The 72,089-nt window shown below is 40.9% G+C and overlaps 2 protein-coding genes across 4 annotated transcripts; one reads left to right on the top strand and one right to left on the bottom strand.

Moving 5' to 3' along the window:
• Positions 1–20,756: 20,756 nt before the first annotated feature.
• Positions 20,757–31,523, bottom strand: pigh (phosphatidylinositol glycan anchor biosynthesis, class H). 2 transcript variants are annotated; one of them, XR_014602533.1, is made up of 7 exons: positions 31,411–31,523; positions 30,021–30,220; positions 25,545–25,754; positions 24,942–25,025; positions 23,451–23,519; positions 21,648–23,414; positions 20,757–21,559 (listed from the first exon to the last, which is right to left on the bottom strand). XR_014602533.1 is itself a non-coding variant. In XM_084081934.1 (5 exons), the coding sequence occupies exons 2-5, from the start codon at positions 30,201–30,203 to the stop codon at positions 23,448–23,450; spliced, it is 549 nt and encodes a 182-aa protein (XP_083938060.1). In that variant the 5' UTR covers positions 30,204–30,220; positions 31,411–31,523; the 3' UTR covers positions 21,882–23,447. The 2 variants fall into 2 exon arrangements, 1 of the variants encoding a protein (XP_083938060.1); XM_084081934.1 differs by lacking the exon at positions 20,757–21,559 and having other exon boundaries at positions 21,882–23,519.
• A 1,179-nt stretch (positions 31,524–32,702) lies between these two features.
• On the top strand, positions 32,703–47,852 carry zfyve1 (zinc finger, FYVE domain containing 1). 2 transcript variants are annotated; one of them, XM_084083125.1, is made up of 14 exons: positions 32,703–33,403; positions 33,581–33,825; positions 34,977–35,536; positions 37,697–37,940; positions 38,640–38,900; positions 39,089–39,303; positions 40,275–40,381; positions 40,631–40,739; positions 41,109–41,206; positions 42,048–42,165; positions 42,426–42,596; positions 43,814–43,994; positions 44,516–44,632; positions 46,003–47,852. In XM_084083125.1, the coding sequence occupies exons 3-14, from the start codon at positions 34,985–34,987 to the stop codon at positions 46,236–46,238; spliced, it is 2,409 nt and encodes an 802-aa protein (XP_083939251.1). In that variant the 5' UTR covers positions 32,703–33,403; positions 33,581–33,825; positions 34,977–34,984; the 3' UTR covers positions 46,239–47,852. The 2 variants fall into 2 exon arrangements, with proteins under 2 accessions (XP_083939251.1, XP_083939252.1); XM_084083126.1 differs by lacking the exons at positions 32,703–33,403; positions 33,581–33,825; positions 34,977–35,536; ... (1 more) ...; positions 38,640–38,900; positions 39,089–39,303 and adding an exon at positions 39,350–39,361.
• The last annotated feature ends 24,237 nt before the right edge of the window (positions 47,853–72,089 follow it).

The raw sequence follows: 72,089 nt of genomic DNA, 5'->3' as shown, positions 1-72,089 counted from the left end.
GCGCGCGCGCACACGCACACGCACACACACACACACACACACACACACACACACACACACACACACACACACACACACACACACACACACACACACACACAGCGAGACAATAGTTGGGCTCAGGTGCTCCAGAAAGCAGATGTGTGTTTAGGATCTCTCCCTGTCAGACCGGTTGAGCTGGGCAGACTGAGCTCATGTGAGCAGCAGCAGGTCTGACTAGAAGGACCTCTCTCTCCCCTCAATGTCACGCCTTGCAGCTGACTCTATAGCAGCAGGATGGTCTCTATGGCGGTGGTACTCCAACGTTTTCATGCCAAGGACCCCCAAAATGATTTGTTTTTGGCCACCTGGAAAGGCTTTTTGTGCCAGGGACCCCCAGACGAGAAGATTTGTGTTCAAAGAATTCAACACTATTCAAACATTTCCAAATATTTTGCAGATGCACAAGCTTGCAAAAAATCTGGGGAAAAAAAAAAAAAAAAATATATATATATATATATATATATATATATATATATATATATATATATATATATATATATATATATATATATATATATATATATATATACAAATAAGGCTATTCCAAATGTTTGATATGTTTCAGAAATTGTCAAAAAATATCCGATCTACAAGCTCACAACAAGCCGTGTTGCGTAGTTTGGCTATTTTGCACACACGCACACAATTTCTTACTGCTATTATAATGACGTTAAAGTTGTCTGTCTGTCTTTTATGCACGCCCACACCCCGCAGGTCGAACTGAGCTGAAACTTTGCGTATAGCGTTATAATCCGGGGAAGGATCCCCCCCACTAAAACCTGTCGTTTGTTGACTATAGGGTTAATGTCATTTACTCCAATTTCACAATTGTAAGTGACTCTGGGTAAGAGCATCTGCTAAATGACTAAATTGTAAAATGCCATGCCACACCCCAGGTCACCCTTGACATAATAGAGCAGAGATCTGACATTGTCCCACTTGTATAGAGCATTGGTCCCCAGCAAATGTAGTTAACATAGCATCAATAATTGAATAATAAGTTGGCTATTCAAAAATAGCACATCTACAAGCTCACAGCATGTCACTTTGTGCCGTGCTGTGAGCTTGTACATCTGCTATTTTTATATATTTTTGAAAAATATCAAAAATGTTTGGAAACTTTTGAATATTCTTTTAATCTCTTCTAGCACAAAACATTTTCAGATGGGGATCTGCAACCAATATAATCACAATTTGGGGGTCCTTGACAAAGTTTGAGAACCAGTGGTATAGAGCAGTGGGTCTCAAACTTGTTAATGTGAAGGACCCCCAAATTGACACTTATTAGGCCGCGAACCCCCATTTGAAAAGATATGCCGTAGGGACCCCCCATAAGAGAAGATTTTTTACGGCTCTAGCAGTGATTCTCAACCATTTTAATTTCAAGGACCCCCAGTTTGACATGCATTAGGCTACGGACCCCCATTTAATGGCATTTCTATTTCTGGGACCCCAATTCATAATTAAAATCAATGTTAATGTAACTCTGAGAGTGTACAAATGGAACCAAATGGACCCGTTGGGGTCCATTTGGTTCCATTTGTACACTCTCAGAGTTACAGACCCATAAGAGTCCATTTGGTTCCTATCCATCATTTAGCTGGGGACCCCCTGGAACCCCCTCAAGTACCCCTGGGGGTCCCCGGACCCCACTTTGAGAACCAACGGTATAGAGACCTGACATTGTATGACTGTCATAGTAATGACATCATAAATGACTGACGTCACTCACATCATAGATGACGTCATAGACTGACCTCCAAGAATTTGTAAGGTTGACAGCATAGTGCGCACAAGATCATGGAAGGTCACGGACAGGTCAAAAGCCAATAACCGTATGACCTGAAAAACACTGCACTTAGGATGTTTAGCTGTGCAGTCTTAAGTGGTTTAACGTTGTTGAATGGGTGCCATTGAGGAAATGGCAAGCGAACAGATGGATGTATGTTCAAAGTAAATGTTGACTCATAAACAATAACGCTGTCGTCTGTGAGTAGAGGTGGAGCAGGGTTTTCCTGTCCTAGGAAGGAAACGTGGGCCAATGTGTAAACACAAAGAAAATCTCCTCTGAAGCAGATCTAATTAATCACCTAAAAACAAAAGTTTAAAGGTCAGAGGTGTACGTCTGTGGTTTGAAACCGCTTGCACTGCTTTCGATCCACCATGAAGGTGGATCAAACAGTGGGTTGAGACCCATATGTGGGTCACGGACCACGTTTTATGGGACACAAGTAAATACCCCTTTATTTTTAGTTTCCAACATTTTGTTTTTAATTCTTATTTTTTCAAGAGATTTTCAAAATAAATCACAAAAAAATCGCAGTTTTTCATAAGTTAAAAACGAATTCAAACGTTTTTTCAAAAGAATTCCACAAAATAATGATAAATCCATTAATAGCAGGGAAAGAAAACTTCCATTAAGTAGTGATAATAGCAGATCTACAAGCTCACAACTGAGCTTGTAGTTCGGCTATTTACACTAGTTTGGGTCCCGGGGAGACATCTAGGATGTTGATCTAGGATGTTGACTACATATAGCTGCTGTCCAGCTGTCTAGAGGCCTTTTTTTTGTTATGGTCAATCACTTTTGAACATGTGAGAAAGAAACACAGGAATCTAACTGGGTTCGATTGGAGAAAAAAATAAACGCACAATTGCAGCCACTTGGCGGACGGCAACTTCAGAGGTGGTGTTTGTTTAAAACTTTGTCTGGTATTCATTTTGTGAAATCAGACTGTACATGTTCAAGGGCTTTAATGCTTAATTCTCTGCTTCTTTGCGCACCTGTTTTGGGTAAATCAGGACATAACTGGGATAGAAAACCAGCACTACCAAAGCAATAACTGGTCCAAGTTGAAGGGTTGATAAACAAGAAATGATGACGCAGTCATATTAATACCAGGTTGCTCTCTCCAGCGTCCCCGCACGGAACCAAATGGACCCGTGGTCCTGTACCCTTTCGCTCGCGGAGTAACAAATCGCTGTTGGAGGCGACGCTGTGTGTGTGTGTGTGTGTGTGTGTGTGTATGAGGAGTAATAGTTTGTTTGGTGGCGACGACCACACTTTTCTTTCGTTCTGGGCTATGATCCCATAGCATGGGAGGACGCCCGTCGTTCAGAGTATGGGGAAGTCTCTGGGAAGTCTCCCCATTGGCTTAAAGGATTGAAGGACAGCCAATGATGAAAAGGTCGCTAGAAAGTGTCGAGAAAGTGTTGAGTAGTTGATCAGTCTCTTCCTAGACCAGGCTGCAAGCAACCTGGTAAAAAACGTAAGCAGTAAAAGTCTAAATAGTACGTATTTATTTTGTGTCTCAAAGTATTTCTTTTTCAGAGTGAAACAGCAGCCCTCACATAATGTAATATTTCAGGAGCTTTCAAGCCTACCGGCTTGAAAGCATCTGTTGTGTGTTAAATGAATCTCTCAAGCTGCAGAGAGGATGAAGGCAGCTTTTAGGTGAAAGTTCACACTGCAGGGACATATGTAGTAAGACCCCATGTATGCATGCCAGCTGGCACACCGTGAACGCAACGCAAATAGAGTCATATCGCTGCTGTCGTGATGGAAACCTTGTATGTCCAAAACAGTTCCTTTGAAAAGCATTTAAACGTGGTGAAAATAGCCAATCTACAAGCTCACAAGGCGTCGCGAAAGCGACGCGTTGTGAGCTTGTTGATCGGCTATTTTCACTACTTTTGTGCGACACTCTTGTATGATGAAGTAGGGCATTGATTTACGAAAAAAAAATACATAAAAAGTTGACATGTGGAGATACAAGGTTTCTACCTGACAACGACGATATGATCAGAGGGCTCTGTATAAGTTCGGAGGAGTGATGATGACTGCTGCTTTTAGTTTCAGCTGCACATCTGAGCCCCCAGCGGGCCCTCGCTTCTCGCTTCGCTTAAGCGGCCGAAGTCCCGGCGTGCGACCCCTTTCCGGGAACAGCGACAGGTGGGGAGTTTGACTGGGGCGGTACACCTGTCAAACGGTAACCCAGGTGTCCTAAGGCGGGCTCAGGGAGGACAGGAACGTCCTCGTCGAGCAGACGGGCAAAAAAGCCTGCTTGATCTCTAGACTTTAACGCCCCTATGTCTGGGCATGTTAAAATAATAGCTGAACAGTATGTCCAAAACGCTTACTTCAGGATTCAAATTCAAAACTAGCAAAAGTAGCAGATCGACAAGCTCGAAACGCATCGCTAGTTTCGAGCTTGCAGATCTGCAATTTCTTTTGTGTGACGCTGTAGTATGATCAAGTAGAGAGGCGTTAATTTACGGGAAAAAAACACAAAAACGTATATATATGTGGAGTATAATATGTAATATGGAGATGAGAGGTTTCTGGCCGACAGCAACAAAATGAATTTGTCAAATGGACATCACGTGACGGTTTGTCAATGTCTTCATCCAACAGCCACAGGCTGCAGACAGACAGTGCTGGCACAGCTGCTGCTCATGGTGTCATCTGATACGTGGTTATAATCTGAACATCATCTACCTCATGGTGTTATCTGATACATGGTTATAATCTGGACAGCATCATCTACAGTCTGTCGTTCCCGTTTCCTGGACAATTTGTAAATGGAGCCACAGTGGCCGAGAGCCACATGTTTGATTGATATTATCATCCTATGTATTTGCTTTGTCAAACGAAATCACAATCAAATCAACTCGTTCAGCGCTTTGACACAGTACAACTCAACACAACACAACACAACACAACCAGCGTTGCCAGATTTTGCAACAGAAACAAGTGGCCAGGTCTACGAAAACAAGCTCAAAATAAGCAACCAGTTGTACCACTTGAAACCCTATATAAATCAACTATTTGAAAATAGCAGATCTACAAGCTCACAATGCTCCGCAAAGCGACACATTTCAGCTTGTAGATCTGATATTAGCCCAAAAATCTTGAAAGAATATGGAAATATTTGGATATTTTTGAAAAATTTGAACAGCACAAATCTTGGGAGTCCCTGGCACAACATATTTTCAGATGGGGGTCAGTGGACAATGTGGGGGTCTTTGACATTTAAACAACATCAGAAAGCAAGACCAAATAAGCAACTACACTTTAGAGACAAGTCCAAAACACAACCAAAAAACGCAACGCACAACTAATATTTACAAGTGATTTTGCAGAAAAAACAAGCTCAAAGTCACTTATAATAAGCAGACATTGAAGACAATACAACACAAGTACAGAGAGGAGGGCCTGATACAGTATTAGTTGGGTCAGTGAGGGGAGGAGGGAGTTGTTGAGATTCAAATCCCAACGTCAGTTTTCAAACTGACACCAGCTTCCACCTGCTGCGTGTGTGTCTGCCAACACACACACACACACACACACACACACACACACACACACTCACACACACACACACACACACACACACACACACACACACACACACACACACACACACACACACACACACACACACACACACACACACACACACACACACACACACACACACACACACACACACACAAACAAAGGGAGTAGATAGAATGTAGAGCGGAAGCATTCTATGAAAACTGACACTTCATGAGCTATTCATTCTCTGGCAGTAGATTCAAATCTATTTGCCGTTCAGCGGTGGATCCCAAGCAGAATTAAATCTATTTTATTGACCGTTATTAACGAGAATCAGAAACAGCTTTATTGTCACATCACAAGATATAAAGGTGCGTGAGCGTGCGTGTGCTAGAAAAACACAATAAAAAGACAAAAGTCAGTGCGTTGGACATGGGATGAAGGTGCAAAATGTCAGTGCTTGTCGACCGCATAATCCACATAAGGTAGACTGACACTGGTATAATCCGCAAGTAGGTCCATGAGGAAGAGCAGACCACTTAAATGCTTAGCGGATCGGGGGGTCCGCCTGGGCTCTATACTAGGTCCCCATCTCTCTACAACAAATCTCTGCAAATATAGCCGATCTAAAAGCTCACAGTGTGTGAGTGTATTTATGTGTGTACTGTACATTGCGTGTGTGTGTGTGTGTGTGTGTGTGTGTGTGTGTGTGTGTGTGTGTGTGTGTGTGTGCGTGTGCGTGCGTAACTGCGTATCTATGCATGCTTGTGTGAGTGTCGCCTTCATGACTATATCATACATATGCATCTCTGCGTCTTTAAGCATGTATACATCTCTGTGTGTGTGTGTGTGTGTGTGTGTGTGTGTGTGTGTGTGTGTGTGTGTGTGTGTGTGTGTGTGTGTGTGTGTGTGTGTGTGTGTGTGTGTGTGTGTGTGTGTGTGTGTGTGTGTGTGTGTGTGTGTGGTGACTGTACTTCAAGTGGTATCATTATGATATCATCTTGACTTTAACACACATCCTTCATATATTCCAAAAATGCATTCCAGAGTCTAGACTCACTTTCACCCTGGTCCCTGCCATTCCTGTTTTGGGCATGATGACATTTCATAAAATTACCAATAATGTTCAATTCAATCAAGACAAAATAAATGAAAGAAATGTTCACAAATGGCCAAAATAACAGATAACTCACAAAATATCAATCATTGTGATATTTTCACTATTCGCCAAGTATATGGCTTAAGTGGTTACTGGTCAAGACGTATGATGTTGGATTAGACTCCAGAGGTTATTTGGACGGTGGACCACATCCACATCACATCACAGTATGTTTCAAATCAATACATCAGTGGTTCTCAAACTTTTTCATGTCAAGGACCACGTGATGTGTCACATCACATAGAGGTGTGAGCTTGTAGATCGTCTAATTTTCAAATGTATATAAGGTTAAAGCGGTTAAAAGGATTGTAACGCTATATTAGCTCATTTTGTTGGGGTGACCGCCAAGGACCCCACCTTGGGAAATGCTGCTTTCCCCCATAAGATTACCCCACGGGGGATATTCTCCCATGGTGTGTGTGTGTGTGTGTGTGTGTGTGTGTGTGTGTGTGTGTGTGTGTGTGTGTGTGTGTGTGTGTGTGTGTGTGTGTGTGTGCGCACGTGCCCTGCAGGGGGTCAGGGTAACTCCCCAGATCAGCGGGGTGCCAGTCTCCAGTAACAGGGGTCTCCCTGTCTCTCCATCTCTTTAGTAAACACAAAACACAGTAGGCTACATTCTAAGGTGGGTCACCAATTTCAACCAATCAGGTGACAGGACCAATGTATCAGTTTAAAGGGTGTATTAGACTGTGTATTTGGAATACATAAAATGTATGTAAGATCACAGACATTAGGGCTAGCAATCACCCAGCTAAACGGGAGCAATGCCCAGCTTTCGGACAACAATGTCACAATTGTGGTAAGCATAACCACTTCAAGAAGCTATGCAGATCAGCAAAAATGAGCAGATCAGGTAGACAAGTGCATCTACTGACAGCTGAGACAGATTCAGACAGTGATGAAACTTTCACCATTGACCCGCTTTCATTACAGGAGAACAATGACGTGAACTCTGTACAATCTGATGACTGTCACAAAGGGGTGGGACGTTGCACTGTAACTGTCAATGACAAAACCCTAGAGTTAAAAGTAGACACAGGGGCCAAATGTAACGTAATTTCCCTAAATACATACAAAGCCAGTACATGAGTCAGATGTTTCGTGACTTTGCCAGATCTTGAGACTTTGTACATGTGACAAGTAGTCCTGAGTACCCGCAGTCTAACAGCCTCAGTGAAAGGGCTGTGAGGAGTGCGAAAAAACTGCTGGAAACAACAAAAAGAGATGGAACGGACTTTCACCTGAACTTGTTACACATTCGCAACATGCCCAGAGATGAGATCCTGGGTTCCCCTGCACAAAGACAATGTTTTCCAAACGGACTCGAACAAGCCTGCCAATCTGCAAACAGTTACTGAAACCAACAGCGAAAGCAACGGCCGACATTAAAGCCCAGCTCCCAAGGAAGCGCAAGGCTCAGAAACGCTGCTATGATAAGTCCAGCAAGCCCCTCGCTCCCGTCACCAAACCAAGTGATACGACTCCAAACACAGAAAGGACATGACAGAATAGGAATCATGAAGAGACGATGTGTCGAGCCACGTTCATACATGGTGGAGTCTGAAGGAAGGGAATACAGACGCAACAGGCGTCACATTCTGCCAGTGATGGAGCCACAACCTCCAGAGCCCATCATTGCAAAGGAAACCGAATTGCCACAACGCACTCCCATACAACAAATGAACAGAACACAAATGACTAAAGAGCCTGATAACGACGAACACTCACTGTCAGGACAATGTGAACCACAAACAAATGCTGAAAAGACTCCCAACAGTGTGTTACAGGAGTGCACAGAGACATGGGACAAAAGCCCGGTTCAGCCATCCACTCCAGTGTACCGCACCAGATTTGGTAGGGTCCCCAAGCCAAATAGGAATTACCTTGATTAGACAGTGCATGCGTACATAGACCTGTGCTTGAGATGTAAATTGTTTTGAGTTGAGAATCATTTTGTGTGTGCATTTATTCGTTGGACTATGAGTCTAGTTACAGAGTGTGACTGTGTTATAGTAATGGACTTTTGATTCACAAGGCCACTTTACATTTGTTTGGTATCAGCTCAGCATCAACTATGTTGTGATTTCACAGTACATTGTTAAAAAAAAAAAAAAAAAAAAAGGACAACACATTGGAAAAAAGTTTCTGGTAATAATTGTGTTCACATAATATTGTGTTTTTTATTTTTCATATAGAATACCGGAAGAAGTTTTATTTTGACATTTTATAAAAGCGTTGGTTGATAAGCAGAGCTTAAAAAGGGGGATGTAGACAGTTGTGTTCCTACACTGTTTGGTTATTAAGTGTTGCCGTACCTGCGGTGCTCCCGCGAGATTACCTGAACATGAATGTGTTTTCAGTATTGTGTATGTGCTTAGCTCCACACACAGATGTCTCCCGTGCTATGATTCATGGTTGTCAATAAACCTGCTACTTGGATTAAACCACGAGTGATTATTAACAAGTCTAGAAGTCAACAATGATCAATGCTTGTTATAAGCACTGAAGTCACTTAACAAGTACGTCTTCCCATGCAGATATTCAGGTGTCACAGGCTCACAGCAGTAACAGCAGCCAGTCAATTCAATTCAATTCAAACGTTATTTCAGACACACAGGGGGTCCATATTGCATACAGATAAGACATACAATATAAAAGTGATTAAATACAATAAAATTAAAAATAGATAAAAAACACTTCATACAAACAAGAACATACAATTACATACAAATCACACATAGAGACTGTTTCTCCAGTGAATCCTTATAGCCTGGATGAGCACCGGAGACAGCTCAATATCCTCAATAATACTGTTCCTGGACTCATCCAAGCGAGACATGAAGCCATACATGGAGTGCCTTAAGAGAGCCTCACAAGTGTGTATACCACATGTCACAAATAAGTGGCTGGCACTATGCCATCTGGGGACCTTCAGTAATATCCTCAAGGCATCATTATAGGCTACCTTGAGCCTCTGCATACTACCCTTCTTATACGAGCACCACAAGAAGGCTGTGTACATGGGAGTACAAAATGCTTTAAATAGAGCACATTTGACAGGATCCGAGCACATACTGAACCTTCGAAGCAGCATGTTGGCCTGTGCGTATAGTATGCGGCACTGCCTGGAGATATCTCTATCATCTTGTAGGTTGTCAGTAAATATGTGGCCCAGATACTTAATTTCCTGACACACTGATAAAGGACTGTTTAGAAAAGGCTGTAAAAAAACAATTTCTTGTCATCCTTACATCTCACAATCATGACACTACTTTTTTTTGCATTATATATAATGTCATGGTCAGTGCCATACTTGGAGCACATTTTCAGTAGCTGTTGTAACCCTCCACTGTACGGGCAAAGTACAACTAGGTCATCAGCATACATCAGATGATTGATGATAGAGGTACCAACCAAACATCCCGTATTGCACTTGTTTAGTTCAACTGATAGATAATTCATATAAACATTAAATAAAACAGGAGACAAAATCCCCCCTTGGCGTACCCCATTGCTAACAGAGAATTGGGCGAAAAATGCATTACCCCATTTGACATGCATTTTCTGATTAGCATACCAAAACACCAGTACAATGAGCCTAGGTGTGCCTCTATCAAGCAGTTTCTGAAACAGTTTGAAGTGGTTAATCCATCAGAATGAAGTGAGTCAGAATGAAACACATGACAGGAGTTAGGCTACTGCTAAGAGCAAGTGTCAAGAGCCATTGATCATTAATTTGAATCAGCTGTGTGGAGGGAGATGTTGTAGGGAAGTAGGCAGAACAATATGACCCTTTCCAATTTCTTTCAGGTTGTGTTCCCACATTATCGCTCAAATTAATTGAATGACTGAAAACAGGAAGTGATGCCCATAATTCACACGAGGCCTCATGGAAACTTGTGTATTATTGAACACTTAGTTTAGCAAAAAAAAAAAAGACAGAAAATAACCTGTGAACAATATAACTTGTTCACAGCAGCTATTGTGACCGACATGACAGTATGGTAAAAACAGGTGTTACCAATGAACTAATTAAGGTTGTAATCCGTTCGGTCAAACAGAGTCAGGGTGCTGAGTGCACTCACTGGTAACACCTGTTTATTAGGCCTGTCACAATTGTTACATAATCGCCTGATTGCAAATATTTGAGCTAACCGCAATTATGATGCATTAATCGTTATAATAATTTCCATTTTCATCTGTATAAAACAGTTGGATGAAATTCACAGATATGTCACATTTTCATCATTATTTTGGGGTCCGCTCATCCCAATAATCGTCCCAATGGTCCGACAAACGTTAGATAAGTGTGAGGTTAGGGCCAGGGATAGGGTTAGTTAGGTAGTAATAATGGGGCCAGTCGGACCAACGGTGCGTCCGAATAATCATATCGTCCACGCTATTTTTACCACTTTCAACCTGTTGTTCCTATTTTGGGCATTTATGGCATAATACAATTATATATAGAAAATTATACATATATATAATATATATATATATATATATATATATATATATATATATATATATATATATATATATATATATATATATATATATATATATATATATATATATATATATATATATATATATATATACACACACACACAAAATTAAGAATAGCAAAAGCTTAGTCACAATATGTCGCTGGGGACCCCCTGGAACCCCTTCAAGCACCCCTGGGGGTTCCCGGACCCCACCTTAAGAAGCACTGCTATAGAGAAGAGCCCAATTTGTATTGTTTGTTTGTTTTACCAATTATTGCAAAAGATTTTCAAAATAAATATGTTTTTCGAGGGGAAAAAATCTAACATCTTTTAAAAGAATAAGAATAAATAAATAAATCCATACAAAAAAAAGGTGTGTATGGCTCAAGTGATTAATTCATAATAGATGTTTGTAACTTTGGGTCCCTATGTAGACCTCAAATGTAACTTTGTGGGTCTCAAGCTAAAACAGTCTGGGTACACCCTGCACCAGGATTTACGGTACGGGGGGAGGCTGGCTGCTGCATGGTTCACAGGCCCTGAGGTGTCACACAGACCCAGGGGGTGTCCCCTGGTTGTCCCCCTGGTCCCTGGCTGTTTCACACCTCCAGGAAGGGCCTGTTATAACTGTCATAGAGCCACTCACACAGCGGCGTGACAGTGTGACACCTCGTCCTGTGAAAATCACACCCTGATGCTTGTTCTGCTGCCCTAGGAGCACAGGGTTCACATGCATGGACGCACACACACACACACGTGCGTGCGTCCACACACACACACACACACACACACACACGCACACACGCACGCACGCGCACGCACGCGCTCACGTGCACAAACACGTTGGTATTACTATACTTGTGACAACATTTTTAGCCCTAACCCTATAAAGACAGTTATACTTAGCGATGAGTTGAGCACGTAGTCGACGTAGATCAATTTTCAGTGCACTACACCACACCGGCAAGTAACCAATTTAAATGGGCCTAACTCCTAAAACCTCACCTCTAAATAGCCCGGGCCTAACCTGGATATTTTACTATTTGTAAGCCTAACAAATAAAACAAAAAAAAAGCTTCTAACCATTAAACAATTTCTCCTGTGAGGAGTCAGACCAGGAAACATGGTCCCTCACAATATATACAATTATAGTAATACAAGCACATGCACGCACGCACACACTTGCACGAGCGAGCGCACGCACACACGCGCGCACACACACACACACACACACACACACACACACACACACACACACACACACACACACACACACACACACACACACACACACACACACACACACACACACACACACACACACACACACACACACTAATCAGGGCGCTACAGGTGGTCATTAATGGGGACATAACGAGGCCTGGAAGGTAAACACCAGCTGAGCAGAGAGGGGAAGCCCTGAAGGAATCACAACAATATTTGCATGTCAATGTCTGTCAATGTTTAGTGTTCCAAACATCCGTATACTGACTGATAGCTTTACAATTATATGGAGTTAAACCCAACTCTCTGTAGTAAAATATGGAATTCGCCGCAGCCAAATGATGGGAGAAAACACATTCGTAAAAAAATATTATATAGTATTTCATGAGAAATTTCTAAAGTTACACAGAAAATACAGGCATATATATGCACTTATTGCTATCTGGAAGAAGCTCCCCCTTCCATAGCGTAATCAGGTCAGACGTCACAGCCAGATAATGGTATGGCACACGTGTTATATATATCTTTCCATATCTTATTATTTCACAAGCAATCAGTTATGTCAACGTGACTTATTCAACAATACGCCTACATATCTGGAGGTTTCATCAATCAACAATAATGTCTTGTACAAGATAGCCAGTGGCATGCACAGACATTTTGAGGGGCAGGTGCTCAAGTAAATTATACTTTTTTTTTGTTTACTTGGTCTGCTCTTTTTTCCCTCTACACCTTTACCTCTTTAGCCAAAAATACGTTGTGAGCTTGTAGATCTGCTATTTTTGGCTAAAGTTCTCCTCAGAAAAGGGATGCTAGGGTTCAAGTGGTTAAGGTAAAACAAAAAATCCTATCACACAAAGATTTGGTGGACCCCCTGTAGTAACTCTGAGGACCCCCTAGGGGTCCCGGACCCCCTGTTGAAGACCCCTGCTGTAGAGCTCAAGACCCTGATGTTAGATAGGACTCAGGAGAGTGTGGAGGAGGGCAGCGATTCAGGAGTCCCGAGTTGGTATTGGCTAGACCGCACTCTCGCATCGCATACTATATATAAAAAAAATCTAACACCACAAACAAAACCAAATATCACAGCATCCTCTCCCTTTCTGGTCCAAGCTGTATGAATCTTATTCTGAAAGTTAGAGCCTGAACGATAGTATCTGTTTGGCCGATACATCGGCCATTATTTGAGTTTTTTCTTTCTTTTTTCTTTTTAGCTTTTTACGCCCCAATTTATGCCTCCCCACACATTTCTCTTGTTCTGTTGTATCCCACTGATTCACCTGCCAGTGGGGAGCCCCCCCCCTGGGAGGACGTGGAGCCTCCGTCCTACTCCTCCCGCCCAACACTCCCTGCTGACAGGTGCCGCCCCAGCCTGTAGGATTATGTGCAGTAACAATTATCAGCCGCCCAGGCCGGCTTCCCTCCCCCGAACACGGGCCAATAGGGCATCGCAGTTGTGGCCACTTCCGGGTTCCACTGCAAATACTCAATGCATTTTTCCCATTGACATTTCCAAAAATATTTATATCGATTAATTTAAACCTAGAATCAAGCCAAGCCATCCAGGGTCCTGGTGAATCATGACCATTAAACATTTTTTTCTGTGATTTATTTTATTTTATATTTAATTATATGATATACCATATTTAATTAATACCCTTTGTTTTGCCGTTTTCAAAAATGTTTTTTCACAGAATCAAACATTTTATGGTCATGATTCACCAGGACCCTGGATAGCTTGATTCTAGGCTTAAATTAATTGATATAAATATTTTTGGAAATGTCAATGGGAAAAATGCATTGAGAATTTTGCAGTGGAACCAGGAAGTGGGCGGGAACTGCGATGCCCTATTGTGTTCGTATAGACCAGTGGTTCTCAAAGTGGGGTCCAGGGACCCCCAGGGGTCCTTGAGGAGTTACGGGTCTGTAACTCTGAGAGCGTACAAATTCCATTTGTACGCTCTCAGAGTTAGGGTTTTATAATGTAGATTGGGGCCCCAGATTTAGAAAATGATATCAATTAGGAGTCCTTGGCCTAATGCATAACAAACTGGGGGTCCTTGAAATGAAAAAAGTTTGAGAATCACTGGTATGGACGTTCGACAAAGCCGGACGCACCACAGTGGATTCAAACCCCCCCAGACTCCATTCTGGTGGTGGACAGACCACTGAGCCACCTGAGTGCCCATTATTTGACTTTTTTTTTAATGACATATCAGCAATTATGCCTCCCAAATCCCGATTTTTAACCACTTTCAACCGGGCATCACTATTTTTGGGCATGTCATTATATGACTTTTTTTCCTCTTCTCCAAAATAACAGATCTACTGTACAAGGGGACGCATATTGTGAGCTTGCAGATGGGCTATTTTTGAAAACGTTTACATAGGGCTTATAAGTTTGCTTATAAGTTAATCATTGAGTGCCAGAATTGCCAGAATTATATAGAAATATGTTGTCCCAGTGCCAGAGTTTTTTTCAAAGTAAAAAAAAAGTGCTTAGGAAGCGAGATACACCTTTTTCAGTTATACGTTAAACAAGGAGTGGATGGAGCTGCAAATCTTCAGATGATGATCTTGGGTTCTGAACATGTTTTTTTTTTAAAAACTACTTTTTCAAAAACACGCCAAACACGTCATTGGCACCCAGCGCCATAGCGGTAAAAACACCATAGCGGTAAAAACACGTGAAACACGTTAATGGCACTCAACGAGTTAAGTGTTCTAAAATAGAATTTGTAATGAAATCAAAGTATTTCAAATTGTTTAGAACATTTTGCACTTTGACAAAACGTGGTTAATTGGCGCTCTAGGGATCTCCAACATCGGGATCGGACCCAAAAATCTGGCATTGTTGGCCGGGTTCTACTCTGTCATCTAAATTTAAAGCTGCACTACGTAAGTTTCCTGTTCTCCCCTGGATTTGTACCCGACGTCTCCTGAACAGGAGCTGACATTTCCACCAGCTCATTACCACTGAGCTAATAGAGCCTGCCTTGTTTGCTCAGAGGAGAAATTACATTGTGACCTTCAGGTCAAAATTCGTGTCAAACAAGAAACGCGCTCGTGTCAAAGGTCGTGTCGAACCAAAGATCAAAGATCGAATTGTCTCAATAGAAGAGCGGGAAGACCAAATACAACCGCCAGTGGGGTTGCTAGTTTAGTTTGTATTAGTTTTAGGGCTTTTTCTTTCTTAATGGGGGCATTTTTTCAAGGGTGAGATTCAAAAAGGTCAAAAGCAAAAATACCATTTAAAAACATGTATTCACAGCTAAAACATTGGAGGATAGATTTACATTTTCTCTATGATATTTTTTTGTTGTTGTGTAAAGCCTTGTTTTTATTTTTATTTCAGTAAAAGCTGCACTATGTAACTTTCCTCTTCTTCTCTTCCTGCGCAAGTGCTGATTTCTTTTTTTTACCATTGAGATAATAGGGCCTACCTGCTTGATCAAGGGATAAATAAATCTTGACCTTCAGGTCAAACTTCGTCTCACCTAGACACAGCCAGGATCTAAATGTCTCAATAGAAGAGCTGGTAGACCAAATACAACCACCCCAATTGTATAAGTTATAATGTATTAACATATACTCTACCATACAGATTGGACAAAACAACATTTTATTCACTAAAGGTGAATAGTCAAACTGTCCTGAGTTGCAACTGTACTTAGCCGATCTACAAGCTTCCAGCGGCAAATATTCCCCAAATAATAGGAATGCTGGAGTAAAGTAACTAAGTACAGTACATTTACTCAAGTACTATACTTAAGTTAAATTTTGAGGTATTTTTTACTTCACTGGAGTATTTCCAATTTTCAGTACTTTTACTTCTACTCCACTACATCTCAGAGGCAAATATTATACTTTTACTCCAGTACAATTATTTGAAAACTTTAGTTACTAGTTACTTTGTAGATTTTGATTATCATCACAAAACGTATATTAACCACTTCAGCCCTATATAGATTTTGGCCATTTGAAAATAGCCGATCTACAAGCTCACAATGCGTCACATAGCGACGCATTGTGAGCTTGTAGATCGGCTATTTTCAAAACTTTTTTGACATTTCATGCATTTGAAAACTTGAAATGGGATGATTTGAATTTGCATAATGAGTTATTTCTACTTTTGGTATTTTAAGTACATTTTGATACCAATACCTTTGTACTTTTACTCCTTGTACATTTTGAAATCCAGACTTTTACTTGTAACAGAGTACTTCTAATTTACAGTATTGACACTTTTACTTAAGTAAAAAATGTGAGTACCTTTTCCACCACTGCAAACAAGAAAACCTGACTAACCACCTCAGCTAAGAGTTACAGGCAAATATACTTTTGAGGAAGAGCCGATCTGATACAGGAAGGAGATTAGTTCAACAACTCATATGACACCATGATTACTGTCAGATGGATATCATTTTTCCAGAGGAGCGTTCTGCCTTTTCAATGTAACCCCTAATGCTGTGCCAGCTGTGGAAGAGTATTGGTCATAAATCCAGTGTAGTGTATAGGAGAAATGGAAAAGAAAAAGACATACAGTACCTACTCTAAATCCTGTCTTCCATTTTGGAAGCTGTACACAAATAATGAACAATATACATAAAACATATATAGAATTATGAGAGCTTAAACGACTACTAATCAGTAATTTAATCTGAACCAGGAACTACAACAGTCCACAATACAGTTTTGTCTTCATCTTTCAACAGTGTTTTTTTATGTGTGCATATATGTATAAAATGTCAAATGTGTGTGTGTGCGTGTGTTGTTTTTACCTTACATGTAGCCCATGTACATTGTACTAGTTTGTTTTTTACTTGTTGCTTAGTATTGCGTATTATTATTGTTTTGTTTTTATGTGCAGCCCTTTGAAACATGATCTGTGATATTATTGGGCTATGATGATACACATTTGACTCGACTAGTTTGCCAGTAGTGAGATAAAGGACCAAAGACAAAGATCAAAGACTTCACATGTGAATGTGGCAGCATGCCATCTGTGATGACCTCATCAGGCTGGATCAGAGGAGACACATTTCTTCTTCTTTTTCTTTTTACAACATGTCTCTGAAAAGAGGTAGCGGTCTGTAAGAGGGTCTGTCTGTCTGTCTGTCTGTCTGGAGCTAATCTCACAAACCACTGATCCGAGCAGAGACACATTTCTGGCGCATACTGTCACTCAGCGGGGGAAAGTAACCAAGCACATTTACTCAAGTACTGTACTTAAGCACAATGTTGAGGTATTTTTCACTTTACTTGAGTATTTCCAATTTTCAGTACTTTTACTTTTACTCCACTACATCTCAGAGACAAATATTGTACTTTTACTCCAATACAATTATTCTAAAACTGAAGTCACTAGTTACTTTGTAGATCTTGATTATCACAAAACATACATTAACCACTTCAGCCCTATTTAAACTTTGGCTATTTGAAAATGGCTATTTGAAAATAGCAGATCTACATGCTCACAAAGCGTTGCACCGCGGCATGTTGTGTGCTTTTAGATCGGCTATTTTCAAAAGATATTTATACATTTTATACATCTGAAAACGTGTGAAATGGGGGGTTTCATGCATGGGTACTTTTACTTTTGGTACTTTAAGTACATTTTGATGCCTTTTGTACTTTTACCTAAGTACATTTGGAATACTGGACTTAGTAACAGATTGTATTTAATTGTGTTAATATTGTGTTATTGTCTATTGATACTTTAACTTAAGTAGTATTTTAGTACTTCTTCCATCACTGCTGTCACTAGACGTTGGGCCCGCGGACTACCAGTGGGTTCCAAATGGACCTTTACGGGTCTGTAGAGTGTAGAAATGGAACCAAAAAAAACAAAAACACAAAAAGTTAAAATATGGAGATAAGAGGTTTCTGACCAACAACAACGATATGTAGTACTTCATATCATAGACAACTGGTGTCATAGACCAGTGGTTCTCAAACTTTTTCATGTCAAGGACCCCCAAAATGATATGTATTTGGCTGCGGCAAGACTTAAGCAAGACACTGAACCCTGTAACTGCTCCTGATGAGCAGGTTGGTGCCTTGCATGGTTTCCTCAACCATGTGGGTGAACGGATGAATGTGATTTGAGTAAAAAATGTTCGCTTTAAAATATATATACAGTATGCAAAGAGTTTTTCACGATTTTTCAAAAATGATCTACACTCTGTGCTGCGCTATGAGCTTGTATATCTATATATATATATATATAGTTTGTATATCTGCCATGAGCTTGTATATCTGCCATATATCTGCTATTTTTGAATAGCCAGTATAAGTAAGTATAAAATAATGGTTAAAGTGGTTACACAGATGCGTTCCTGGTTTTAATGGGTTAACAATGAGGTGATTCATTAATAATTTCATTTCCTGAATCAAATGTTGATGCAATCCTCTTGTTGATGCAATCCTCCACTCTCGACGCCTTGTGAGCTTGTATGTATCTGCCATTTTCACTACTTTTGTGCATTTATTTACAAAAAAACCCCGATAAAAGTTGAAATGCGGATACGAAGTGTCTGCCCGACATTAATGATATAGAAATGCACCGTTTACCATTTTTGGACCCGGTTTTGTTAACTTGTTTATCGTCTCTGTTGAGTGGAAACCTCATAATAAACCTCATCATAACCTCATAATACTTCGCGAAACGCAGTTTTGGGCATATTATGGCCAAAACTGCGTTTCGCACCGCGTTTTGAGCTCGCAGATCTACTACTTTTGTGACACTGTAGTATGATCAAGTTAAAGGAGTAGTTCACCCAAAAAATTACTTATATTCTATCAATTACACACCACATGAAGCATTGAATTCATGGATAATTTTTAGTTTTTGTAGCATTCCTAAGCCAATAATTTGATGACCAGCGGTCTCTCCGGTAAGAGACTCAAAAAGCCTCCTTTGAGTCTCCTACCGGATACATTAGCATCTTTCCGCTGGTAATAGGAATGCGAATAAAACAAAAAATCTCCATGAATTCAATTCTTATGGGGTGTGTAATTGATAGAAAACAAGTCAATTTTGGGGTGAACTGCTACTTTAATTTACGAAAAAAATGAAAAAGTTAAAAACATGGGAGATAAGAGGTTTCTGACCGACCGCAACGATATTATGAACAATCCTTGGGTCTCGCTGCACCTCTGGATCACTTTAAATGAAGATGAACCAAACACACATGCAAAGCTTCGAGGCTTAAAGGGTATTTGGGGGAAATAAGGTCAAGAGTCACGTTTTATAGCCTTCAGCAAACCCGACATACTAAAGCAAAGACCAGCTGTGACCAATTTCCTTGGGAAGCCAGAAGTACTAGAGAAGTAACCGAGAGTGGAGAATTGCATCAACAACATTTTGATTCATGAAATGAAATTATAAATGAATCACCTCATTGTTAAAGTAAAGTGCCTATGCAGTGATGTAGTATGGACTGAAACACACGTGACATCATTCATCAGGGCAGATGGACAGAAAAGGCTAAAAAGGCAGGCCCTCAATCTGTGAGTGCCAGTCAGTCAGTCAGTCAGCCAGTGTAAGGCTGCCCTCTACAGGCGATGAGGAGTAAAGCTCATCAAAACAGATACAGTGAAGCTCAACCTGCAACAGTGGCAGCACTTTATAATAACTATACACTATTACTATACAAATTCATCAATGTATAGCATCATTCATGCATTACTAAGCATTAGGAAACACAGTTATAACAATTGTATTCAAGATTAATAACCTAATCTGTAATGTGCTTAATGATTGTATTGACATTTTCTATATCACTGCTTCCATCTAATTTATAAATGCTTTATAAGGCATAGATAGACCTGACTTTAGATTAGCTCACTCAACTAACTAACGGCTATTAACTACCTTAATAAATCACGAGTTTGAGTATGAGCAAGTGTTTTTAAAACGTGTTTTAAACAGTTTGCTAAACTAACCTTGTCTAAATCCATATATGTACAGATGTACTTAACTAAAGCTTAATAGTGTAGTTATTACAAAGTGCTACCAAACAGTTAAAAAAAACTAGGATGAAAAAATAAAGATTTTAATCATTTGTCTAATGAAAAAAATCTCAGATTTGAGAAACAAAAATTTGCCTGCAATCTTAAAGCCTTGGACTAAAAACGTATCACATTATCAACAACAATGTTCATGAGTTTTACAGCAAAAATGTTTTATTAAATACAGCATAGCAGAGGCTGCAGGTTCATAGAAGGTAAATAGACCACTACACAAAATTACGGAATAAATAATCAATATTCAGATAGAAAAAACATTTCTTAATTGTCAGTTTGGCATAACTTCAAATAATACTATAGTTCATAGTTTCTAAATACATTTATATACATAACAAATAGGTTTGGCTGCATCATAGGGTAAGAATATAGGTTATTCTAAATATATTGAACAAAACTTCAAGTAATTAGAAATCACAGTAGAACTTAACTTAAGTGTTCAAAAATATGTCCTAGTGCTATTCACCTCTCTCTTGTTAAAGGCATTGTAGGGAGTTCAGACATAAATAAAGAAAAAAACTGTTGTCAAACACCGCCCCTCCAGCAGATCTTTTCCCCGACCACCAGGGGGTGACGCAGGGCGGACTTTTTAAATGAGTCATGCCCAAAATAGGTTGCCTTATGCGGATACAATTCGCGGAAATGCCCGACCCTACGGTTCTCTGAATTTATATTTTTAAATAGGCTCTTTCATGATAAATTGACCACATATATGAAGCTAAACAACTAAATTCTATCCAAACGATTTTTTAAAAGTAAATTATGTGCCTCAAAAAAGAAGTTTGAGAGCGTTTTAAAACCGAAAGTAAAAAGTTGATACGGGCACGGACGCGCACGGACACGCACATGCGTGCGTTAATTTACGACCCGGACATAAACAACATGAACATAAACAGAAGGGAAAATACGGATTTCAGACAGAGGACTGTGTTTCAATGAAGGAAAACACCCCAGCATCATTATATAGTTGCTGATAGAGGGGAGAAAATGCAAAAAAAAAATATATACATATTTTTTACATTTAGGCTTAATGTTCCCTACAATGCCTTTAACCTGCAGTGCTCTGGTTGAATACAAGAACGCTCGCCCCAAAACACGCTCGCCCCGGATCACATCCGGTGACCTCGGAACTGTCGCCACCAGGTATTCCTAAACATAACCTCAATAAAACTATGCCAAAACCTAACTTTATTCCTAAACCCTAACCTTATTCCTAAACGTAACCTCAGTAAAACTATGGAAAAACCTAACCGTATTTCTAAACGTAACCTCAGTAAAACTATGCCAAAACCTAACCTTATTCCTAAATGTAACCTCAGAAAACTATGCCAAAACCTAACCTTATTCCTATATGTAACCTCAGAAAACTATGCCAAAACCTAACCTTATTCCTAAACATAACCTCAGTAAAACTATGCCTAAACCGAACCTTATTCCTAAACCCTAACCTTATTCCTAAACGTAACCTCAGTAAAACTATGCCTAACCCTAAACTTATTCCTCAGTAAAACGAATACAAGAACAGAAGAACAGCTGGGGGGGGGGGGGGGGGGGGTCAGCAAAAAAATGGGGACGAGCGTTCCGGTTACCCTCTCGAGGGAGTAAAACTATGCCTAACCCTAAACTTATTCCTCAGTAAAACGAATACAAGAACAGAAGAACCACTCGAGGGGCTAGCGGTCAGCGAAAAAAAATGGGGGCGAGAATTCCGGTTATCCTCTGGTTCAGTGGTTATCAAAAGTTTTCAATTTCAAGACACTCTTGATGAAGGTCCAGAGGGACCGAAACGTCATGTCAATTTAATGTGAATAAAACCGATGCTGCTGAGCAAGAGCAGAGTGCGATTTTTCTTCATGAGTTTTTGTTCATGATTGCTTCAATTTCAAGGCCCCCCCCATGGATGGAAGAATGGATCGTTTGCGCGTAAGAGACTCCCATTTTTGTATACAGTATATCAACAAATCGATCAAACACTTGCATTATATGGTACGTCGCAAAACAAACAGTGTTGTACAAAAATAGTGAGATTAGCTGATCTAGAAGCTAACAAAACCATGTGTTGTGAGCTTGAAGGTCAACTATTTCCACTATTTCTAAACCTTTATCAAAATATGACATTATTAAATAATGGGCCATTATTTATTTTCATTATTGGTACTGGTCATTGTAGGTCATTTATTTGTATTTTTTTCAAGGTATTTGTTATACCTGCCCTACAAAGCTATAAAAGGCAAACAGAAATGCAAAGTTTTATTATGCTACAATGTCCGTTGCCAAAAATACACCCGAATCATGAATCACAATTATTTGCATGACTTGTAATAGCATAATTGTTAAATAAATCTAATGATTGTGACAGCCCTAATGAAACAAAGTAGCTGGAGATCTCTTTTAATCCGTTAAGACCGGGAACACATCTGTGTCATTTTAAGGTTTCTTTGGCTACTCAAAAATAGCAGATCTAAAAGCTCATAGCGTGGCAGTGCCGTGCTATGAGCTTATATATCTGCAATTTTTGAAAAATCTTGAGAATTTGTGCAATGCCAATACTCAACCTTCATGGCTATTGTCCAGCAAACTGATCCATTCTAAGTGGTACCAATTCTGAAAACATTGATTTGTTGAATTATAAAAAAGTTCGATAAAGTTCGTTGATAAATTCACATTTTTGAAAAGCTGCCCCTTTTTTTTCCTCTACAACAGTGGTGTTCAACCCTTTTTATATCAAGGTCCATTATTTATTCGGCATTTGAGCCACGGAACCACCATTTGATGAGATTTAGCCTCTCAGACCCAAAACTTAAATATCTTGTTATCGTTGGATAGGATTTTGTCCACAGTTCCATGCTGTATTATGTTGGTACCATACGAGAGATAACAGGTAAACGTTGGCCAAATAACAATTCTTTAATTAAGTAATGCAGATGTTTAACAATAATTTAACTCTTGAGGGCGTAAAATGAAATTTGAAAATGAATTTTACGCTCCCCGGATCCCGGATCACTGGTTGAGACCACTGCTCTACACAACTTGAAATTGAGGTACCAAAAGACAAATAACAAACCAGTGGGTTACTCGACTGACAATACAGGGAGGGACATGTGGAGTAAAGTATTCATGTTATGCTGTCTAACCTGCAGCAGGGTTATGAATGTCTTCTTGGCTGGGGGTTTCCAGCATGTCGTCAGCATTTAGACAAGATCTCCTGACAGCTTTTGTAAACTTTCTCCAAGCAGCTTAGCCTCGGCTTTGAGCTCTGAAAGACAACATAAAAATACATTTATTACAGACAGGCTGGTGGAGATTAGAACGCGACCAATGCCACATTTCCACATCTTTCTAAGCAATACAAAAAAAAAAGGTAGATTTATTAAGGTTTCTGATTGAGAAGAATTTAACTTAAGCAAACAAATAAAATAAACACAAATAACTTTTTGATAGAGATTTCTTTTAATTAAGTAATATACAGTACTGTATAACATTTCAATGTATGAAAAGAACATTTAACTTCAATTATACAGTAACCAAGCAAATAAGTAAATATAAGCAAAACTATTTCATGCAACCACTTAATCCCCATTCAAAAATGTTCAATAACAGACGATCTACAACCTCTCAACGCGTCATACGGCAACACGTTGTGAGCTTGTAAATCGACAAATTTTGAACTTGGGACGCATCGGCTGCATAATGATATAGTTAAAAAAAAAAGAGTCAAATAATGGCTGGTGGGCCTGACAGGCTTTAGTACTAGCACCACTAGTGCTACTGGTTTTCCATTGTACATAGACAGATGGAAAACCAGTAGCACTGGGGGGTCCCCGAGGAGGGCACAGCTCAGAAATCTGCCTACCAATGGCATCATCGGTTTGGGATTCCAAGTGTAAAGTTTTGGGCAGAACTTTACACTTGATTTTATTACCTTAACCCATTGAGACCTGAGGCCGATTCTACATGTCTCCTAAATCCCAACAGTTTTCTGAAAAACGTATGTTTCTATATCAGTGGTGCTCAATCTTTTTCATGTCAAGGACCCCCAAAATGATATGTATTTGGCCGCGGCCCCCCATTAAAATATGTTGTTCCAGGGACCCCCAGAAGCAAAGATTTGAGTTCAAAATGTTCGCTTTGAAAATACATATATTCACAGATTTGCACATATTTTCACGATTTTTCAAAAATAGCAGATCTACAAGCTCGTAGATCTGCTATTTTTGAATAGCCCAAAGTGTAAAATAATGCTTTTTAGCTCAAATCTAAAAATGACACAGTTCCAGGTCTTAATGGGTTAATAAACATTGTCATAAATACTATATGCTTCCAGTCGCTAGTTTAAAGTCTTCTTTCAATCACCATGATATGCATTTTGGTAAATGATGGTCCCATTTAAAAAAATAATAATGATAAAGTAGGCTCTGAGCCACTACTGCTACATAGGCACCTTTTCAAACCATCCACTGGCCACCTCGGAGACACAAGAGCGCGTAGAATGAAATGACACCGCCCCGTAGCATTAGTAAGGACCCTTCTACAGTATGGGGATGATGTTGAAAAAACTGCTTAATATTCCAGAGTAGGACCGTAGTACCTACAAGGTACTGGATGTAACTGCAAGTAGTACTTTTACTCTAACCTTTACTTAAGCGCAGATGCACTCTTCTGTTTTGTCCTTCCTTACCTGAAACAAGGGGACGACACTGGACACTGCACTGGGGTCCGCAGGGTCCTTCAGCAATATGCACAGGTAGTAGATGATTCGATGCTGAAATGACAAGACATGATGCATAGTACTCATGCACAGAAAGCACAGTGTGAAAAACAGACAATTACCGTACAACTGAACTAGGGGGTCCCCAGTGAAATTTGTTAACACAGCATCACAATCATTGTAACCACTTCATCCATTTACATGTTGGCTATTCAAAAATAGCAGAAGGCTGTGAGCTTGTACATATGCTATTTTTGAACATTTTGGAAAAATCTCAAAAATGTTTGAAAAGCTTTTTATTATTTAGATTTTTCTTTTAACACAAATCTTCTCTTCTAGGGGTCCCTACCCTGGCACAAAATAGATTAGTCTTCAGATTTAGATGGAGGGGGGTCCACGGCCAAGTACATATCAATTTGGGGGTCCTTGACATGAAAATGTTTGAGAACCACTGGTCTAGAAATCTCCCAAAATTCTGAGATTCTCCAAACATTTTGAGAAATCTCCAAAAATCTGGCATCAGTCGGCCTCTCAAACCGAACGGCAAAGCAGAAGCAAAGATTATTTCCTCACCATGTAAATGGCTTCGTTGATGACGATGTCCTTGATGTTGCTCATCTCGATGAACGTGGTGCTCTCCCGCCCGGAGGCGTAGCTGGACGACAGCTGGACGCCCAGCGAGCCGATGAGCAGCAGCGACTCGTGGTCGATCTTCACAAAGTGGATGTGGAGCGTCATGCCCACCAGGGTGACGATGATGGCACCGGACAGCACCGCTGTGATCTACAGTTATTAAAACACAATGACACACAGGGTGTCATTTTACATACATATTACTCCAGTACTCCAGTTTTAGCATCACTACATTGGCCCCCGGTTGTTTTTAGGATTTGATTTTAAAATGCTTTTACTTGTTTATAAAACACTCAATGGTCTGGCACCTTCCTACCTCCTTGATTGCCTTCCTAGATACGTTCCAAACCTCTGACCTGCTCCAAGTGCCTAAAATGGTGAATGAAAAACACGGTGAAGCAGCATTCTGCTTCTACGGGCCGACGGCTTGGAATAAACTCCCATTACACCTAAGACAGGCAACCTCTGTAGATGGACCTATTTTTTTCACTCTAGCTTTTAGTAAAAAATAATAATAAGTGAAAAAAGTGTTGTTATTCATATGTCTTCACTGTTTTGCCTGATTCACTGCCTTTTTGCTATTATTTTAATGTTGTTTTAGGCTTTTGCTTTACTTTTTTCTTTGTTGTTAAATTATTTTAGCCTTTTATATAAAGCACTCATGCTTTATTCTTGCTCTGTTAAGCACTTTGAGCTGCATTTCATGTCATGAAAGGTGCTGTACAAATAAAGTTTATATTATTACTTTGTTGGGGACCCCCTGGAACCCCATCAAGGACCCCTAGGGGTCCATGGATCCCACACCAAATACCTCGATATCGATATTGTGTCGATAATAGCACATTTTATTTTGTTGTAGGAAGACATTTCTTAAATAGTGAAAGTAGCTACAACACGTTGTGTTGCTATTTCTCTATTTTAAAAATTAAAGTAGTGATTAAAATTAAAGTAGTGATTAAACCCAGGCACAGGACACAACCAAGACACTTAGCAAGCCCACAATAACCTTGCTCTGGAGGAGGACCCAACCGATTGCGTGAACGATATTTGTTTAGCTGTACCTCACCCTCCTCCTGGATCTGCTGAATGATCTGCTTCTCCTTGCCTTGCGAGGAAGGGACTAGCACTTGCAGTAGGGAGTAGCACTTGCAGTTTCTCATGGGCATTCGGCACCCATAGCACATGTGGCTGCCGCAGCGGCACGTCACGTGGTCGCATCCCCTGGTCTTGATCACGGCCACACCGCACTCCGGACACTTCCTCACCCTCACCGCCGTCATGCGCTCCTCGTAAAGCACCCGGATCCGGATCGCACCCGGATCGCAGGCCCCGTCACCCGTAGACGACAGGGCCTGCTCGCACGTCTTGCCCACGTGCTGCTTCCATCGGACACGACACGTCCTACAGCTCTTCTCGCAGCATTCGGGGACGGGACAGCTGAACACCGACGCTCCTTTGTCCAACAAGGCTGGGAAGTTGCAGAACGGACACCGTACTAGTTCGTCACGATCAAGGGCAGCGACCGCCTCCTCTGCTTGTCTCTCGTAGTATTTACACAGGATATTCTTCGGCAGGACTTTCTCCAGTTCGCGCACCGGGTACGAGCAGGTACACCCGCCCTCCATGCAGCTCAGCTCCGACTGTCCAGAGCCAAAGACTGCCTCCTGAGCGTATTTGACCAGGCACCCTTTACAGAAGAGATGACCGTCCGAACACTGTGTCATCTTCTCAAACGCAAACTTGCCGTAGCAGCAGCCACACTCTATCAGCTGCTGGCTGTGCATTTTATATTCATCCTCAATGACCTTCAGTGCCAGCAGGAAGTCATTGTGCTCTTGCCACTTATTGAGCTTCCTCTGAACGGAGGCTTCCAGAGTCGCATAAGTCTGGACATGGCACCGGTCGTTTTTAACATGGAAAGCATTGGCCCCCATAGTTTTTGTGAGGTTAAGGTTAGGGATACAGATATATTACAGAAACAGTACCACGCCCACCTGGTTAAAACACCAAAGAAGGTGCCAGAATGGCAGTGGTGGGAGATTGATGCTAGGGAAGCAGGGGGTACAGGAGGATGAAATGTATTTTTGAATATTTGAGTATATTTTTTAAAAGGAATTACTCCAGTACTCTAACTCAAGGTATACCTTGAACCTTCAGTGGAGTAACGTTTGACCGTGAAGAACCTCGGGACAAACAGATTGTTCAGTGGAGCGTATATGTCCGCTAGAGAACCTCGCTACATCAATATGATGTCAGTCTTGCTCAAATATGGAGCTGTGTGGCACTCCATATTTGGACACGGGGCTCTGCATTAAAACCGACATTTAGAGCCAATAACTGAAGTAATCTAGCTGCTCATGTAGGTTCAATCGGATGATCGAGAAGCAGGTGGGGGTGGGGTAATTTTATTTTATTTCTCATAGTATATCAATGACTCAACACGAAAAAACTCTAATAGATTTTTTATAATCGACTAAATCAATTAGTCTCTAATAATTAACCACTTAACCCTGTGTTGTTGTACAATGGTGGTGTACACAAATAGTGAAAATAGCTGTTCTACGAGCTCACAAAGTGCCGCGATGCGACTCGTTGTGATCTTAGGTAGGTCTGCTGTTTTCTAATAATTGGCAAAACACTAATAGATGAAATGATAAAAAAGGGTCATGGTATTTTTTCTTTTAAGAGCCTGTAAACAGGGAATGCCCTGTTTTGGGTATTTCCTGTTGAGAGCAGTTTTTCTGGCCAGTGCTTAACACCGACCTCACCCGAGGTGAGTTTCAGTGATGTCATCTGTCACTGATGGCATAATTTCTAACGAGTAACGACGCCAGTCTTCTGCCAAGGTACACCAGTCTTCTGATGCTATACCCAGGTGTGCACCGCCACAGCCCTTAACAGAAAACTAAAGCTATTTTTCATGACTTTGAAACAATTTTTTATATACTTAATACATTCCCTGCCATGCCGATGGAGATCTCCGTCAATTATTACTCTCCGCAGGAGAGTATTGTTTTCACTTTCTAAATATGACACACCGATTGGTCAAGCCTCACGTGACAATACGGTGAAATACTGTATAAATACATGGCGTCACTTTGGCGGTGTCTCTGCCACCGTCAAAGTGAGGTAAGACAGGAACCATCACGAAATGGCTGCATGGCTGATACATAATTGGTAGATAGGACAGATAGGACACTTATATAGACAGGAGGGATATGACACTTACACAGACGGATAGGACACTTACAGTACACAGACAAGACGGATAGGACACTTATACAGACAGGACGGATAGGACACTTATACAGACAGGACGGATAGGACACTTATACAGACAGGACGGATAGAACACTTACACAGACAGGACGGATAGGACACTTACATAGACAGGAGGGATATGACACTTACACAGACAGGACGGATAGGACACTTACAGTATACAGACAGGACGGATAGGACACTTACAGTATACAGACAGGACGGATAGGACACTTATACAGACAGGAGGGATAGGACACTTACACAGACAGGAGGGATAGGACACTTACATAGACAGGACGGATAGGACACTTATACAGACAAGACGGATAGGACACTTATACAGACGGATAGGACACTTATACAGACAGGACGGATCGGACACTTATACAGACAGGATGGATAGGACAGTTAGAACATAAGAATTAGAACATTCCCAACATTCCCAACACAAGTCTGGTAAGAGTGAGGTAAGACAGGAACAATCACGAAATGGTTGAGAAATGGCGGATACTGTAACAATTGGATAGGACACTTACACAGACAGGACGGATAGGACACTTACACAGACAGGACGGATAGGACACTTACATAGACAGGACGGATAGGACACTTATACAGACAGGACGGATAGGACACTTATACAGACAGGACGGATAGGACACTTATACAGATAGAACATTCCCAACATTCCCAACAGCGGAGAGTTGTGCTCCGAGGAGCACTTTTTCTAGTTATTATTATTATTATTATTTTTGCCAGACCCAAGGGGTCGGGCTTACATGAGGCTTTGTATCTGTTTTGTCCATACATGGTATGTCACTTTGTCCCCCGGCCCCAGCCAAAAAAAGTCTGTCCCCCTTTCGTCATAGAAGGGACATAGAAGGGACACACGTCATGCGAAGCCCGGCCATTCAGATTTCAACCACTAGGGGTCTGGCAGTACCAGGTCTACTGGTTCTAGTTTTTATTACGCTAGAGTGCGCAGAAATGACGTCATCCCAAAAAACTGTCGGCCGTGCACAACTTGAGTTCATCTGCGGGCAACCATATTTTGGTGTGGCCGTTCCCTAACAGACTATTTCTACATTGCAGTATTGATACTTTTAGTACTTTAAGTAAAAACAAAAAAGTACTTTTTCCACCACCACCTACCTGTGTGAAGAAGAACACGGTGTAGGCCAGAAGCCACACACAGCAGGTGGAGACCAGCACCTTGCTGATGGACAGCTTGGCCGAGCTGACGGTGAACTCCCGGCAGAAGCTGGAGTGACTCTGACAGTCCAGAGAGATGCTCCTGCCGTCGATGTCCGTGAAAACCGGCTCCTCTTCCATCATGGAGCTCAGTGCAGCGTCTGTCACATCACATCACAACCACAGTTTGATTTATCTACAGAGGTGGAAAATAAACTAAGTGCATTTACTCAACTACTGTATTTTTTTACACTTTTGAGTTCATTTAGTTTACATTAGTATTTCTTTTTTTGGCAAATTTTGTTTGGCAAATGTTGTTCTTTTCACTCCACTATGACTATTTGGTTTATTTATCAATACAAGACATACATTAACCACTCTGGCCTTATTTTATTACTTGAAAATAGCCGATCTACAAGCTCACAATGCTTTGCTTGCAATGGCACGGTCAGCTACTTTCGAAATAAAAACGAAATGCTTTAGCCTTTAAGAGCCTACTTTTACTTTGGTACTTGAAAAAATATGTTGATGACAACGCTTTTACTTTTACTCAGGTCAAATATTTAATATACAGCCCTTTTATTTGTAACAGCAGAGTATCTTTATGTTATGGTATGTGTTTCAAGTAAAACAATCTGTGTGCTTCTTCCACCACTGTGTATCTGTCAAGCTAAATAGACCAATCAATACACTAATCAATAAATGAATGAAGAGCATGATGAAATAACTGAACCCATTTTCAGTCTTTTACTTCTACTCCACTACATCTCAGAGTCAAATATTGTACTCATTGCTCCACTACAATTATTTGAAAACTTTAGTCACCAGTTGCTTTGTAGATTTTGATTATTATTACAAAACATACATTAACCACTTCAGCCCTATACATTTCAGCCATTTGAAAATAGCAAATCTACAAGCTCACAGTGCCACACATTGTGAGCTTGTAGATCTGCTATATATGCTAAAAGATTGTTTTACATTTTATACATTTGAAAACTTGTGAAATGGAACTTTATTATGCGCAATGAGTACTTTCTACTTTTGGTACTTCAAAGTACATTTTCTTAATAATGCCTTTGTAGTTTATCTCAAGTAAATGTTTAATTCCAGACTTTTACTTGTAACAGAGTATTTCTACATTGCAGTATCAATACTTTTACTTAAGTAAAACATCTGTACTTCTTCCACTGCTGTGCTTAACATTGGAAATGTTGATTAGCATTAGCATAGCAACGACAACGCTAGCTAACCTAGCTTGGTAGCCATAGTCGGCTAAAACATATAAAGTAATGGATAAACAATGAACAGATAAATAGTCATAACGTGTCATAAGGTCGTAGATACGTACATAGACACAGCAGAGATCAACAGAGGAAAGCCTGGAGGAAATATTGAATATTAAAACTATACTAGGATGAATGATGCCCCCCCCAAAAAATCTGGCTTCTTCATTGACAGCTGTTGGAATGTGCAATGCATTGTGGGGGATGGAGTTTGTTTCCTCTCATTGATTAAACCTCAATGCAGTGTCTTTTCATAAAATGTCAAATGACAAGCAGTGGTGTAAAAGTAACTAAGTACATTTACTCAGGTACTGTACTCAGTACCAGTCTGAGGATTTTTTTTTTACTTTACTTGAGTATTTCCAATTTTCAGTACTTTTACTTCTACTCCACTACACCTCAGAGGCAAATATTATACTTTTGCCCCTTTAGTTACTAGTTACTTTGTAGATTTGGATTATTATTACAAAACCACGGCCCTATATACATTTTGGCCATTTGAAAATAGCCAATCTACAAGCTCACAATGCATCGTGATACGACGCATTGTGAGCTTGTAGATCTGCTATTTTCAAAAGATACATTTGAAAACTTGTGAAATGGGACGTTCTGCTTAATGAGTACTTTCTACTTTTGGTACTTTAGGTAAATTTTGATGCCAATACTTTTGCACTTTTATTAAAGTAAATTCTGAATACCAGACTTTTACTTATACTAACGAGTATCTACATTGTGATACTTTTACTCAAGTGCAAAATGTGAGTACTTCTTCCACCACTGCATATGACAAGTCTCATTTATAAAATTGCCTTTGTTTATTTGTATTTTTAATGCACAAAAATAGTCATAAAAAGTCAATACAAAAAAAAGAATCACATTATGTATTGGTCAAAACAAATAAATAACTGGAAGAATACAGAATAAAAACATAAAACCTATTTCTTGATATTGAGATACAAAACACTCATTTTCTTTTAAATTACACAACATTATTATGTAGGGCAGTGGTTTTCAACCAGTGGTCCGGTTTTCAACCAGTGGCCCAAATGGACCCTTACGGATCCATTTGGTTCCATTTGTACACTCTCAGAGTTAAATTAACACTGATGATGATACTACAGTGTAGATTGGGACCCCCAAGGAATCAAATGGTTGAGTCCCTGGCATATCTTTTCAAATGGGGGGTCCCTGGGCTAATATGTGTCAATTTGGGGGTCCTTGACGCAAAAAAGGTCGAAAACCACTGATGTAGGGAGGGAAAAAAAGATCCCACCCAACTACAAGACAAGCCATTAAATCCTACATCTCCCACAATGCCACGCGTTCCATAACAACCTTTGACCCCTGTGGATGAAAACAAGTGGATCAGCTGATGTAAACTAGCTTCAACAAACATCTAACTGCAGGAGATCTGATCAAACAATCCTTCAGTATCGCTGGGTTTGTGCTAATTGCGGGGAGTGACGTTATTTATAACATTATAACGTATATTCTAACAGCGTAATAACACTGTTATTATTACTGTAACTGTCGTCTAGCCGGCTAGGCTGCCTGTTTCTCCCTTATAGGTCAATTTTTAATGAAGGTTGTTTGTTTACGTTTGTGTTTCTAAAAGTGTGTCACTTGGTGTAATGGTGGCAGATCCACTAGGATCCTCAGTGCCTTCTAGTTTGACAGTGTTACGGGTTAGATTGGTGGATATTTATTTTATTTATTGACCAAAACAAAAACAAAAATGGCATCGGCTGAAGCCTGATCAAAGCTAAAGGATGATTGACAGCCCAACGTTAAATGGATGAGCTTCTGTTTCATGTAGGTAGTGGTAGCTTTATATTAATATTGGCTCATGTATGATTAGCTTTATATTAATGCTGGCTCATGTATGATTAAAGAGTTATTGCTGCTTATGAGCTGTCATATATCATATGTCAGCCAGTCAGGGTGTGTTTGTTGTTAATATTCCATAATAGTCTCAGTTGTAATGGAGAGAAGTGAACTTTTGGAAGATTGAAGAAGATATTAATAGTTGATATAATTTGTCTTTATAGTGACTTGGAGGTTTATATCCATAATAGTCTCAGTTGTAATGGAGATAAAGTGAACTTTTGTAAGATTCAAGAAGATATTAATAGTTGATATAATTAGTGTTTATGGTGACTTAATGGAGAGAAGTGAACTTTTGGAAGATTGAAGAAGACATTAGTTGATGTAATTAGTGTTTATAGTGACTTGGAGGTTTATTCCATAATAGCCTCAGTTGTAATGGAGAGAAGTGAACATTTGGAAGATTGAAGAAGACATTAGTTGATATTATTAGTGTTCATAGTGACTTGGAGGTGATCTGTGCCATAGTAGTGTGTGCCACACTGTTTACAGTGTTGACATTTCAAGCCACAGCTGTGGGGAGTGAATCAGCACCTTAAGGAGACCTGGATTACAAGTACATTTACTCGAGTACTCGGCTTAAGCACAATTTTGAGGTACTTTTACTTTAGTATTTCAATTTGTCAATACTTTAGACTGTTTCTACTGCGCTATATGTCAGAGGCAAATATATACTTTTTACTACACTATTATTTGAAAATGTTAGTTAGCAGTGACTTTGCAGATTTTGATGATTACATTTACAAATAATACACTATTAACCAATTAAGCCCTATTTTATACCTAGGCTATTCAAAATGAACCAATCTACAAGCTCAATTGAGCTTGTAGATTGGCTATTTTCAAGCTTTTGAAAAAACATGAAATCAATGCTACCTTCTCTACATCATAAGTGCTTTTACTTCTGGGACTTCTACTTTTGTCCCTTTTGAACACAGGCTTTGAACACAGGCTTAAAAACTATAAGAGTATTTATACATTGTTATTACCACTTTTACTGAACCCATTAAAACCAGGAAAAGCATCTGTGTCATTTTATATTTTAGCGTTGGCTATTCAAAAATAGCACATCGCGCTGCGAGCCTGTACATCTGCTATTTTTGAACATTTTAGAAAAATCTTGTAAAATGTTTGAAAAACGTTGAATACTTTTGATTTTGTTTTTACGCAAATCTTCTCTTCTGGGGGTGGTCCTTGGCACAAACATTTTCAGATGGGGGTGGGGGGGGGGGGGTTCCGTGGCCAATATATATCAATTTGAGGGTCCTTGGCACGAAAAAGATTGAGAACTACTGGTTTAGAAGGCATTTTGTAGAATCTGCCTCAGGTCTTAAAGGGATAGTTCACAAAAAAAAAAACGTTTCTATTGATTAGTCACCCGTTACCGACTTATATTCATGGATATTTTTTAGTTTTTGTCGCATTCCTAAACCAATAATTTCATGACCAGTGGACCGGTAGGCAGCGGTTCCGGTAGGAGACACAAAGGAGACTCTTTCTGTCTCCTACCGGAACCGCTGCCGGTCATCAAATTATTGGCCAAGGCTAATGCGACAAAAACAAAACAATATCCATGAATTCAAGTCTCCATGGGGTGACTAATCGATAGAGAAAAAAAAGTCATTTTGGGGGTGATCTATCTCTTTAATGGGTTGAGTGAAGTACATGTACAACTGTACTGCACTACATGTCAGAGTATACAAACACATGTGAGTATTTCTTCCCACCACTGCTGGATGCTGAACAGGTGTTGACATGAGCGCCCCGGGCCCTGCTCCTCCTCCTCCTCCTCCTCCCCCCACGGTGGAGAAAGGCATGAACAACAACAGTGCCCTGGTGTGCCAGGAGAGCTATGCGTGCGGGGGTTCAGACGAGGCCGCCTTCGAGTGTGACGAGTGCGGCAGCCTGCAGTGCGCCCGCTGCGAACTGGAGCTCCACCGCCAGGAGCGGATGAGGAATCACGACCGGGTTCGGATTGCACCGGGTCACGTTCCCTTCTGCGACTCCTGTAAAGGAGACGGCGGCGGTACGCAGCACGGCGGCAGCTGCTCCAACGGCGGTCGTCTGAGGGCTGTGGTGCGCTGCCAAGGCTGTAAGATCAACCTGTGCGTGGACTGCCAGAAGCGCACACACAGCGGCGTCAACAAGAGGAAGCACCCGATGACTCCGTACCCGCCGCCGCCGCCGGCGGCCAAGTCGCCGCAGGACAGTATGCTGGCCCTGGAGGAGGAGATGATGGAGGCGCTCAGGGTCAAGCTGGAGAAAGTGAGCAGCTTCCTTCTGGTGGACGAGAAAGAGGAGATGCAGGTGAGTAGTGCTATACCAAGGAGACCCCCCTTATTAGGTCAGTGGGCTCAGTCTCAACCTTTTTTAAACTCTCAGAGTTACAGACCTGTGTCTGTTTGGAATCCTGAGGGTCCCTGGAACCCACTTTTGAGAACCACTGCCTTAGATCCTTGAACAAGTACAAAAAAAAAGTCATATTACCCCCTTTGATCCTTGTTTACATGTAGGTGCTGTAGCTATAGATACTTTATAGGTCCCAGGGGGGGATATGTGGTTGCCATGCAGAAACACAGATAGTAGAAAACATATGGGCCATATCTTCGCCGGTGCCTTACCCATTATCCCTAAACTTCTTTGCCATTTTTTACTATTTTTAAAAACATTTTCAAATAGTTCGACTAGCCGATATACATCGACATGTTGTGAGCTTGTAGATTGGCTATTTGAACTGTTTGAAAATGTTTTTAAAAGATATTTAAAAAATGCCAAAGACGTTTAGGGACAACACAACAAGAACTCTACCCCAGTCCCTAAAGTAATTTGACATGTACATGAACTAAAAGAACACACAAAAAAAAACACCATCAACACAATTGTCAAAAAAAAAACAATCACATCTCTTAGCTGTTAATTAAAATAGAAAAAACAACTCTAAAATGAAAACAACTGTCAAAAACAGTCACCTTTTACGAGCCATTTTAGGGAGCCAGTGCATCATTGCAATGCGGGACGACAGCTGAAGCAACAGAGTGGCTCAAATCTTCCCGTGGAGCTCCTCACCGTGATGAGCCGTTGGCTGAAGGTGCTCAGTCTGCAATGCTACTGTGTCAGTATAACCTGTGCAAGGGGCTAGAGGTTTAACTCCATGGGTGTCAGTAACATAATCTCGCGGAGCCAGATAACTATTCCACAATCTCCGAATGCTATATAGCATCGATTCTCAAAGTGGGTTCCCCACAGGGGTTCCACAGCAAAAGTAGTTAACATAGCATCACATTCATTTTAACCACTTTATCTATATATATTTATCTATACGGTGGCTATTAACAAATAGCAGATCTTCAAGCTCACAGTGCGTCACTTCGTGCCACGCTGCGAGCTTGTACATCTGCTATTTTTTAATTGTTTTGAAAAATATCGAAAATGTTTAGGATTTTCTTTTCAATTTTCGAATTCGAATTTTTTAACATAAATATTCTCTTCTGGAAGCCCCTCCCTGGCACCTTGGTCCGCGGCCAATTATATATCAATTTGGGGGTCCTTGACATGAAAACGTTTGAGAACCACTGCTATATAGAATCTGGAACTACACCTCCCGAAATCTACAGAACAGATGACAGAAGCTGTCATCTGTTCGTCATTTCCATTCACGAAAATATATATTAAAATATCTTATCTTATTTTAGAATTTCCATTTCTGATAAGCAGCAAGCTATATATGCATAGATTATTTTTGATTTACGTTAGGACAAATTTGCGCGACTGTAAAGACGGAACGGAAGCGGGTGATTATTTTCAGAGTTGCTCTAGACCAGTGGTTTTCAACCAGTGGTCCGGGGACCACCAGTGGTCCTTGAGGGGGTACCAGGGGGTCCCCAGCAAAATGTGTTAACATAGCGTCACAATCATTGTAACCACTTAGCTTTGGCTATTCAAAAATAGCAGATATACAAGCTCATAGCGCGGCACCGAGTGCCGCACTATGAGCTTGTAGATCTGCTATTTTTGAAAATTCTTGAAAAGGTGTGCATATCTTTGAACATATGTATTTTTTTTAAAGCAAAAAGAATTAACTCAAATGTTTGCTTCTGGGGGTCCCTGGCACAACATCCCTTGGCATGAAACAGGTTGAAAACCACTGCTCTAGACTGTATGACTAAATTGTGGGAGGCAACAGTCTGGCTATAGCGAGACTATAGTGACAAGGATAAAGGATAATTCCTTTTAACAGGTCGTTCATGAAAGTCCTTGCGGTCTTGTTTCCAATGAGAACCTGTGAGCAATTAGGGGTTAAGAGTCTTGCTCAGGGACAAATTTCATTTCATCGACACATATGCTGGCGTGGCCTGGAATCGAACCTGCGGCAACCAGGGCCTCTGTCTCCCTAGGCGCACTAACCACTCAGCTATGGCCGCCCCATGACGTGGTTCATATCTGCTCTCCTTCTCGTTCTCTCCTCAGGTGAAGGGCGAGGACGACTTTGTCAGCAGGCTGGGCTGCGAGCCAGATCAACTCCTTAAGGTGGTCTCTATTTTTGGCAACACCGGCGAGGGCAAGTCGCACACCCTCAACCACACCTTTTTCCTGGGGAGGGAGGTGTTCAAGACCTCCCCCACCCAGGAGTCCTGCACCGTGGGCGTGTGGGCGGCCATGGACCCCCTCCACAGGGTGGTGATCATCGACACGGAGGGACTGCTGGGGGCCGGTAAGGAAACCGACAATGTCTTGTCCCGCATCATGCTATCGTCTCTGTTGGGTGGAAATGTCCAAAACTGTTATTTTTCAAGAGTCAAATTCAAAAGTAGCATAACTACAAGCTCTTAGGTCTGCTACTTTTGATGCGTTTCTGTGACGCTGTAGTATGATGATCACAGTTTTCTGAAAAAACTGTTAGGATTTAGAAGACATTTGTAGAATGTCGGCCTCAGAAAGTAAAGTAAAACACACTCTGAGTATGTCTTCCCACCATTGCTGGTCTGGATGCTGAACAATTAGGGCTATGACTATCGATGATCTTCTATAGCGATGATCTGTTATTCAATCGATTACTTTCCTGATTAGTCAAATAATCGAGAAGAATCAACGAATCAACGTGAAAAGAAAATACGATTTTAAAATGTTTATAACTGGCTAAATCAATTAGTTCGATTAACCACTTGATCCTTATTTTCTACTTATTACTTATTACTAAAAATAGTGAAAATAGCTACAATCTGCAAGCTCAGAACTGAAACAAGTGTCCAAATTTGGTTCCATTTGGACACTTTATGGAGTTATGGGGGAGTTATGGGGGTCCTTGAAATTAAAAAGGTTTGATAACCACTCTTGTGTAGACCAAAAGAACTTCTTCTAATGTTCGGTTCGCTCCTCCTCCTCTCTCCCTCCCCTGTGGTTTGTTTGCCAGGAGCCAACCAGGGCCAGCAGACCCGGCTGCTCCTCAAGGTGCTGGCGGTGTCCGACCTGGTCATCTACCGCACGCACGCCGACCGGCTGCACGACGACCTGTTCAAGTTCCTGGGCGACGCGTCCGAGGCCTACCTGAAGCACTTCACCCGGGAGCTGAAGGCCACCACGGCCCGCTGTGGCCTGGACGTCCCTCTGTCCACGCTGGGCCCCGCCGTCATCATCTTCCACGAGACCGTCCACACCAAGCTGCTGGGGACGGGTAAGGATGGGGGGGGACACTATTATTACAACTTCAATTTAATGCATTTAGCAGATGCTCTCTTCTCCAGAGGAACTTACAAGTGCACGCACACGCGCACACACACACACACGCACACGCACACGCACACACACACACATCCTCCCTCTCTCTCATTCTCTCTCTCTGTCTCTCTCTCTCTCTCTCAGACAAGCCCTCGGACTCAGCGGAGCGCCTGCTCACGGAGCGCTTCAGGAAGCTGGGTCTGTTCCCGGAGGCCTTCAGCTCGGTCCAGTACCGTGGGACTCGAACCTACAACCCTCCCACGGACTTCAGCGGCCTGCTGAACAACGTGGAGCTGCTGCTGGACAACAACACCACCCGCTCGCCGCGCTCCGCCAGCGTCATCTACAAGGCCCTGCAGGTACACTGGAGGTTGAGGTGTTAGAGTGAAGAACAGGAACTATATGAATGTTATGCAGGTGTGTACATGATGTTTGAGAACACTGGTTCTCAAACGTTTTTGTGTGAAGGACCCCCAAATTGATATATATTTGGCTGAATGATTATTCTTTTTGTTCGTGTCTTGTCATAAGACCCATCCCTTACGGGATTATAAGGCTCCAATAAACATCAATAAACAATATCCTTGGAAACTGCTCAAACAAAATATTTAGTTAATATTAATATTTAATACCCCAAAAATAAAATAAATATATCACATATATCTTTTCTTTGTCTGTTTGTCTGTTTATTCTCTGAATATTCTGCAAGTGCGAATATCTTCTTTTCAAAAATCTCGGTGTGTCATATCAGATCTAGGTTTTCCTTTTCCTATTAAATGATTTTTGACGCAGCTCATGATATAAGGGGCAGTAGAAAATAAAGTGGAATTCATTCTCAATATCATGTCATAGTAAATCAGATATGCAAATCCGCTCTTCTTCTGTTACTCTTCTATACCTGCCAGTCTCAAGGTGCAGGGGCAAGATCCCAGAACGGAGTTAGGCACATAGAGGAGATCTTTGTCTTTTGGATAATGGAGCACCAACATACTTTTCACTAGCATAACAGCTAGTGAAAAGTGTGTCTGTGTCCGTGCATGTGTCTGGTGGTGTGTGTTAGACGCAGCGACAGCGAGGCAGAAACCTCATATCTCCACATTTCATTTTCCCTTAAATGAATGACCTACTTCATCAGGGGACTGCCCATAAGTCCGACATCCCATTACTCCGACTACGTGGCTTCCGCGTGCGGTTAAGGTTAGGGTTAGGGTTAGGTAGACTGTCACACAAAAGTAGTGAAAATAGCAGATCTAGATCGGCTATTTTCACTTATCAAATGTTTTGTTTGATTTTTATCTACCTTACTTCTCTCTCTGTGTCGCCCCTACAGGCATTGAGTGAGCGTTTCAGCGGGGACATCCCAGATGAACACGTGAACAGTAACTGTTTCTTTCCAGATGAATACTTCACCTGCTCCAGCATCTGTCTCAGCTGTGGGTGAGTGTGTCTCCTCTCCATCCACCCTCATCACCACACAACAGCCTCATGTCAACGCCAGGCTCTGCCTAAATGAAATGGATACAATAGATAGTCACTGACGGGCAGGAACCTCCTATCTCCATATGCTAACGTGTGTGTGTGTGTGTGTGTGTGTGTGTGTGTGTGTGTGTGTGTGTGTGTGTGTGTGTGTGTGTGTGTGTGTGTGTGTGTGTGTGTGTGTGTGTGTGTGTGTGTGTGTGTGTGCAGGTCAGGCTGTAAGAATAGTATGAACCATATGAAGGAGGACGTTAAACATGAAGCCAAACATCGATGTCGCTACTCTGTACAGTACGACAACCGCATCTACACCTGCAAGGTACACACACACACACACACACACACACACACACATGCAATTGTTTTTTGTTAAATAATCGACTAAATTGATGAGTCTAATACCACCTAAGCTCTATTTTATTCTTTGATGTACAGTTATGTTGTGAAAAACATTATGAAAATAGCTGATCCACTGTTTTAAAGAAAGACAAGATAAACATTTTCCCCCCAAGATTGATTATTGTATTAAATCGATCGATCGATGTCTTCATAGTCGATTAAATCGATTAGTTTGATTAACTGTTGCATCCCTAATACATTAGCACACAAACACTCACTCCCAGCTACACACATCTACATGTACACAACAATACATATGTGTGGTTGTATCTGTGTATCGTTTCGTCAGGCCTGCTATGAAGGAGGGAAGGAGGTGATCGTGGTTCCTAAAACCACGGCCTCGTCTGACAGCCCGTGGTTCGGTCTCGCCATCTACGCCTGGTCAGGGTACGTTTGCCGGAACACACACACACTAAAGAAATATACATATATCGTTGCTGTCGGACGGACCTTTCACTTTTCAGGAATTGGCTCTATGCATAGCAGCCATATTGGAAAGAAATTGGGCCTCTTCTTACTTCCTTCACAGGTGTTACCAATGATACTAATGAAGGCTCTGTTCCATTCTGGTCAGGGTGCTGATATCGTGTATTTTGGCTCACTAGAAACACTCCATTTTGGTTCCCAAATGGCCCCTTATGGTGGGTGTGTAACTCTGAGAGTGTACACTCTCAGAGTTATGGGGGTCCTTGAAAATAAGACAACCACTATGCCACACTAAATAGAACAGAGCCTTAATTAGTATCATTGGTGACACCTGTGAAGGAAGTAAGGAAGGGGCCCAATTCATTCCCAATATGGCTGCTGTGCATAGAGCCTATTGGAAACAAAAGAAAATGTGTTCCAATGGATCCAATGTAGTCACAAGCTCTTGTTAATGTTTTGCATTGGTTCAATATTTATAAAACCCACACAGACATAAGTCAATAGAAGCTATTTTAAATCTAGCGAAAATAGCAGATCTATAAGCTCACAATATAACGCGGGTTGTGAACTTGTAGAGCTCAGTAGAGCGGTTATTTTTGCTACGTTTGCAGAACACTGTCCTAAGATGAAGTAGGGCATTCATTCACAATAAAACATACAAAAATTAAATATGAGATACAAGATTTCCGCCTGACAGCGACGATATTTCACACTGCATAACATACAAAGCAAACTGTAAAGCAAAGGTTTTTGGAGTCAACTTGTCAACATGGGAACTTGTGTGATCTTGTGGTTTGTCCAGGTATGTGATCGAGTGTCCCAACTGCGGGGTGATCTACAGGAGCAGGCAGTACTGGTACGGGAACCAGGACCCCGTCGACACCGTGGTCCGAACCGAGATCCAACACATATGGCCAGGGGTTAGTCCGTCCTCAATGCTCTAATCTAGACCAGCTTCAGCTGAAACCAGTTAGACAAAAATCCAAGACAGGATATAATGTCTTTAAAAACATAGCGTCCCTATTCTGGGACATTGGTGAACATCCGTCAAAATAGCAGATTTACAAGCTGTGATTCCCATGCATTCTCATGCATTGGTGAAGTTTGATCGGGTGTAAACCAATAGGAATGAGGCGCATCGTTTGTTAACGTAGCATCTCATTGTGTCTCTGGTTTGCAGTCGGACGGCTTTCTGAAAGACAACCACAACGCAGCTCAGCGGCTGCTGGACGGAGTGAACTACATCTCCCAGTCTGTGTCTGAGCTCAGCGTCAAGCCTGCTAAAGCTGTCACCTCCTGGCTCACCGACCAGATCGCCCCCGCCTACTGGAAACCCAACTCCCTCATCCTGGTACGTACAACCAAACCCACCTCCCTCATCCTGGTACGAATAACCAAACCCAACTCCCTCATCCTGGTACGTACAACCAAACCCAACTCCCTCATCCTGGTACGGATAACCAAACCCAACTCCCTCATCCTGGTACGTACAACCAAACCCAACTCCCTCATCCTGGTACGTACAACCAAACCCAACTCCCTCATCCTGGTACGTATAACCAAACCCACCTCCCTCATCCTGGTACGTATAACCAAACCCAACTCCCTCATCCTGTTGCGATGGGGTATTTATACATATATATGGATATCAAGCATCGACTGACGGTGAAAAAGTACAAATTTATCCAAAGAGTACAATTTAAAAAGAAATCTCCAAACAGACGTAAATGACATTACATTACAGTCATTTAGCAGACAATTTTATCCAAAGCGACTTACAATAAGTGCATTCAACATAAGTACGGAACGAAACTACTAATCACTAATCACTACTAGAATAAACCTAAGTCAATGTCATTGCGAACGCGGAAGGAGGCGCGGCGAAGTGCAGCTTACTATGATATCGTGCTTGGGTTGTGTGTGTCTCCGTCTGTGGCGCTGCCTGTGTGCAGCCGCGCCCCCATGTCACTCACGCTCTCATTGGTTGCTGACAGACACGGATTGACAAACGCCAATTCCGTGCATAGATGACTAGGAACTCCGAAACTCTGTGCACAGGAGAACCATATATCCCCCCCCATTCACTTCAATACGAGGCGAAGGCAGTCACGTGACTTTCTCTCTACGCTCTCCCCATCACGGTGAAATAAAACGGATTATAAGCCCGTAAATACACAACATTTTCGAGCTGCGTTCGCTTCCAGCGTTCGCGCGTCTTACTTGTAAACAACACAGAGTCACATACCTCAAAATCACCAGGCTGATTTGTTTATTTTTGATACACAGTTCTTATATGATGCGATCTAAGATTTTCCTATGTTTTTTTTTTACATTTTTGGGGCTTTTGTGTCTTTATTGGATAGTACAGTGAAGACTGACAGGAAATAGGGAGAGAGAGACAGGGAGTGACACGCAGCAAAGGTCGTCGGGCTCTGGAATTGAACCCGCGACTCGCTGTCAGGCTACATTAGAGCATGTGGTATGCGCCATAACCACTAGGCCATTGGTGCCCCCCCCATGGTGATGATGATGATGATGATGATGATGCTCTTGTTGTTATGTTCGCAGAAATGCCACAAGTGTGAGCTGGACTTCCTGCACAACGACACCAAGCACCACTGTCGTGCATGTGGGGAAGGCTTCTGTGACGCCTGCTCCTCCAAGACCCGGCCCGTCCCGGAGCGGGGCTGGGGCCTGGCTCCTGTCAGGGTGTGTGACGCCTGTTTCCACAACCGAGGCATCTCCGCCGGTATGTTACAGAATGGAACGGAGTCACTCAGTAACACAATGCGTTTTCAAATTTTTAAAGCTACACTCAGTGTAAGTGTTATGTCCGTTGTCTGTATCTCTCCTTAAGGAGAGAGATAATTGCAATGATGTCTGAACTACAATAAAGAGGGCTGTGCATCTAGTGTTGTTCTATCTGGTGTGCCCCTCTGCTTCAAATAACTGTATTTTGGGTATTTGGCCAAAACATTGCTGCTCTAACCCTGTGGTGGCCACAAAGGGAAGCACAAATTGGAAAGGACTAGAACACACACACACACACACACACACACACACACACACACAAATGCATTAGTCAATTTCAATTCTGAATTTCTGACGATTGAGCTTATAGATCTATTTTTGAATGAATGGACATGGATGTACATTTACTGTACATACAATATACTTCTGTGTTATACTTGTACTGCACTATAAAGAACAGAATATTAAAGGCATGCATGGTTTTCTGTATGCTTGCGTGCGTGCGTTTCCCTCTACCAGAGTTGCTGGATGCTGCGTTGGAGGAGGAGGAAGGAGGAACTCTGATGGCCAGGAAGGTGGGAGAGTGTGTTCAGAACACACTGGGAGCTGTGGTGGGAGCTATAGACATCCCACTGGGTGAGACATCAATTCATTCAACTCATCCATTTCGTTACCATCGGGGCAGAAACCTCTCATCTCCATAATTCTAAACCTTTCGAGTTTTTTTCCGTAAATTAACGCCCTACTTGATCATACTACAGCGTCGCACAAAAAGCATCAAAAGTAGCAGATCCGCAAGCTTGAAACTTGTGGATCTTGTAGATCTGCTACTTTTGCTATTTTTGAATTTGAGTCCTGAAAAGTAACAGTTTTGGACATATGAGGTTTCTACCCGACAGATGATTTAAAATAAAACATATTCACAGCTAAAATGTTGGAAGATAGATTTACATTTTCTCTATGATCTTAGTCTTTAGTTGGTTTTGTAAACCATTTTTTTTGTAAAGCCATGTTTTTATTTTGGTTCAATTCTAGTTTTTACTATTGCGTTCAATGTTCAATAATTTTGAATTTGTTTTAGCACAAATCTTCTCTTCTGGGGTCCCTGGCACAAAAACCTTTCAGATAGGGGAGCTGCGGCCAAATATATATCTATTTGGGGATCCTTGGCACAAAGAGTTTGAGAACCACTGCTCTAACAGATGGTGTCAGGGCATTCTACATTTTGGTGGCAGAGCAGTGGAATGAGAATGTTCCCATGTTTGTTCTAAACCTGACATCCCGTCAGTGGTGTAAAGTAACTTTAAGTCAAGTCTTTTTACTCAAGTACTGTACTGAAGTACAGTTTTGAGGCATTTTTTACTTTACTGGAGTATCTCCAATTTTCAGTACTTTTACTTCTACTCCACTACATCTCAGAGGCAAATATTGTACTTTTACTCCGCTACAATTATTTGAAAACTTTAGTTACTAGTTACTTTGTAGATTTTGATTATCTTTACAAAACATACAGTAACCACTTCAGCCTTATATGTACTGCTCAAAGAAATGTAGGGAACACTTTGATCCCTTAATTATTTAGATTTTTTTCATGAACTGTGTACATAATGCTAACGAAAACTGCTCAAAAGAATTAAGGGATCAAAGTGTTCCCTTCATTATTTTGAGCAGTGTACATTTCGGCCATTTGAAAATAGCTGATCTACAAGCTCACAATGAGTCGCATCGCGACGCATTGTGAGCTTGTAAGATCTGCTATTTTCAAAATATTTTTTTAAAACTTGGAGAAACTTGGGACATTCAAGTACTAGTACTTTTACTTTTGGTACATTTTGATGCCAATACTTTTGTACTTTTACTCAAGTAAACTTTGAATTCGGGACTTGTAACAGAGCATTTCTACATTGCAGTATTGATACTTTTGCATGAGTAAAAAATGTGAGTACTTTATCCAGCAGCACTGCACCCCGTCACGTCCCCCCTGTCGTTGTCCGTCCCTCCTTCAGGTCTGGTGAAAGACGCGGCGCGGCCGGCCTATTGGGTGCCCGACCAGGACATCCAGTCGTGCTGTGAGTGTCGCAAAGAGTTCTGCTCCCCCCGCCTGTCCATCCACCACTGCCGGGCCTGCGGCCAGGGCGTGTGCGACGAGTGTTCCCAGGAGCGGCGGGCCGTGCCCTCCCGGGGCTGGGACCACCCCGTCAGGGTCTGCAACGGGTGCAACCAGAAACCCGGTGAGCTCTAGCAGGAGCAGGAACTGGAACTGGACCGGGCCCGGGTCACACAGTCCAGAAGAACCACCTGTTAACCACTTAAACCCCAGTCTCCGTATTGTGGTTAGGAGCTTGTCGATCGGCTATTTTCCTGCGAAAGTTTTCCCCCACAATAACAGAAAACACTAGTATAGAGCCTTGAGGGACTCCGGTCAACCATATAAGGGTTTAAGTGGTTAAGGGGGGGGGGGGGGAATTGCAGCTTCCAGTCTCGCCTGAAGAGCTTCAGCTGATGTTGGTTGGTTGGTTGTTTAGTCTGATTTATACATATAGTTGCACGGTCGTGTCTTGCATTGAAAGTAGCAGATCTATATGCTCGTTGCAAGCGTGTAGATCGGCTATTTTCAATGCGTAACACTTAAGTATGAATCTGGCTTTTCCTGTCCAACACCTCTGTCCCCCTTATGCTATTTCACTCTAAACATAAACATATATCTGCCTATACACGTTGACGTGCATTCACACCAGACGTGGCGCGATTTTTTTTCTCAGAGCGAGGCGATTCGATGTTAAGTCAACGTAAAGATGGCGACATCGAGCTATGTATTTCGCTTCCTACGGGAATCTACGCAAGTTGAAGCGTTTTTTCAACTGAAGCGACTTTTTTTGTCGAAGGCAAACAAAGAGTGACATCCGACGCAAGTATCCAGTTGGAGAAGTAGTTTGTTTTTTTGTTGCTGTGCGTGAATGGAACTAGTGAGGAAGAGATTTGTCTTGTCTCTGGCAAGGCGAGTTTTATTTGTAAAGCACATTTCAACAACAAAGCAATACAAAGTGCTTAGCACATAACATTAAGCACACGTTGTGCTCGCTTATAAAAAAAGCCAACGATTAACAAACACACTGGTGAACATAACAGTACAAATAGCCGATGCTGCCGCGACTACATTCACAAAATGTCAGTCGAGCAGCGCGGCTTCCACGATTCCGCGATTCTGTCCGGCTTAAGAGCCGGACAGAACAGAAGGGGTGACAGACACCCTGGATCTACAGCAGCGATTCTCAAAGTGGGGTCCCCCAGGCAAATTATTGACGGTTAGGATGAACCAAATGGACCTTTTACAGGTCTGCATCTCTGAGAGTGTATAAATGGAACCAAGCGGACCCGTTCCATTTGTACACTCTCAAGAGTTAGGGGGGGGTCTGTGGCCTAATGCACACCAAACTGGGGGGTTCCTTGAAATAAAAAAGTTTGAGAACCACTGATTTAGAGTATAGTATAGTATAATATACAATACATTGATGCGTGAGTACCAGACATGCTTGTCGAGTGCATTTTGGGATAATTCTGACGTCACCACTTCCGTCCCGTCTCATCCGTTTTGTATGAAACCACGGCAACCTTTTTGACAATCTGTTGAACATATAAATGAGGGTTACATTCACAAACAAATCAATCTCTAGACTTTGATTTGCTGAGGGAGAATAATGCTACTTAACCCCATCATAAATCAAAGAATACTTGTAGGTCAGTTCTTTTTTTTCTTCTCCATCTTCTTTCTCCATCAACATGAACAAACATACAGCAGGCCTCAAATACAGCAAATACTGTGTCGGTCATCTGGAAAATAAAACAATGTCTGTTATTTTTCCTTTTCGGTGGTGGGTTTTTCCCCCCTCTGTTTACATTTGTATCATTGATTGGGCCTTTAATTAACAATGTGGGAAAATGCTATACTTTCGAAAGAAAGGTTTTTGTTTTTATTTTGTTTTGTCTTTTTAAACAGAATGTTTTCTCAATGTATCTGTTGATGTGGCGAAGCCGATGTATGGCTCTCTCCACACATGACTGCATTACTTATCTCGGATAAGCACTTTTATTAAATCGTTGCTGTCGGGGCAGAAACCTCTTATGTCCACAATTAAACTTTTTTGTGTTTTTTTCGTAAATTAACACCCTACTTGATCATACTACAGCGTCACACAGAAGCATCAAAAGTAGCAGATCCGCAAGCGCGAAACGTGGCACGAAGCAACACGTTTTGAGCATGTAGATCTGCTACTTTTGCCGTTTTTGAATTTGAATCCTGAAAAGTAACAGTTTTGGACATATGAGCTTTCCACCCGACAGACGAAATATGACTTTATGTGTGAGGTTCTAGGTAGTTTAACAATGGCTTTTATAGGACTTGGAAAAGCATGGAAAGGTTGATCAAAATAAATCCTCCTCAGTCCACTTCCTCCAGTCCTTCCTTCAGTCCTGCAAGCGTCTTCCTACTTCTTTTCCTTGTCTTATACTGTGCTACTGTATAAAGATTTTATAAATGGCCTCTTTGTGTGTTTTTGAACTGACTGTAATATCACCATTATTGACGAGACATAATTTGACTGCAATCCAAACCAACGCATCAGGAACTGCTATCGGAGACTGAGTGCCTCACAGGGGAACTGTGGAATATAAAAGTCTGAGATGAAAACAAGACTTTGAGGCTGGCCCCTCAAAACCTATTAATTCATGTTAGGAAATGATCGTTTTCTCTGGCCGTGTCTCAGGTCCTCCATTCTCACTCCAATAGGCTCTATGCACAGCAGCCATATTGGAAAGATATTGGGCCTCTTCTTACTTCCTTCACAGGTGTTACCAATGATACTAATGAAGGCTCTGTTCCATTCTGGTCAGGGTGCTGATATTGTGCATGTTGGCTCACTAGAAACACTCCATTTTGGTTCCCAAATGGCCCCTTATGGTGGGTGTGTAACAAATGGACCCTTACGGGTCCATTTGGTTTCATTTGTACACTCAGAGTTATGGGGGTCCTTGAAAATAAGAACCACTGTGCCACACTAAATGGAACAGAGCCTTAATTAGTATCATTGGTAACACCTGTGAAGGAAGTAAGGGGCCCAATTTATTCCCAATATGGCTGCTGTGCATAGAGCCAATAAGGCTTATATGTAAAGAAGTAAAAGGACATCTATATGGGATCTGTATGGTAGCACTTGAGATTTGTTTTAAATGTAAAGTGCAATATAAATAAAATGTATTCTTATTATGAAGGTGGATATGTTGCAAAATTCAAGAGCTTGTAGATTTGATTTGAGCATTTGAGCGCTCGTAAAACGCGATCTACACGTGTAAATTTGCACTTGCATGAAATGTTCATACACATACTGTAAAATTTACATTTTAAGTCAAAGAATAAACAATTCTTGTCGATCTACTACATGTTACGTGTATAAATAGTTTTTTCTGTGACTTCACTTTTCTGTGTGACATCAAATTCAGATTACGTGTGTGTGTGTGTGTGTGTGTGTGAGTGTGACTGTGTGTATTACATGTTACAGGTTGAAATTCAAGTGAGTTTTGAGTGCTCAAATCAAATCTACAAGCTCCTCGGAAGTCGGAACATATCAACCATCACATCGTCTCTGTCGGGTGGGAACCTTGTATGTCCAAAACTGTTACTTTTCAGGATACAAATGTAGCAAAAGTAGCAGATCTAGAAGCTCAAAAAGTGTCGCTTCGCACTGTGTTTCGAGCTTGTAGATCTCCTAGTTTTGATGCTTTTCTGTGACGAAAAAACACAAAAAGTTAGAATATGGGGATAAGAGGTTCTGCCCGACAGCAACGATTAAGGAACGGAGATGCAGCCTGTGTGCACTCTTCCATGCTGAGACCTATCGTTGTCAGGTGGAAACCTTATATGTCCAATACTCACTTTTCAGGAAATGGAAAAAAGGACAAGTTTTTCAATGGATCCAATGTGGTTATAATTTAGTCACAAGCTCTTGTTATACTTTTCATTGGTTCAGTGATACTGATAAAACCCACAGACACACTTAAAGGACGACTTCAACCATTTGCACTAACTTTCCAGGAATAGACATGCAGTTTCTATCAGCTTGGATTCCCATCGATGATGTCACTGGTAGGCGGGTTTCTGAACTGTCCACGGCCCTACTCTGAGACACAAACCAAGTAGAAAAAAAGGGTACCATATTATAATGAGCATTATTGAGGACTAATTGTGTGAAGATAGTTAAAAAATGGGTCGTCCTATAGCCACTTTCACTTGAAAAGTTAAAAAAATAGATCTACAAGCTACAGTACAAACAAGCTTGTAGATCACATATTTTTGCTACTTTTGTGTGACACTGTAGTATGACGAAGTAAGGCATTCATTTACGGGGGAAAAAACTAAAGTAGAAAATGGAGATACAAGGTTTCTGCCCAACAGCGATGCTTTATGTTCCAGGTTGCCTGTATTGCAGCAGCAGAGTGACTCACACATGCGTCATCATCACCACACATATATAACTAACTGAACTCGACACTGTGATCTGCTTTAACCAGGTCGGTCTCATATTGCAGCGAAACGTCCCATAAAACAGCCAAACTTTTTTTCTATTATTCTTTATCTGAGGGAGTTCAAGCAACATCTGTAGGATGAGTGAGTTAACTACTTTAAGGCAGGCTGGCCCTGGAACACGGTTATATCTCACACTGATTGTTTTCATCCCATTAGGTCAGCGATGAAATATTTAAGATATATCAGCCTGAATTTATTTTGTTTTCATGTATATGCTCATGTAATAAACTGGAGAATCTCAAAGTGATCTTTTACGCGTCTGTCTTAACCAAAACAAAACAAGTTAAGTTAAAGCAATCGTTCATATATAATACGTTTTGTTCCTTAATGAAAGCCCAATGTGTGATTGAACATAATACGTAAATGAGGGTCATGTTCACATACACTAGGCTACTGTACATTGTACAGTTTGATTTGCAGATGGAAAATATTACCCCATGACCAATTCAATATATGTTATACAGTATGTAGTGGGGGGTCCCTGCTTCATCTCTCTCAGCTGAGGGGTCCTTGGGTTGAAGAACTTTAAAAAGACCCCTGATCTAGTCACTCAGTGCCATAACACCACCACTGATGTTGGGGGGACAGGAGGTACCTGTAGTGGAAACAACAAAGTATCTGGGATACCACCTCGACCAAAAAATGACTGGAGATGTGCACATTGAGAAGACAGTTAAAACTGCCTCCAAGCGGCTGCACTATCTCACGGTCATGGCGAGACATGGACTACCTGCGGACGACCTCATCACCATCTACACCACGCTCATCAGGCCGTGTCTGGAGTATAGCTCAGTGCTCTTGGTGGGCTGCTCAAAAAAACAACAGGCAGAGCTAGAGCGAGTCCAGACTCGTGCCTGTAAAATCATCAGGAGGAGAGCTGGAAACTTCTCACAACCACTGCCATCACTTCAGACCAGGAGGGAGGTAGCGGCAGTGAAGCTGGTCAGGGACATGCATGATGAACAGCACCCTCTGCATGATCTGCTGCCCCAAACAAGAGAAATAGATACTACCAGGACACTGAGGAATCAACATGAGTTGTCAGAACCTAAACCCAAAGCCAAAACCAACAGGCTGAAAAACTCTACCCTGTATGCGGCAGTCAGGCTGTATAATAATATTGTTCAGACTGTATAAACAACATGGCCACCAGAACTGTTTTAAATGTCCTCATCTTCTGCTTCTGCGAAATGAAATGTTTTTAAATGTTTTTAAAAGTTTTTTTAACTGTTCTTGTATGCAAATGCTCTTTTATATCTACAGTATATGTATGTAAAGTTCTGCAGTTTTTCAGTGGGGCCCTGGCTCCACTGCAAGCATGAATTAATAAAATCAAATCAAATCAAAATAACATTCTGCACACTGCATTTACAACTATTAGGAGCACTGGGCACCCTTAATAATATGCTCAGGGAGTATTACAATTGTTAAGTGTATTGCTCAAGGACACTTCCGATGGCACACCGCCACCTCTTTCGTGTTAAAACCCGTCATGCACATACAGTACATATACCGTTCTATGGCTGGGGCAACACCGTAATGTATAGAACCTCTCACCGACTTAATCCTGGCTCATGTAGGTTAATCGAATAATCAAGAGCAGGGCTTTCAGTGATTCATTTATTTATTATATCAACGATTCGACGTTGTTCTAAAAAGTAGTCCTTTTAAAGGAGTAGTTCACCCAAAGAAATACTTATTTTCTATCAATTACACACCCCATGAAGCATTGAATTCATTGAGATTTTTTTGTGTTTTTGTCGCATTCCTAGGCCAATAATTTGATGACCGTGGTCTCTCACTCAAAGGTTCCTACTGGATACATTAGCATATTTACGCCGGTCATCTAATCATTGGCTCAGGAATGAGACAGGAACGCTAGTCTCAGTTCGTTCTCCTGCGAGGTCGTGGATGACCAGTTCAGGGAAGCCGGTCTGTTGGTCCATCTCTCTGGCGAACTGCAGGCCGATGGCCTCGCCAACGACCACCTCCACCGTGGTGAAGACCTCCAGGTCGCCCAGAGCATGGCCCCCCACCGTGCCGCCATCTTTGTCCGCCAGACAGATGTGGAGGTGGGCCTCCTTGTTCAGCGTTCCCACCAGTGACAAGATCTCAAAGCGCCCGTTGAGCTCCAACACCTGAACACAGAGTTCATTAGTTGATATTTTTAGTTCCTGTAGATCAGTGGTTCTCAAAGTGACAAAATGTGTTACCATGGCTATTTAAAAATAGCAGATATACAAGCTCACACTTGTACAAGATATACAAGCTTGTACATCTGCTATTTTGGAACATTTTACAAAAATCTCAAAAGTAACAAATCTTCTCTTCTGGGGGGTCCCTGGCACAACGCCTTTTCATATGAGGGGGGGGGGGTCAGCAGCCAAATGCGTTATCAATTTGGGGGTCCTTGACACAAGCTTGTATATCTGCTACTTTTGATGCTTTTGTGTGATGTTGTAGTATGATACAAGTAGGGCGTTAATTTACGAAAAAAACAAAATTTTAAATATGGAGATAAGGTTTCTGCCCAACAACAATATATATAGTATCGAATGGGGGGTCCATGGCCTAATGCATATCAATCCCATTAGGGGGTCCTTGAACTTCAAAAAGGTTGAGAATCACCGATAAAAGAGGACAGGCGATAAGACTATATAGGCTTGTTAAGAGAAATACGTACCTCATTAGTATTGTTGGCCGTGGCATTGGCCAGCCGGAGCGTGGCCTTGGTGAGGCTGCCCACACAGGTGAGGATGAAGGGGGCCGAGAGACGCCTCTCCTCCACAAAGGCCTCCAGGCCTCCCAGCAGCTCCTGACCCGGTCCAAACCGGACAGCATGGACCTGCAGAGCAGAACCACCACTGCCCGCTGCCTTCCACTGGGAGCAGTTGGTGGAAGAATTTGTTTTACACAACACTAAATCATCCCAGGTGTAGCCTTGGATGATTTACACTAAAACACCAAAAGGCAACACTAAAAGTGTGCAGCAAGGCACGGCAATTTTATTTGTATAGCACATTTTCAACAACAAGGAAATTCAATGTGCTTTACACAAAACACCAAGCAAAGGAAACACTGACGATAATAAAATGATAAAATTACATTATATCACCATTTAAAAACAATTGAGGTTTATTTGTCACCAGGCCTCTCAGCGAAATGAAAGTAAGTGAGGTCCTCAAAGACATACTGTGTGACTGTCACAACATAATAATAACTACTAAGGTAAAATATGAAGAAGCCTTCAGCAGTAGCAACATCAGCATGGCATGATGTGCAGAAACCATGTGTTTGCTATAGCAGTAACACTTTAAGCCTACCTTGTATTTTAAAGAGATGGTTCACCCCCAACTTTTTCTATCGATTAGTCACCCCATGGAGACTTGAATTCATGGATATTTTTTTTGTTTTTGTCACATTCCTAAGCCAATAATAATAAGAGTCTCCTTTGTGTGTCTCCTACCGGAACCTCTGCCTACCTCTGCATACAATTATCTGTCTGTCTCTTATATGTCATCATGATTTGTGTGCATGGGGATCTCATCTTAAACAAGCTCAGTGCTTAATGAGTCTTCCAGTTTAGTAGACCTTGTATTGTGAATTTGTACTTCCATGTACTGTTGTTCTCATGTCTTACTAAATAAAGTACATCAATCAATCAAACCGGTCCGCCGGTCATCAAATTATTGGCTTAGGATTCTGCGACAAAAACAGAAGAATATCCATGAATTCAAGTCTCCATGGGGTGACTAATCGATAGGAAAAGTTATTCTTTGGGTGAACTATCCCTTTGATTCAACACATTTATAAGTGAAAATAAATGAAAGTAAATTTGTTTTTATTTAAATAATAATGTTTTCAGATTCAGAGATAAATGCCTTATGTACAATCAGACTTATATAATATGGGATTTACAATACTTATATAAAAATGAACAAATAAGAGACACATTATATTTATGTAGCTTTCTTTCAACAGTAGAGGGGGGTGCACCGTTCCTGGAGGTACTGCAATACCAGGTCGATGCGTGGAGTGGACGGAGCAAGCCCCTATTCCATCTCCCAGTTCCAAAAATCAATTTAATATATGGTCCCCGGGTAGGGGACGTATCAGATATTAAACTGATAAGAACAGATACTACACTTGATCTTAGCCAAAAGGCCGAGAAGCGATACCTACAATGGGTTTGGACTAGGGTAGTGATAACCAGCAATAATAGTCACCGTTGTGGATTATTTATCTAATATTGAAAGCGTCATGTTTGTGTTTTACACTCTAATGTGAACAACGCTCTGCGATTGGGAGGTTTAATGACGTCGTGGAGTCGAATATTTAAAAATGTAAGAGTTGAAACTGTTAAAGCCGGTTCATACTTCGTTGCACGACGGTGTCGCTCGTCAGAAAAATAGCAGACATATAAGACCACAGCGAGTTAGTGTTACGGTACGGATGCTCCGCGTTGTAGGCTGGTAGGTCTGCTTTTTCTTTTCCGGCATGCGTCACGCAACGCCGCTTCCTGGTCACGTGGTTCACCACCAGAAACCAATGACAATTTTGAATTGATCCGAATGATCAAAATGCCGTTTAAAGCAATGGAATGAGTAGTATAGATTTTCTAATACACATACATAACATAAGGGATTAATTCAGACATCAGGGTGGCTATTATAGCATTATAAATGCTAGCTCCATAAAGAACCTCTCACTCCGCTATACAGCTCCGAGATGAGGCTCTATGTGGTTCTCATCCGGGATCGGTCGAACGTCCGCCAAGGCTCCGCTGTTTACCCTTTTGTATACATCGTATCCCAAAACTAATGGTAGATTCCAAACCTCACGGATGTTTAAGGTTTGGACCGGAGCATAATATTTTAGGTCTGGAGCGAAACTACCCGTTTAAATCGCTTATTCAGTCAGCCTGTGGCCATGTTTCCCATTCAACCCGGAAAACCCCCCTACGTCCGCTGCCAGTACTGCTCCTGGTTTGGCTACAATGGGAAACATGGCCACCGGCGGACTAAATAAGCGATTTAAACGGGTAGTTTCGCTCCAGACCTAAAATATTATGCTCCGGTCCAAACCTTAAACATCCGTGAGGTTTGGAATCTACCATTAGTTTTGGGATACGATGTATACAAAAGGGTAAACAGCGGAGCTTGGCGGACGTTCGACCGATCCCGGATGAGAACCACATAGAACCTCATCTCGGAGCTGTATAGCGGAGTGAGAGGTTCTTTATGGAGCTATATAAATGCATTCTCTGTACAGCACTAAGCCTTTGTGCTCCGTTTCCAACATATTTTGGCAACAAATAAACCTATTGCGCCGCCTGGTGGAGAATAATCGTTAACTGCATGCGTGAAATGGTGTTGCAACATTGATTGAACAAACGCACGCAGTCTGCAATACATTTCAAAACAACAACATAGTTCACAACACTAATGCAGTGTAGGCGTAATAGCATACAATAGACAGCTACACAATAATTCGTGTAAATAAAAAGGCTACACCTGGGATGATGAATTAGTTACTAGCCTTAGATGTATGTAGTGTATTTCGTAGATGTATTTGGTTTTGACATTTCTACGAGAGTCTTAGCGACCACCCCCCCAGTTTGCCCTGGAATGTCACCAGTAAAGCCCGTATTTCTCACAAATACAAAATATACCTTACCCGCTTGCCCCAAATGTTAACTAGGTTTCCGGGGTATTTGTGCAATGTATTAGCCCATATTTTTCAATAAAGAATTGTTTTAATCCCGTCTGTGGCCGATTCTGTCGGAAGTTCCCAATGGGCGTTAGTGACGGGGCGCATCCGGTGAAAGCCGGAATTACACTCAATGTAAACATGGAAGTAAACGAGGGGGGGAGAAACGGCGTTCGGCCACAGACGGGATTAAAACATTTCTTTATTGAAAAGCATGGATTAATACATTGCACAAATACTCCGGACACCTAGTTAACATTTGGGGCAAGCGGGTAAGCACCTTATTTCTTGCATTTGTACATGTTTGGAGAAACACAGGCTTTACTGGTGACATTACAGGGTAAACAGGGGGGGGGGAGGGTCCTAAGACTTAGACTCGTAGATAAGAAAGTAAAAGTCAGACTCGATAAAATACATCTACGATAGTCTTGATTGATCTAGACTAAGGCTAGACTTTTACATAGATTTGTCTCCAGATACAATTGTTTTACGCCCACTGAGGCTTTGCAGAGACAATGTCCAAATGTTAGTACAGTACATAGTTTCTTAACACATAATGAAGTTACCAAGCAAGTATTAGGAATATAGGCTAAATAAGGCAAGAAGACCTTACCATGGTGTCGTCGTTGGTCAGAAAACGGCGTGTATCTCCGTTGAACAACTTTCCCCCTCCAGTCTGGACATTGGACTTAAAGGTTAACCAGGTTAAAAACAGAGGGATTAACAACCCTGGGTTCAATGGCTCTAGTGTGCACAGCAGCCAAATTGGAAAGACATTGGAGCCTCTTCCTCCTCTCTTCCTTCAAAGGTGCTACCAATGATACTAATGAAGGCTCTGTTCCATTCTGGTCAAACAGAGCCAGGGTGCTGATGTTGTGCATTGTGGCTCACTCCCAGTGAGCCACAATGCACACAATCAGCACCCTGACTCTCTGCACCCACTGGTGCAGCTGAGTGGCAGAGTGTTTCCAGTGAGTCACTGGCTACACCAGTGGGTCTAAAAAAAGGGTGGTCCAGGTACCCTCATCATCATGGTTCCTTAAACATTGCTCTCAAGAATGTTTTTGCAAAAAACATTTGAAGCGAGAAATGCAGTAAGAAAGACGATGCAGTAACCGAACTGTGGCATTACATAAGTGTTCTGCACGAATGCAAGCTTCCAACGTGTCACATTTGGTTATTGAATCAATAGAGCCTATAGTTCACTATTAAAAAGTCCATTATTAAGAGGTAAAACAGAGCAATGTACTGACTGTTATTGCGGGCCTGGCATCCTATAGAATAGAACCTATAGGCAATATTGGTATTTGGCTGAAGCACTATTACTTAACAATACAAAAGAAATAAATAATAATAATAATAATAATTGTCTTTATTGTTCCCTCAGGGATGTTCATCTTCACTGTCTGTTCCAACGGAAAAACATATAACCATATAGCACACAACAACATAACACCAAGACAATACATGAAGTCCACCAGGCCCATAAACACAGAACCATCACATCACATCAGCGAGGCAGTTTGTTTAGTGCAGCAATGGCTGAAGGGACAAAACTGCAACAAAAACAAACCTTTTCCCATTTTAAAGTTCTGTATCTTCGTCCAGATGGCATGAGTCATAAGTCATAAGTGACGATAAGGGATGATCAGTGTCATCTGCTATTGTGAGTGCTAAAGTGGCCTAGTAGTAGTATTCACATCCCATCATGCTTTGCAGTACACAGCATCAGTGCTGTTGTGATCTGGATGTCACTAGAGACTAGAGCAGCCATATCATTAGGGCTTACATGAGGGTGAAATTGACGCTAATACAGTATGTCCATTAGACTGAAAACATAGTGCCTAACCCGGTGACGAAAACATGCTGGTGACGAAAAATGGCGAAAAATGCTGGTGACGAAAAAATGCTGGTGACGAAAAATGACGAAAGATGCTGGTGACGAAAAATGACGAAAAAATGCTGGTGACGAAAAATGATGAAAAATGCTGGTGACGAAAAAATGCTGGTGACGAAAAATGACGAAAGATGCTGGTGACGAAAAATGACGAAAAAATGCTGATGACGAAAAATGATGAAAAATGCTGGTGACGAAAAAATGCTGGTGACGAAAAATGATGAAAAATGCTGGTGACGAAAAAAATGCTGGTGACAAAGAATGACGAAAGATGCTGGTGACGAAAAAATGCTGGTGACGAAAAATGCTGGTGACGAAAAATGACGAAAAATGCTGGTGACAAAAAAAATGCTGGTGACCAAAAATGACGGAAAATGCTGGTGACGAAAAATGACGAAAAATGCTGGTGACGAAAAATGCTGGTGACGAAAAAAATGCTGGTGACGAAAAATGACGAAAAATGCTGGTGACGAAAAATGCTGGTGACGAAAAATGATGAAAAATGCTGGTGACGAAAAAATGCTGGTGACGAAAAATGCTGGTGACGAAAAAAATGCTGGTGACGAAAAATGACGAAAAATGCTGGTGAAGAAAAAATGCTGGTGACGAAAAATGACTAAAAATGCTGGTGACGAAAACATGCTGGTGACGAAAAATGGCGAAAAATGCTGGTGACGAAAAAATGCTGGTGACGAAAAATGACGAAAGATGCTGGTGACGAAAAATGACGAAAAAATGCTGGTGACGAAAAATGATGAAAAATGCTGGTGACGAAAAAATGCTGGTGACGAAAAATGACGAAAGATGCTGGTGACGAAAAATGACGAAAAAATGCTGATGACGAAAAATGATGAAAAATGCTGGTGACGAAAAAATGCTGGTGACGAAAAATGACTAAAAATGCTGGTGACGAAAACATGCTGGTGACGAAAAATGGCGAAAAATGCTGGTGACGAAAAAATGCTGGTGACGAAAAATGACGAAAGATGCTGGTGACGAAAAATGACGAAAAAATGCTGGTGACGAAAAATGATGAAAAATGCTGGTGACGAAAAAATGCTGGTGACGAAAAATGACGAAAGATGCTGGTGACGAAAAATGACGAAAAAATGCTGATGACGAAAAATGATGAAAAATAATGGTGACGAAAAAATGCTGGTGACGAAAAATGATGAAAAATGCTGGTGACGAAAAAAATGCTGGTGACGAAAAATGCTGGTGACGAAAAAATGCTGGTGACGAAAAATGACGAAAAATGCTGGTGACGAAAAAATGCTGGTGACGAAAAAATGCTGGTGACGAAAAATGACGAAAAATGCTGGTGACGAAAAATGACGAAAAATGCTGGTGACGAGAAATGCTGGTGACGAAAAAAATGCTGGTGACGAAAAATGACGAAAAATGCTGGTGACGAAAAATGACGAAAAATGCTGGTGACGAAAAAATGCTGGTGACGAAAAATGATGAAAAATGCTGGTGACGAAAAAATACTGTTGACGAAAAATGACTAAAAATGCTGGTGACGAAAACATGCTGGTGACGAAAAATGGCGAAAAATGCTGGTGACGAAAAAATGCTGGTGACGAAAAATGAAGAAAGATGCTGGTGACGAAAAATGACGAAAAAATGCTGGTGACGAAAAATGATGAAAAATGCTGGTGACGAAAAAATGATGGTGACGAAAAATGACGAAAGATGCTGGTGACGAAAAATGACGAAAAAATGCTGAGAACGAAAAATGATGAAAAATGCTGGTGACGAAAAATGACGAAAAATGCTGGTGACGAAAAATGACGAAAAATGCTGGTGACGAAAAAATGCTGGTGACGAAAAATGATGAAAAATGCTGGTGACGAAAAAATACTGTTGACGAAAAATGACTAAAAATGCTAGTGACGAAAACATGCTGGTGACGAAAAATGGCGAAAAATGCTGGTGACGAAAAAATGCTGGTGACGAAAAATGACGAAAGATGCTGGTGACGAAAAATGACGAAAAAATGCTGGTGACGAAAAATGATGAAAAATGCTGGTGACGAAAAAATGCTGGTGACGAAAAATGACGAAAGATGCTGGTGACGAAAAATGACGAAAAAATGCTGATGACGAAAAATGATGAAAAATGCTGGTGACGAAAAAATGCTGGTGACGAAAAATGACTAAAAATGCTGGTGACGAAAACATGCTGGTGACGAAAAATGGCGAAAAATGCTGGTGACGAAAAAAGGCTGGTGACGAAAAATGACGAAAGATGCTGGTGACGAAAAATGACGAAAAAATGCTGGTGACGAAAAATGATGAAAAAAGCTGGTGACGAAAAAATGCTGGTGACGAAAAATGACGAAAGATGCTGGTGACGAAAAATGACGAAAGATGCTGGTGACGAAAAAATGCTGGTGACGAAAAATGACGAAAGATGCTGGTGACGAAACATGACGAAAAAATGCTGGTGACGAAAAATGATGAAAAATGCTGGTGACGAAAAAATGCTGGTGACGAAAAATGACGAAAGATGCTGGTGACGAAAAATGACGAAAAAATGCTGATGACGAAAAATGATGAAAAATGCTGGTGACGAAAAAATGCTGGTGACGAAAAATGATGAAAAATGCTGGTGACGAAAAAATGCTGGTGACGAAAAATGCTGGTGACGAAAAAATGCTGGTGACGAAAAATGACGAAAAATGCTGGTGACGAAAAAATGCTGGTGACGAAAAATGCTAGTGACGAAAAATGACGAAAAATGCTGGTGACAAAAAAAATGCTGGTGACCAAAAATGACGAAAAATGCTGGTGACGAAAAAATGCCGGTGACAAAAAATGACGAAAAATGCTGGTGACGAAAAATGACGAAAAATGCTGGTGACGAGAAATGCTGGTGACGAAAAAAATGCTGGTGACGAAAAATGACGAAAAATGCTGGTGACGAAAAATGACTAAAAATGCTGGTGACGAAAACATGCTGGTGACGAAAAATGGCGAAAAATGCTGGTGACGAAAAAATGCTGGTGACGAAAAATGAAGAAACATGCTGGTGACGAAAAATGACGAAAAAATGCTGGTGAAGAAAAATGATGAAAAATGCTGGTGACGAAAAAATGCTGGTGACGAAAAATGACGAAAGATGCTGGTGACGAAAAATGACGAAAAAATGCTGATGACGAAAAATGATGAAAAATGCTGGTGACGAAAAATGACGAAAAATGCTGGTGACGAAAAATGACGAAAAATGCTGGTGACGAAAAAATGCTGGTGACGAAAAATGATGAAAAATGCTGGTGACGAAAAAATACTGTTGACGAAAAATGACTAAAAATGCTAGTGACGAAAACATGCTGGTGACGAAAAATGGCGAAAAATGCTGGTGACGAAAAAATGCTGGTGACGAAAAATGACGAAAGATGCTGGTGACGAAAAATGACGAAAAAATGCTGGTGACGAAAAATGATGAAAAATGCTGGTGACGAAAAAATGCTGGTGACGAAAAATGACGAAAGATGCTGGTGACGAAAAATGACGAAAAAATGCTGATGACGAAAAATGATGAAAAATGCTGGTGACGAAAAAATGCTGGTGACGAAAAATGACTAAAAATGCTGGTGACGAAAACATGCTGGTGACGAAAAATGGCGAAAAATGCTGGTGACGAAAAAATGCTGGTGACGAAAAATGACGAAAGATGCTGGTGACGAAAAATGGCGAAAAATGCTGGTGACGAAAAAATGCTGGTGACGAAAAATGACGAAAAAATGCTGGTGACGAAAAATGATGAAAAATGCTGGTGACGAAAAAATGCTGGTGACGAAAAATGACGAAAGATGCTGGTGACGAAAAATGACGAAAAAATGCTGATGACGAAAAATGATGAAAAATGCTGGTGACGAAAAAATGCTGGTGACGAAAAATGACTAAAAATGCTGGTGACGAAAACATGCTGGTGACGAAAAATGGCGAAAAATGCTGGTGACGAAAAAATGCTGGTGACAAAAAATGACGAAAGATGCTGGTGACGAAAAATGACGAAAAAATGCTGATGACGAAAAATGATGAAAAATGCTGGTGACGAAAAAATGCTGGTGACGAAAAATGATGAAAAATGCTGGTGACGAAAAAAATGCTGGTGACGAAGAATGACGAAAGATGCTGGTGACGAAAAAATGCTGGTGACGAAAAATGCTGGTGACGAAAAATGACGAAAAATGCTGGTGACAAAAAAAATGCTGGTGACCAAAAATGACGAAAAATGCTGGTGACGAAAAATGACGAAAAATGCTGGTGACGAAAAATGCTGGTGACGAAAAAAATGCTGGTGACGAAAAATGCTGGTGACGAAAAAAATGCTGGTGACGAAAAATGACGAAAAATGCTGGTGACGAAAAAAATGCTGGTGACGAAAAATGACGAAAAATGCTGGTGAAGAAAAAATGCTGGTGACGAAAAATGACTAAAAATGCTGGTGACGAAAACATGCTGGTGACGAAAAATGGCGAAAAATGCTGGTGACGAAAAAATGCTGGTGACGAAAAATGACGAAAGATGCTGGTGACGAAAAATGACGAAAAAATGCTGGTGACGAAAAATGATGAAAAATGCTGGTGACGAAAAAATGCTGGTGACGAAAAATGACGAAAGATGCTGGTGACGAAAAATGACGAAAAAATGCTGATGACGAAAAATGATGAAAAATGCTGGTGACGAAAAAATGCTGGTGACGAAAAATGACTAAAAATGCTGGTGACGAAAACATGCTGGTGACGAAAAATGGCGAAAAATGCTGGTGACGAAAAAATGCTGGTGACGAAAAATGACGAAAGATGCTGGTGACGAAAAATGACGAAAAAATGCTGGTGACGAAAAATGATGAAAAATGCTGGTGACGAAAAAATGCTGGTGACGAAAAATGACGAAAGATGCTGGTGACGAAAAATGACGAAAAAATGCTGATGACGAAAAATGATGAAAAATGCTGGTGACGAAAAAATGCTGGTGACGAAAAATGATGAAAAATGCTGGTGACGAAAAAATGCTGGTGACGAAAAATGCTGGTGACGAAAAAATGCTGGTGACGAAAAATGGCGAAAAAATGCTGGTGACGAAAAAATGCTGGTGACGAAAAATGAAGAAAGATGCTGGTGACGAAAAATGACGAAAAAATGCTGGTGACGAAAAATGATGAAAAATGCTGGTGACGAAAAAATGCTGGTGACGAAAAATGACGAAAGATGCTGGTGACGAAAAATGACGAAAAAATGCTGATGACGAAAAATGATGAAAAATGCTGGTGACGAAAAATGACGAAAAATGCTGGTGACGAAAAATGACGAAAAATGCTGGTGACGAAAAAATGCTGGTGACGAAAAATGATGAAAAATGCTGGTGACGAAAAAATACTGTTGACGAAAAATGACTAAAAATGCTAGTGACGAAAACATGCTGGTGACGAAAAATGGCGAAAAATGCTGGTGACGAAAAAATGCTGGTGACGAAAAATGACGAAAGATGCTGGTGACGAAAAATGACGAAAAAATGCTGGTGACGAAAAATGATGAAAAATGCTGGTGACGAAAAAATGCTGGTGACGAAAAATGACGAAAGATGCTGGTGACGAAAAATGACGAAAAAATGCTGATGACGAAAAATGATGAAAAATGCTGGTGACGAAAAAATGCTGGTGACGAAAAATGACGAAAGATGCTGGTGACGAAAACATGCTGGTGACGAAAAATGGCGAAAAATGCTGGTGACGAAAAAATGCTGGTGACGAAAAATGACGAAAGATGCTGGTGACGAAAAATGACGAAAAAATGCTGGTGACGAAAAATGATGAAAAATGCTGGTGACGAAAGATGCTGGTGACGAAAAATGACGAAAAAATGCTGATGACGAAAAATGATGAAAAATGCTGGTGACGAAAAAATGCTGGTGACGAAAAATGATGAAAAATGCTGGTGACGAAAAAATGCTGGTGACGAAAAATGATGGTGACGAAAAAATGCTGGTGACGAAAAATGACGAAAAATGCTGGTGACGAAAAAATGCTGGTGACGAAAAATGCTGGTGACGAAAAATGACGAAAAATGCTGGTGACAAAAAAAATGCTGGTGACCAAAAATGACGAAAAATGCTGGTGACGAAAAAATGCTGGTGACGAAAAATGACTAAAAATGCTGGTGACGAAAACATGCTGGTGACGAAAAATGGCGAAAAATGCTGGTGACGAAAAAATGCTGGTGACGAAAAATGACGAAAGATGCTGGTGACGAAAAATGACGAAAAAATGCTGGTGACGAAAAATGATGAAAAATGCTGGTGACGAAAAAATGCTGGTGACGACAAATGACGAAAGATGCTGGTGACGAAAAATGACGAAAAAATGCTGATGACGAAAAATGATGAAAAATGCTGGTGACGAAAAAATGCTGGTGACGAAAAATGACTAAAAATGCTGGTGACGAAAACATGCTGGTGACGAAAAATGGCGAAAAATGCTGGTGACGAAAAAATGCTGGTGACGAAAAATGACGAAAGATGCTGGTGACGAAAAATGATGAAAAATGCTGGTGACGAAAAAATGCTGGTGACGAAAAATGACGAAAGATGCTGGTGACGAAAAATGACGAAAAAATGCTGATGACGAAAAATGATGAAAAATGCTGGTGACGAAAAAATGCTGGTGACGAAAAATGATGAAAAATGCTGGTGACGAAAAAATGCTGGTGACGAAAAATGCTGGTGACGAAAAAATGCTGGTGACGAAAAATGCTGGTGACGAAAAAATGCTGGTGACGAAAAATGACGAAAAATGCTGGTGACGAAAAAATGCTGGTGACGAAAAAATGCTGGTGACGAAAAATGACGAAAAATGCTGGTGACGAAAAATGACTAAAAATGCTGGTGACGAGAAATGCTGGTGACGAAAAAAATGCTGGTGACGAAAAATGACGAAAAATGCTGGTGACGAAAAATGACGAAAAATGCTGGTGACGAAAAAATGCTGGTGACGAAAAATGATGAAAAATGCTGGTGACGAAAAAATACTGTTGACGAAAAATGACTAAAAATGCTGGTGACGAAAACATGCTGGTGACGAAAAATGGCGAAAAATGCTGGTGACGAAAAAATGCTGATGACGAAAAATGAAGAAAGATGCTGGTGACGAAAAATGACGAAAAAATGCTGGTGACGAAAAATGATGAAAAATGCTGGTGACGAAAAAATGCTGGTGACGAAAAATGACGAAAGATGCTGGTGACGAAAAATGACGAAAAAATGCTGATGACGAAAAATGATGAAAAATGCTGGTGACGAAAAATGACGAAAAATGCTGGTGACGAAAAATGACGAAAAATGCTGGTGACGAAAAAATGCTGGTGACGAAAAATGATGAAAAATGCTGGTGACGAAAAAATACTGTTGACGAAAAATGACTAAAAATGCTAGTGACGAAAACATGCTGGTGACGAAAAATGGCGAAAAATGCTGGTGACGAAAAAATGCTGGTGACGAAAAATGACGAAAGATGCTGGTGACGAAAAATTACGAAAAATGCTGGTGACGAAAAAATGCTGGTGACGAAAAATGATGAAAAATGCTGGTGACGAAAAAATACTGTTGACGAAAAATGACTAAAAATGCTGGTGACGAAAACATGCTGGTGACGAAAAATGGCGAAAAATGCTGGTGACGAAAAAATGCTGGTGACGAAAAATGACGAAAGATGCTGGTGACGAAAAATGACGAAAAAATGCTGGTGACGAAAAATGATGAAAAATGCTGGTGACGAAAAAATGCTGGTGACGAAAAATGACGAAAGATGCTGGTGACGAAAAATGACGAAAAAATGCTGATGACGAAAAATGATGAAAAATGCTGGTGACGAAAAAATGCTGGTGACGAAAAATGATGAAAAATGCTGGTGACGAAAAAATGCTGGTGACGAAAAATGCTGGTGACGAAAAAATGCTGGTGACGAAAAATGCTGGTGACGAAAAAATGCTGGTGACGAAAAATGACGAAAGATGCTGGTGACGAAAAATGGCGAAAAATGCTGGTGACGAAAAAATGCTGGTGACGAAAAATGACGAAAAAATGCTGGTGACGAAAAATGATGAAAAATGCTGGTGACGAAAAAATGCTGGTGACGAAAAATGACGAAAGATGCTGGTGACGAAAAATGACGAAAAAATGCTGATGACGAAAAATGATGAAAAATGCTGGTGACGAAAAAATGCTGGTGACGAAAAATGACTAAAAATGCTGGTGACGAAAACATGCTGGTGACGAAAAATGGCGAAAAATGCTGGTGACGAAAAAATGCTGGTGACAAAAAATGACGAAAGATGCTGGTGACGAAAAATGACGAAAAAATGCTGGTGACGAAAAATGATGAAAAATGCTGGTGACGAAAAAATGCTGGTGACGAAAAATGACGAAAGATGCTGGTGACGAAAAATGACGAAAAAATGCTGATGACGAAAAATGATGAAAAATGCTGGTGACGAAAAAATGCTGGTGACGAAAAATGATGAAAAATGCTGGTGACGAAAAAAATGCTGGTGACGAAGAATGACGAAAGATGCTGGTGACGAAAAAATGCTGGTGACGAAAAATGCTGGTGACGAAAAATGACGAAAAATGCTGGTGACGAAAAAATGCTGGTGACGAAAAAATGCTGGTGACGAAAAATGACGAAAAATGCTGGTGACGAAAAATGACGAAAAATGCTGGTGACGAGAAATGCTGGTGACGAAAAAAATGCTGGTGACGAAAAATGACGAAAAATGCTGGTGACGAAAAATGACGAAAAATGCTGGTGACGAAAAAATGCTGGTGACGAAAAATGATGAAAAATGCTGGTGACGAAAAAATACTGTTGACGAAAAATGACTAAAAATGCTGGTGACGAAAACATGCTGGTGACGAAAAATGGCGAAAAATGCTGGTGACGAAAAAATGCTGATGACGAAAAATGAAGAAAGATGCTGGTGACGAAAAATGACGAAAAAATGCTGGTGACGAAAAATGATGAAAAATGCTGGTGACGAAAAAATGCTGGTGACGAAAAATGACGAAAGATGCTGGTGACGAAAAATGACGAAAAAATGCTGATGACGAAAAATGATGAAAAATGCTGGTGACAAAAAATGACGAAAAATGCTGGTGACGAAAAATGACGAAAAATGCTGGTGACGAAAAAATGCTGGTGACGAAAAATGATGAAAAATGCTGGTGACGAAAAAATACTGTTGACGAAAAATGACTAAAAATGCTAGTGACGAAAACATGCTGGTGACGAAAAATGGCGAAAAATGCTGGTGACGAAAAAATGCTGGTGACGAAAAATGACGAAAGATGCTGGTGACGAAAAATTACGAAAAATGCTGGTGACGAAAAAATGCTGGTGACGAAAAATGATGAAAAATGCTGGTGACGAAAAAATACTGTTGACGAAAAATGACTAAAAATGCTGGTGACGAAAACATGCTGGTGACGAAAAATGGCGAAAAATGCTGGTGACGAAAAAATGCTGGTGACGAAAAATGACGAAAGATGCTGGTGACGAAAAATGACGAAAAAATGCTGGTGACGAAAAATGATGAAAAATGCTGGTGACGAAAAAATGCTGGTGACGAAAAATGACGAAAGATGCTGGTGACGAAAAATGACGAAAAAATGCTGATGACGAAAAATGATGAAAAATGCTGGTGACGAAAAAATGCTGGTGACGAAAAATGATGAAAAATGCTGGTGACGAAAAAATGCTGGTGACGAAAAATGCTGGTGACGAAAAAATGCTGGTGACGAAAAATGCTGGTGACGAAAAAATGCTGGTGACGAAAAATGACGAAAGATGCTGGTGACGAAAAATGGCGAAAAATGCTGGTGACGAAAAAATGCTGGTGACGAAAAATGACGAAAAAATGCTGGTGACGAAAAATGATGAAAAATGCTGGTGACGAAAAAATGCTGGTGACGAAAAATGACGAAAGATGCTGGTGACGAAAAATGACGAAAAAATGCTGATGACGAAAAATGATGAAAAATGCTGGTGACGAAAAAATGCTGGTGACGAAAAATGACTAAAAATGCTGGTGACGAAAACATGCTGGTGACGAAAAATGGCGAAAAATGCTGGTGACGAAAAAATGCTGGTGACAAAAAATGACGAAAGATGCTGGTGACGAAAAATGACGAAAAAATGCTGGTGACGAAAAATGATGAAAAATGCTGGTGACGAAAAAATGCTGGTGACGAAAAATGACGAAAGATGCTGGTGACGAAAAATGACGAAAAAATGCTGATGACGAAAAATGATGAAAAATGCTGGTGACGAAAAAATGCTGGTGACGAAAAATGATGAAAAATGCTGGTGACGAAAAAAATGCTGGTGACGAAGAATGACGAAAGATGCTGGTGACGAAAAAATGCTGGTGACGAAAAATGCTGGTGACGAAAAATGACGAAAAATGCTGGTGACAAAAAAAATGCTGGTGACCAAAAATGACGAAAAATGCTGGTGACGAAAAATGACGAAAAATGCTGGTGACGAAAAATGCTGGTGACGAAAAAAATGCTGGTGACGAAAAATGCTGGTGACGAAAAAAATGCTGGTGACGAAAAATGACGAAAAATGCTGGTGAAGAAAAAATGCTGGTGACGAAAAATGACTAAAAATGCTGGTGACGAAAACATGCTGGTGACGAAAAATGGCGAAAAATGCTGGTGACGAAAAAATGCTGGTGACGAAAAATGACGAAAGATGCTGGTGACGAAAAATGACGAAAAAATGCTGGTGACGAAAAATGATGAAAAATGCTGGTGACGAAAAAATGCTGGTGACGAAGAATGACGAAAGATGCTGGTGACGAAAAAATGCTGGTGACGAAAAATGCTGGTGACGAAAAATGACGAAAAATGCTGGTGACAAAAAAAATGCTGGTGACCAAAAATGACGAAAAATGCTGGTGACGAAAAATGACGAAAAATGCTGGTGACGAAAAATGCTGGTGACGAAAAAAATGCTGGTGACGAAAAATGCTGGTGACGAAAAAAATGCTGGTGACGAAAAATGACGAAAAATGCTGGTGAAGAAAAAATGCTGGTGACGAAAAATGACTAAAAATGCTGGTGACGAAAACATGCTGGTGACGAAAAATGGCGAAAAATGCTGGTGACGAAAAAATGCTGGTGACGAAAAATGACGAAAGATGCTGGTGACGAAAAATGACGAAAAAATGCTGGTGACGAAAAATGATGAAAAATGCTGGTGACGAAAAAATGCTGGTGACGAAAAATGACGAAAGATGCTGGTGACGAAAAATGACGAAAAAATGCTGATGACGAAAAATGATGAAAAATGCTGGTGACGAAAAAATGCTGGTGACGAAAAATGACTAAAAATGCTGGTGACGAAAACATGCTGGTGACGAAAAATGGCGAAAAATGCTGGTGACGAAAAAATGCTGGTGACGAAAAATGACGAAAGATGCTGGTGACGAAAAATGACGAAAAAATGCTGGTGACGAAAAATGATGAAAAATGCTGGTGACGAAAAAATGCTGGTGACGAAAAATGACGAAAGATGCTGGTGACGAAAAATGACGAAAAAATGCTGATGACGAAAAATGATGAAAAATGCTGGTGACGAAAAAATGCTGGTGACGAAAAATGATGAAAAATGCTGGTGACGAAAAAATGCTGGTGACGAAAAATGCTGGTGACGAAAAAATGCTGGTGACGAAAAATGGCGAAAAAATGCTGGTGACGAAAAAATGCTGGTGACGAAAAATGAAGAAAGATGCTGGTGACGAAAAATGACGAAAAAATGCTGGTGACGAAAAATGATGAAAAATGCTGGTGACGAAAAAATGCTGGTGACGAAAAATGACGAAAGATGCTGGTGACGAAAAATGACGAAAAAATGCTGATGACGAAAAATGATGAAAAATGCTGGTGACGAAAAATGACGAAAAATGCTGGTGACGAAAAATGACGAAAAATGCTGGTGACGAAAAAATGCTGGTGACGAAAAATGATGAAAAATGCTGGTGACGAAAAAATACTGTTGACGAAAAATGACTAAAAATGCTAGTGACGAAAACATGCTGGTGACGAAAAATGGCGAAAAATGCTGGTGACGAAAAAATGCTGGTGACGAAAAATGACGAAAGATGCTGGTGACGAAAAATGACGAAAAAATGCTGGTGACGAAAAATGATGAAAAATGCTGGTGACGAAAAAATGCTGGTGACGAAAAATGACGAAAGATGCTGGTGACGAAAAATGACGAAAAAATGCTGGTGACGAAAAATGATGAAAAATGCTGGTGACGAAAAAATGCTGGTGACGAAAAATGACGAAAGATGCTGGTGACGAAAAATGACGAAAAAATGCTGATGACGAAAAATGATGAAAAATGCTGGTGACGAAAAAATGCTGGTGACGAAAAATGATGAAAAATGCTGGTGACGAAAAAATGCTGGTGACGAAAAATGCTGGTGACGAAAAAATGCTGGTGACGAAAAATGGCGAAAAAATGCTGGTGACGAAAAAATGCTGGTGACGAAAAATGAAGAAAGATGCTGGTGACGAAAAATGACGAAAAAATGCTGGTGACGAAAAATGATGAAAAATGCTGGTGACGAAAAAATGCTGGTGACGAAAAATGACGAAAGATGCTGGTGACGAAAAATGACGAAAAAATGCTGATGACGAAAAATGATGAAAAATGCTGGTGACGAAAAATGACGAAAAATGCTGGTGACGAAAAATGACGAAAAATGCTGGTGACGAAAAAATGCTGGTGACGAAAAATGATGAAAAATGCTGGTGACGAAAAAATACTGTTGACGAAAAATGACTAAAAATGCTAGTGACGAAAACATGCTGGTGACGAAAAATGGCGAAAAATGCTGGTGACGAAAAAATGCTGGTGACGAAAAATGACGAAAGATGCTGGTGACGAAAAATGACGAAAAAATGCTGGTGACGAAAAATGATGAAAAATGCTGGTGACGAAAAAATGCTGGTGACGAAAAATGACGAAAGATGCTGGTGACGAAAAATGACGAAAAAATGCTGATGACGAAAAATGATGAAAAATGCTGGTGACGAAAAAATGCTGGTGACGAAAAATGACTAAAAATGCTGGTGACGAAAACATGCTGGTGACGAAAAATGGCGAAAAATGCTGGTGACGAAAAAATGCTGGTGACGAAAAATGACGAAAGATGCTGGTGACGAAAAATGACGAAAAAATGCTGGTGACGAAAAATGATGAAAAATGCTGGTGACGAAAGATGCTGGTGACGAAAAATGACGAAAAAATGCTGATGAAGAAAAATGATGAAAAATGCTGGTGACGAAAAAATGCTGGTGACGAAAAATGATGAAAAATGCTGGTGACGAAAAAATGCTGGTGACGAAAAATGATGGTGACGAAAAAATGCTGGTGACGAAAAATGACGAAAAATGCTGGTGACGAAAAAATGCTGGTGACGAAAAATGCTGGTGACGAAAAATGACGAAAAATGCTGGTGACAAAAAAAATGCTGGTGACCAAAAATGACGAAAAATGCTGGTAACGAAAAAATGCTGGTGACGAAAAATGACTAAAAATGCTGGTGACGAAAACATGCTGGTGACGAAAAATGGCGAAAAATGCTGGTGACGAAAAAATGCTGGTGACGAAAAATGACGAAAGATGCTGGTGACGAAAAATGACGAAAAAATGCTGGTGACGAAAAATGATGAAAAATGCTGGTGACGAAAAAATGCTGGTGACGACAAATGACGAAAGATGCTGGTGACGAAAAATGACGAAAAAATGCTGATGACGAAAAATGATGAAAAATGCTGGTGACGAAAAAATGCTGGTGACGAAAAATGACTAAAAATGCTGGTGACGAA

The sequence above is a fragment of the Gymnoscopelus microlampas genome (assembly GCF_963454915.1).
Source record: "Gymnoscopelus microlampas genome assembly, chromosome: 16".
NCBI classification, from domain to species: domain Eukaryota; kingdom Metazoa; phylum Chordata; class Actinopteri; order Myctophiformes; family Myctophidae; genus Gymnoscopelus; species Gymnoscopelus microlampas.
This window is presented reverse-complemented; position numbering and strand designations above follow the sequence as displayed.

Excerpts from the sequence above, each read along its gene's own strand:
- pigh (XM_084081934.1), bottom strand. The coding sequence starts at position 30,203 with ATGATGGAAGAGGAGCCGGTTTTCACGGACATCGACGGCAGGAGCATC. Across the intron at positions 25,755-30,020 it reads CCGTGTTCTTCTTCACACAG|ATCACAGCGGTGCTGTCCGG; the intron begins GTAGGTGGTGGT and ends TAATAACTGTAG. Across the intron at positions 25,026-25,544 it reads TCAACGAAGCCATTTACATG|CATCGAATCATCTACTACCT; the intron begins GTGAGGAAATAA and ends TTGTCATTTCAG.
- zfyve1 (XM_084083125.1), top strand. The coding sequence starts at position 34,985 with ATGAGCGCCCCGGGCCCTGCTCCTCCTCCTCCTCCTCCTCCCCCCACG. Across the intron at positions 37,941-38,639 it reads GGAGGGACTGCTGGGGGCCG|GAGCCAACCAGGGCCAGCAG; the intron begins GTAAGGAAACCG and ends TTTGTTTGCCAG. Across the intron at positions 38,901-39,088 it reads CACCAAGCTGCTGGGGACGG|ACAAGCCCTCGGACTCAGCG; the intron begins GTAAGGATGGGG and ends TCTCTCTCTCAG.